Here is a 57902-nt window from a genome sequence, read left to right as displayed (position 1 = left end):
GAGAATAACATTATATATATTTTTAGGTTTTGGGATGGGATTTATAATTTCAAATTATTAGTTAATATTTTCAAATAAACTCTAGGCGCGTTTCCATTACAGATTTGCGCAAAACTTCGGCGATAAATTATAAATGTCGATTAAAAAGTATTGCGAAATGATGGTGTTTCCATTAACCCATGCTATGTGACTAAAACATTTTTTTTAGTCATGGCATTTTGGCTATATTTAATCGAATGTGACCTGTAAATGCGAAAAAAAAAAAAATTCCATTGCTGTTTTGCAAAATATTCCTTTTTCAAATAGCCTAAAACACCACCTCATGCGAGCATAATTATTATTATTTTTTTTGCGATATATGGGAGTTTTTCCGCATTGACGTGTTTCCATTAGCCATATATTTCAATTCGCAATTTCAATTTGCGCAATTTAAAGGGTAATGGAAACACAGTTTCTGTTATGGTTTCCTCCAAAATATTAAGCAAATACAGTCAAGTCTGAAATTATTCATACCCCTGGCAACTGGAAATTAGAAATGACACAGATATCTCCCAGAAGATAATAAGACGATGTACAAGAGGCATCATTGTGGAAAAAAATTATTACTCATCTTTTATTTACATTTGAACAAAAAGTGGCATGTCCAAAATTATTCATACCCTTCTAAATAATCAATAGAAAAGCCTTTATTGGCTATTACCGTTATCAAATGCTTCCTATAATTGCTGACCAGCAGAGAAGTGCTGTCCTCCTTGGTCTGCGTCTGGGGAACCCAGCGGTGTGCAGTGTCCGTTGGACTGTCTGCCTTGAGATGTTGCCACCAGCAGAGCCCAGATTCATCAGGATGGCCTTGGTGGTGATTCTTTTTTACTTCTCTCACTATCCTCTCACTATGTGACTTTTGGCTTCCGACTATGTCCTCTGAGATTTTTCACAGTGCTGAACATCTTGTATTTTTTTTATAATACATTGCACTGTAGCCACTGGAACTTCAAAACATTTAGATATGGTCTTATAGCCCTTTCCTGACTTGTGAGCAGCCACAATGCGCAGTCGCAGGTCCTCAGTGAGCTCCTTTGTCTTAGCCATGACTGTCCACAAACCAACAGCAGAGAGCTTCTGTTTTTCGCCTGTTAAGTTGATTAAAACAGCTGTTCCCAATGAATCAGGGTAATTAGGATGCTTTAGAACAGCTTGGACTATTTGGAATGGTATAGAACTTTGGATTTTCCCATAGACTGTGACAGTTTGCAAAGGGTATGAATAATTTTGGACATGCCACTTTTTGTTCAAATGTAAATAAAAGCTGAGAAAATTGGTGATGATGCCAATGATACCACTTGTACATCGTCTTATTATCTTTTGGGAGAAGCCTGTGTCATTTCCGGTCAAAAAGCAATTGCTGGTTGAATAAAAGTAACTTTAAGTCAGAATTTGCCAGGGGTATGAATAATTTCGGGCTTGACTGTATATATTTAAATACATATTGAATCTAAAATATTTGTTTCAAATAAACAAACGCAAATGATTAAATTTATTATACAAATAAAAACGACATTTATAAATAGAATTAGAATATGTAGAATAGCTGATTTCTAGCACTCAACAAATAAATACTGAATGCATTGAAAGGTATAATATAATATAATATTAATGTTATGTTTTTGGAAAACATTGATTTTAAAACATTTTGCACATACTTACATCACATATAAACAATGCATATATTGTATTATTGCATCTTGATGGAATTTGCATATGGATATAGATTATATTGTCACGTTCTTACTAAATTGCTTTATTTTGAACATCTTTTAATATGCTGTTTGATGTATATAATCTGCAGGAAAATAAGCACTGACTTGTTCAGAGTCTAATTTGATTAAAGTTATTAACTTTATGTGCTCCTATGTCATTGAGATTCAAAAACTTGCTGAGAGCTGGAATGTCAAACTGTGATTTATTAGGCAAAGCCTTTAATCAAACACTGTTCTGGTTTAATAAACTGGTAAGTCAAGCCAAGATCTACCGCTTTATCTTAAAGGTAAATAACCCTTTCTTTCTTTCTTTCTTTCTTTCTTTTTCTTTTTCTTTCTTTCTTTCTTTCTTTCTTTCTTTCTTTCTTTCTTTCTTTCTTTCTTTCTTTCTTTCTTTCTTTCTTTCTTTCTTTCTTTCTTTCTTTCTTTCTTTCTTTCTTTCTTTCTTTCTCTAGTTACGGTGACCATGTGCAGCACTTTAAGGTTTTGAAAGATGGATTAGGGCAGTTCTTCATATGGGATGAAGTCTTCAGCTCCCTCAACCAGCTGGTGGATTTTTACAAAATCAACAGCATTGCCAAAGAGAGAACCGTCTTCCTGAAAGAGCCTGAGGGATCATTAGCTGTAAGAGCTGTCACATGTATATGAGCACATGATGTTTGGGAATTGGTGCGAGGTGCCAAAGTTTAACTCTGTTGAACTCTGATCTGCAAATTTGCAAAGCGAAAGGATGTATGACCAATAAAGGCTATAAAATCTAACTTTGATCTCTTGGCTTAAGGCAAAATGCAAAGCTACAATAGCTACATGGCCCTCCTTTATCATTATATCATTGCTGAGTTAAAGGTTAGAGTTGTGCTTTAGGATAGGGTTACCTATGAAAGCCAAAAGCTATTTTGTTTGTTTATTTCCCATAAATTGTGACTTTATATCTCACGATTGAGTTCTGAGAAAAGTTTATTTCTAATTGCAACTTTGTTTTGCAGCTTTATTTCTCATAGTGATTACTTTATATCTTACAAATTCTGCAACTGTTTTTCACAAATGTGTTTTTTTCTCAGAGAATTTTTTCTCTTGTAGTTGTGATTGTGATTGTGATCTCTTTATTTCTTCTAAATTTAAATTTTATTTCTGGAAACTGACTTTGTTTCTTACATTTGCAACTTTATTTCGGACACCCCTGACTTTACATCTCATAGTTGTGACTTTATATCTCAAAGTCGTGACTTTGTTTCTGACAATTATGACTTTTTTCTTGTAATTGTCAATGTATTTCACAATTGCAACTTCATTTCTCCTAAATTCTGATTTTATTTCTTCTAATTGCAACTTTGTTTCTTATATTTGTGACTTTATTTTTGATAAGCATGACTTTACAACTCACAACTGCAACTTCCTTGTAATTTAGAGGTTTTTTTCTCATAATTGCCACATTTTTCCTGTAATTGTGGCTGCATCTCACAATTGCAAATTAATTTCCCCTAAATTTTATTTCTTCTAATTGCACCATGGTTTCTTACATTTGTGACTTTATTTCTGACAATCGTGAGTTTATATTTCCCAGTCATGACTTTGTTTCTGACAATTATGACTTTTTTTCTTGTAATTGCAACTTTTTTCTTGTAATTGTCACTGTATCTAACAATTGCAACTTAATTTCTCCTAAATATTTATTTGATTTCTTCTAATTCTCACATTTGCATCTTTATTTATGACAAACATGACTTTACAACTCACAACTGTGGCAACTTCCTTATAATTGAGACGTTTTTCTCATAATTGCAACTTTTTTCTTGTAATTGTGACTCTCACAATTGGAACTTTATTTCTTCTCAGTTTTGATTTTATTTCTTATAATTGATTTTGTTTCTTTAATTTGCGACTTTATCTGACAGTGTTGATTGTTTCTTACAAGTATGACTTTTTCTTGTAATTGCAACTTTTTTCTTGTAACTGTGACTGTATTTTAAAATTGCAACTTAATTTCTCCTAAATTTCTATTTGATTTCTTCTAACTGCCACTTTTTGTCTCACCTTTGCAACTTTATTTATGACAAGCATGACTTTACACATCACAATTGTGGCAACTTCTTTGTAACTGAGACATTCTCTCATAATTGCAACTTTTTTCCTGTAATTGTGACTGTATCTCACAATTGCAACTTTATTTCTTATCAGTTTTAATTTTATTTCTTATAATTGATTTTGTTTCTTTCATTTGCAACTTTATCTGACAGTGTTGACTGTTTCTTACAAGTATGACTTTTTCTTGTAATTGCAACTTTTTTTTCTTGTAACTGTGACTGTATTTTACAATTGCAACTTAATTTCTCCTAAATTTCTATTTGATTTCTTCTAACTGCCACTTTTTGTCTCTCCTTTGCAACTTTATTTATGACAAGCATGTCTTTACATCTCACAATTGTGGCAACTTCCTCATAATTGAGACATTTTTCTCATAATTGCAACTTTTTTCTTGTGATTGTGACTGTATCTCACAATTGCAACTCTTTCTCCTAAATTTCATTTTATTTTGTCAAATTGCAACCTTTAATTTTTACATTTGCAACTTTATTTCTGACAGTCATAACTTTATATCTCACAACCGTGGCAAATGTTCCCATAATTGTGACTTTGTTTCTTACAATTATAATTTTTTTCTCGTAATTGCAACTTTTTTCTTGTAATTGGGACTATATCTCACTGCAACTTAATTTCTCCTAAATTTAGATTTTAATTCCTCTGCCACTTTGTTTCTCACATTTGCGACTTCATTTCTGACAAGCATGACTTTACATGTCACAATTGTGGCAACTTCCTCATTATTGAGACATTGAGACATTTCTCCTTATTTCTGACAGTTATGACTTTATATCTCAACTATAGTACATTTTCCCATAATTGCAGTAATTTTCTTGTAATTGTGACTGTATTTTACAATTACAAGTTTATTTTTCCTAGATTTCAATTCTAATTGCATCTTTGAGTCCAGTTGTGGCATCCTTCTCCTAGCTTAACTGTGAGACTTTTTTTGTCCCATAATTGCAGTTATTTTCTCATAATTGTAACTATCGCATCTTTATTTCTCATAAGTTTTGTGTCTCTGTGTCTTTAAATCTCACAATGTGACTTTTATAACACGTTGTATTATTACCCTGAGGTGGAAATAGGTAGGACTATGTTTTCTTTGACTGCTGATCCAGTGCACAGTCTTGTCATGTCTGTGATTTGCGGTGTGTGTGTTTCTGTTTCAGAGGCCACGTCATGCCCATGCCCTCTTTGACTTCATGTCTAATCATGCGAGTCATCTACGTTTCTTGCGCGGTGACTTCATCGACCTGCTCGACTGTTCAGATGCCCAGTGCTGGAGGGGGCGGTGCCGCGGACGAGTGGGCGTATTTCCGCCAGAGTACGTGCAGCCAATTTATCACTGAAGTGCAGCTACGCGTGTCAACATCCTGTACAGTTAAACTCACTAGATGAGAGCCCCAGACATACTCATCAGTCAAACACACTCTTCATAAACATGAAGGTAAATTAAGCCTTATTCATCAATGGTTGCTGTATTTAAGGTTTGCGATTCAGTCTTATGTGTCAAAGGTCAGCCTTTGCCCACGTTGATCGCTTTCAGAAAGCAAATCAGAAGTCAGTTACACCTAGTCAACAAACCAGTTTAGTAACACCCTTAAGAAACATAACATTTGACTATTCAGTGTCACTTAGTTATTGATCACCCATCATCCGAGCTTCCTGTCTATTCTTCTTCAAATACCTTTAAGTTCTTTTAAATAAAGGTATGGCTTAGAGTTGAAGAATCAACCTTGCATTTTTTTGTGTTGCATTTAATGTTTTAACCAGAACTACTATAATATATTTTTTCCAATTCAATATAAAGTTCTACATACATGGCAAATATTATATTTATTTTCTTTACTTTTTCTTGATTGTACTTAAACATACCATAAACATGCCATCAACATACTTTTGATGCTGACAATTTTTGTGAATTAAAATGTATTTCTGTAAAAGTCCAAGATTAATATGCAAACTTTAAATCATTTGCATGTTTATTTCTCTGTAAACACTGTGGCTTTGTGGTGCTATCAAAACATTTGCTTGACCAATGATGTGAGTTTGGGGTGGGGCTATTATTTTTATCATCCAATGACAGATTGGATGAGTGCCCAGGATGCACTGAAAGAAATTATTCATTGAATTTACTACATTTTTTTTAAGGTAGGTGGTTGCAATCCATTTATTTTAGCTGCATTTAAGTAAAAACGTTGAAAGTTAGTCAACAAAATGTATTTATTTAAATGTAGCTGAAATAAATTGATTGCAACCACTTACCAATGAATCATTTTTTTCAGTGTGGCTGTCGCATTTATTTTTGTAATTTTATTTAGTGACAAATTGCACACCTTATATTTTTTTTATTTGATTTTTATTTTTTACTGTAATGTTAAAAACCTTACCATAAAAATGTATTTTACACGACTAGTAATTATTATAAATTGCTAACTTAATTTCCTAAACCTAAATTTAACAAATCATTGATAAAGCCAACAGAAAATATCTTTATGTTGTTTAACACAGAGGTGATTATAATTTCTGTACCCATTATTAGAGTGAGAGGGGGTTGTTTCAATTGTTATCAGTCACGTTTCTGTTCAGGAAGACCTCTGACTGATGTTTTAATGGAAAACAAATGTTGGATCCACCTATGCCATGTGAAAACATTTGGGATGTCTAGTGCTGTTTATGTAATGAGCGCAAAAATAAGCAATAATAAGCTGATATTATTTTTGAGTGACATTATTAAAATAATTATCCTTAACTGATTCATTAATTTATAACAAGCAATGTTATTTCATTTACATTGTTATGTATGATGTGTAAAATGACAGGTTAAACTGATATTTTCCCTTGAAATTACTCCTGTTGTTCAGCGATATGCAAAATATACAGCATATCGGCGAGCAAGGCTTTGCTGCAACGCTGGCGTTCTGACACGTAATGCAATAAAACATGAGCCAGTCAAACCGCTGACTCATCTTTACACCTATTATCATATAAATTGGCTGTACACATTTAGATAGCAAGCATTGCTATTTATGTTGTGTTTAATATATGATAGACTTTTGTAGAAATATAGCAATGTCAGGTCGTAATGTACAGTATTTGTGTAATGATAATGTAAGGATGTATTTTACAAGCACATGTTGTCTTTAAGAACTATCAACTCAAGGGAAAAATAAACTTTTATTTACTAAGTGTATTGCTGTTCACATTTGTATTTAATTGTAAAGCAGGATTTGTGCATCTAACCTAAAACGTTTTCAAATCTGCCAACACAAAACACTTGGTTTACACATTGCATTGTGATTTTAATATATCAATATTTCATTTGCACATTAACAATAAAACAATATAAATTAAGGGAAAAGTTAAACAATGTTTTATATAACCCACCCTAAATGCCCACTCATAAAATCAATTACACGCTGTTCTTACGATCATATAAACTATGGCTACTCTCACGCAATTGTTGAAACAATTATTTAGACACAAATTACACAGTCAATGATGTGCTGTACAGAAAATTACAGTATAATCACTGTTCATTTATTTCTAAGGAGCAAAACTGCACCCACATCTTTGGGAGTATCTGGTAATGAGCATATTTAAATTTTCCCAGTCAACATGAACATATTTATCAAACATACACTATAAGCTCTTACTATAAGCGCAACGTATTACCTTCTAAACATGCACTGTGAGAAAACTCGCGCTAATTTATTTTTTGCTCTATTCTCAAAGGCAGATATACAGTTCTTTTATGTAGTGCATATATGCATTATATACAGTTGAGGTCAAATGTTTACATACACTTTGCAGAATCTGCAAAATGTTAATCATTTTAGCAAAATAAAAGGGATCATACTTAATGCATGTTATTTCGTATTTTGGTTCGGACCTGAATAAGATATTTCACATAAAAGATGTTTACATATAGTCCACAAGAGGAAATAATAGTACAATTCAGAAAAATGACCCTGTTCAAAAGTTTACATACACTTGATTCATAATACTGTGTTGTTACCTGAATGATCCACAGCTGTGTTTTTTTAGTGATAGTTGTTCATGAGTCTCGTTTGTCCTGTCATCTTTCCACACTGAGGACAGCTGGGGGACTCATATGCAACTATTACAGAAGGTTCAAATGCTCACTGATGTTCCAGAAGGAAACAAGATGCATTAAAGGAACACTCCACTTTTTTTGGAAATAGGCTCATTCTCCAACTCCCCCCGAGTTAATAAGTTGATTTTTACCGTTTTGAAATCCATTCAGCCGTTCTCCCGTTCTGGCGATATCACTTTTAGCATAGCTTAGCATAGATCATTGAATCCTATTAGACCAATAGCATCGCGTTCAAAAATGACCAACGAGTTTCCATATTTGTTGTATTTAAAACTTGACTCTTCTGCAGTTATATCGTGTACTAAGACCAGCGGAAAATGTAAAGCTGCGAGTTTCTAGGCTGATAAGATTAAGAACTACACTTCCATTCCGGCATAATAGTCAAGGAAGTTTGCTGCTGTAATATGGACGCAGCAGGCGGAGTATTATCAGAAATGAGTTCCCAGCTAGTTTAGCATTTGCACATGTGCTGTGTGGTATTACTGCTCCTGCTTCAGCCTTATTACGGCAGCAAACTTCCTTGACTATTACGCCAGAATGGGAGTGTAGTTCCTAATCTTATCAGCCTAGAAACTCGCAGCTTTGCATTTCCACCGGTCTTAGTACACGATATAACTACAGAAGAGTCAAGTTTTAAATAGGACAAATATCGAAACTCGTTGATCATTTTTGAACGCGATGCTATTGGTCTAATAGGATTCAATGATCTATGCTAAGCCATGCTAAAAGTGATATCGCCAGAACAGGAGAACGGCTGAATGGATTTCAAAACGGTAAAACTCAACTTATTAACTCAGGGGGGAATTGGAGAATGAGCCTATTTCCAAAAAAAGTGGAGTGTTCCTTTAAGAGCCGGGGGGTGAAAAATGTTGGAATTTGAAGACTAGGGAAAATTTAACTTATTTTGTCTTCTGGGAAACCTTCTGAAGCATCAGTGAGCATTTAAACCTTCTGTAATAGCTGCATATGAGTCCCTCAGTTGTCTTCGGTGTGAAAAGATGGATCTCAAAATCATACAGTCATTGTTGGAAAGGGTTCAAATACACAAAAATGCTGAAAAACCACAGAATTAGTGGGACCTGATGGATTTTTCTGAAGAACAGCGGGCAGTTTAACTGTTCAGGACAAACAAGGGACTCATGAACAACTATCACTAAACAAAAAACACAGCTGTGGATCATTCAGGTAACAACACAGTATTCAGAATCAACTGAATTTTGAACAGGGTCGTTTTTATTAATTCAACTATTTTTTCTCTTGTGGACTATATGTAAACATATTTTACGTGAAATATCTTATTCAGGACAGTACCAAATAAAAAGTAACATGCATTTTGTAGGATCCCTCTTATTTTATATAAAATAATTAACATTTTGCAGATTCTGCAAGGCGTATCTAAGCTTTTGACCTCAATTGTATAAATCTAACTGAACAACTATTAAAACACAATCTAGAAAATGTTTTATGTAGCCAAATAATATGAAGGGATTTTATGGAAGCTTGTTTCTGCCAATGGATACAAAATGAAAAATGTAATATAAACTCGCAATTGCAAGAAACAAAAAGAATAGTGTGATTAAAAACTCACAATTACCTTTTTTATTTTTATTCCATTGCGGGGAAAAACGGAACTCAGAATTCAGGAAAAAAAAACAATTGCAAGATATAAACTTTTTTTTAATCTTGCAATTTTGACTTTTTTTCATCAGAGTTGTAAGTTTATGTCTCAAAATTCAAAAGTTTAGAGAAAAAAAGTCAATAGCAGAAACAATAGCTTCCATAGGATTTATATTACTATTTTTTTTATTAATTGTACCAATTCCAATGTTTTCATGCCATGTAATAAGTAAAATCCCAAAGGTTTTTTCAGAAGTCTAGGTGATGCATTTGTATCAAAAAGACAAAAAACAATATGTGTGTTACGCATAGTAAGCATAGAGGAAGATGTTGACGCACATGAGAATGATAGCATTGACACAACAGAAACGAGACCAGAAGGGATCTTCTCTGATGCTGTGAATCACAGGAGGTGGCGTCCCGGGTGCAAGCCGGCCAGGTCGAGGGCTACAGAACCCAGCGGTGCGAACACACTTACCCCTGCGCACAGACTCACAACCTATATCGAAACAAAAATGTTAGAGAAAAATGCAATATCATGAGAAATACATTAGGTTTATACCAATTTCGAAAAACTGAATTAGTACGCTTCATTAAATTACATATTGTGTGATTGTGCACACATATTAGAGAAATCTAATTTTAAACTTTTGGTAACACGATCCTCCGTATGCAGTAAGCTTCCATGCATTCAAAACCGATAAATTGACAATTGGTATTTTTCTCAGTTCCTTGTGTGTGTTCTCACGCATATAAAACACTTTTGCTTTGTCAACTGATACACAGATGTAGAACAGCACCACACCCTGATGAATAGGCCACAACAATCCTCATGAGATCTATCATGCTGGAAACTCCTCTCACACCTCCGTTCTGCATTAAAAAGCTGCATTAGTGTGTGTACAGGTTTGGCTATACTTGTGAGGTCCATAATGTCCTCACTATTTAGAAATGTCCTTACTAATATAGCTAAACCTGTTAAACACTGACTAGTCTTTAGTAGTCGATGAGGCTTACTGTATAAATCAGCCGAATCATGTTTCTATTTAAATGTAGTGATGTGTTTAGGGCTAGAGGTCTGTTTAGGTGATTGAAAATATAATTAAACCCAATTTAAATACAATGAAAGCCTATGAGATGAGAAGTGTATGTGTGTATGTGTTCCATACCGTCCGTTCTGCGGCTGACTGTAGTAACTTTCTGTAGAGGTATTTCTCTCTCAGTGCTGTTATGTAGAGTCCACCAGGTAAGATTACGTATCTGAAACAAAATAAAACACAAGCCACTCTAGACATGATATACTACTGGATTTTATTCAATTTAGCAAATCAATTCATTAAATTTCAAACAGCTCCTGAATGAAGGGATTGATTAAGCTTTCTATGAAGTACAAGTAAAGTATAGTATACTGGGTTAGGCTATATTTGGAATGGCGTACTACCACACTACTCTTATTATTTCTGCAGTATATGATGCATATATAATGCATAGTTGTTCTTTTTGCTTTCATTGCACACATACTATTCTTGTAGCTTCATATACTGTGATTCCAGTTGAACCACTGACAGACTAATAGTCACATGGACTATTTTATCGATGTCCTTACTACATTTCTAGGCCTTGTACGTGATAGTTATGTTGCTGTCTATTCTCTCAGATTTAATCAAAAATAGCTTAATTTGTGACCTCATGGTTTGAAATGACATGAGGATGAGTAATTAATGACCGAATTTTCATTTTTGGGTTACCTATCCCTTTAAGGTCTTTTCTTTACTTGTTATACTTGATTCAACTGTCAAGAGTTGAGATATTTTTAAACAAAACTGTAGTAAAAATGCAAAATAGGTATTTTTATATCTGTTCCGGTATGTAAATAGCAGAATAACATGCTTGCAATGAGTTCCTGTGACAACAGTGTAGCATATTGTACTACTGTTTGCATAATGCAAACTGTTTCAAATACTGCAGCAAGTACAGTACCATTCAAAACTTTGGTGACAGCAAGGTTTTTCTGAAGGAAAATAATTAGCAAAGATGCATTGAACTGATAAAAATTGACAGTAAAAACAATTATGATGTTACAAAACTGTTTCTAACGTTGATAATAATAATAAATGTTTCTTGAGCAGCAAATCAGCATATTGGTTTCTGAGGGATCATGTGACACTGAAGACTTGAGTAATGGCTTCTGAAAATTCAGCTTTGCCATCAGAGAAATAAATTACATTTTAAAATTAGAGCAACTATATTGCAACACTATTTTATAATATTACTGTCTTTAGTGTATTTTAGGTTAAATAATGCAGCCTTGGTTAAAGGAGAAGTCCGGTGTGATATTGACCTAAAGTGTACTGAATCATGATACCGAGTGTGAACGTACCTTGCATATCTCATCTCGGTTTTTCTGAGTTCTCAATGTCTCGTTTTAAATGTCAGGGCCCTTGGAAGTCTACCAATGAAGTGTGGAGCTACTTTGTGCCTCGTAAATGGCATAAAACAGTGATTTATTTACATGGCTACTCCGATGCCCTATTCACCCTCATTGACAACCTGTTGTGAGCATCGGCTAACTAACCCCGGATTTCGGACTGCAGGGCACAAACCGAGATGAGATATGCAAGGTACGTTCACACTCGGTATCATGATTCAATACACTTTAGGTCAATATCACACCGGACTTCTCCTTTAAGGGAGTTTTTACAAAAATATTACTGACTCCAAACTTTTAAAAGGGTGGTTTGACCAAAAATCTGTATCATGTTTTTTTCGTAAGATTCTGGCAGTTTCAAGGTTTATCATGTTTCTTTCCCCCTGACGACTGTGCCTTTATATAAATCAGAATGCAGTTGCAGAACCACTGCATTTTAATCACAATCCAAACAAACATGTTACGTTAAATTAGATTGTATACTTAAAATATTAAAGCAAACACAAAACGGTCTGACCTTAGCTTTGACAAATTATAATACATAAAACATATCTGAACGAATGCAAATTCACTCTCTGACAGCAGGTGGCGCTTATGGAACAGCAGTAACACAGCTTCCTTGGTTACTGTTTTGCTTTTAAATACATTAATATGCATTATACGAAGGTAAGATGAAAAATAAATACCATCTAAACTTTTATGAAGACTGTCAATTCGTCTCAGAGATACATTCATATAAACCCCACCCCCAATTCAGTTTTTAGCATTTTCTGATTTTCTGATTCGCTCTGCCTGCTACAGTGTTTTCTCCACTTTGCGCTCATCTTCGGCATCTCTGTTAACAACTGTTTACAGTTTGGTTATTTGCCCAATCGAATAATTAGCTGTCTGTTATTAATAGTGCCTAAAGTTCTCTAACCATTAGTGAGAAGTGTATGCAGTGTCTATGTTGCTTAGCCACTTGCACTGGTATGCCAGTTTTGAAAAAAATTCCCACCATGCATGTAATTCAAACCGGTTTACCGTTTGAACCGGTGTAACGCCCAGCACTAAAAGGTAGTATACTTGATTCTAAAACAAAGCCAAAGTCTAAAGATCAGACAAGGAGCTAAAAGAATAATTTATTTATTTAAATAGAAGTGACTAATACCTGTTCATCAGTGGGTGGAGGTGTCAGCAGACTGATCACCGCCACAACAGCAGCAGTCAGGGCGCAGAGTATGATGGCAAAGTGCAGGTAGTGTACACTCCTTAGGACGGAGGGAGCAGGGTCAAAAACTCCACAGCGAGGGGGAGGAAACGCAAACTCTAGAACCATCCGTGTCAGTCCCACCGCTAGACCCACCATCAGGCCCCAGAATGCTCCCTGCATACACAATACCAAACAAATACATGAAGAAGACTCTTCAGAAAACATCTTAGCATTTACATTTGTGACCCTCGACCACAAAAACAGTCATAATGGTCAATTTTTGAAGCTGAATAAATAAGCTTTCCATTGATGTATGGTTTAGGATAGGATATTTGGCCGAATACAACTACTTGAAAATCTGGAATCTGAGGGAGCAAAAAAAAAAATCTAAATATTGAGAAAATCAACTTTAAAGTTGTCCAAATGAAGTTCTTAGCAAAAATATCAAAATATCTTCATAGAACATTATCTTTACTTAAAGGAGTCTTGTCACCCCCTTGTCATCCAAGATGTATATGTCTCTCTTTCTTCAGTCATAAAGAAATTGTTTTTGAGGAAACCATTTCAGGATTTCTCTCCATATTATGGATATCTATGGTGCCCCCAAATTTGAACTTCCAAAATGCAGTTTAAATGCAGCTTCAAAGAGCTTTAAATGATCCCAGCCGAGGAAAAAGGGACTTATCTAGCGAAATGATTGGTCATTTTCTAAAAAAAAAAAAATTACAGTTCATATACTTTTTAACCGCAAATGCTCTTCATTGACTGTGTACTCCTGTTTATGATGGTTAGGGTATGTCGAAAAACTCCCATTTTATTTTCACCTCCTACTTAAAAATCGTCCAACCCAGTGTTTACAAAGTGAACATACACAGAAGGTCAAACACTGTTTACAAAAAAAGGTAAATCACCGATGTAGGACAATTTTGAAGTTGGAAGAGAAAATGAAATGGGAGTTTTTCGATATACCCTAACTGTCACAAACAGGAATACACACAGTTCACGCAGAGCTAGACCAAAATGAGAGTTTGCGGTTAAAGAAAATAACTGATCGTTTCACTGGATGGGACCCTTCTTCCACGGGTGGGATCATTTAGAGCCCTTTGAAGCTGCATTTAAACTGCATTTTGGAAGTTCAAGCTGGGGGGCACCATAGAAGTCCATTATATGGAAAATCCTGAAATGGTTTCCTCAAAAAACATAATTTCTTTACGGCTGAAGAAAGAAAGACATGGACATCTTGGATGACAAGAGGGTGAGTACATTATCTGTACATTGTTGTTCTGGAAGTGAAGTACTCCTTTAATATCCTAATGATTTTTGGCATAAAAGAAAAATCAATCATTTTGACCCATACAATGTATTTTTGGCTAATGTTACAAATATACCAGTGCTACTTAAGACTGGTTTAAGACTGGTCACATTTAAACATTTTGAAGACACTTTTATCCAAAGCGGCTACATTGCATTCAAAATGCACATTTGATCATTTCACTTTGAAATCGAACCCATGACCTTCTACTGTTTGAGCTCTAGGAAGATTTGGCATTATCTGTTGCTTATAAACTTTCAACTTTCAACATATAGCAGTGTTCCTTTTCCTCAGTGTGTTATTTGAGCGTGGGACACTGTTAAACTAATTATTTATTTTTAAACATTTCAGGTATCTTGAGAGGGTGTACTGACTGAACTCTAAGATGAGATTCCTGACATGACAGGCTCTTATTTGCTTATTTAAGGGAACTAAAGGGTGGAGCGAGGTGTGAAAGGCCCTTGACAAGCACAGCAATTCCTGCGAATCATGTCATATTTCACTGACATTTATCCAAGCGATTTGCCAAAAAATGTGTTGCGTGTAAAGACAGCAGATTTTTCTCTATTATGTAAGTTTAACTGATTTTATTCTTGTATAAATTTGGCTGTTTGTTACTGACTCACATGGATACACTTACACAAATACGTTCACTGTAACGATTTATTTCTTACCCTATGAATGTCGCCTGGACAGTTTAAGTTTCATTAGGCAAACTTCTTTTTTTCCCAGGGGAACATTAGCTTTCACTATAGCATTGTCTACAACTAAACTAATCTTAGACTTTTTTTAAGAACCATTACTTATCTGAGATCTCACAAACTGAAATGGGTATTTCCTGTTTGCTATAGGGGACAGAGGATGATTTTCCACTAAATGACCCTTCAGGGTAAAAACAAACAGGATTTTTAAAATCCCACCCTCCCAGTTTTAAAGCTCTTAAATGGTTTCTTCAAACAGGTTTTCATTCTTTCGTTTAACTGCCTGGTTAAGAACTAGTTCTAGACTGTGAGCAGATATGGTCACTCAGTTTTGTTCTTTGCTCAAAGTAAAACATCTAAGATAATTAGCCTGGTACACCACAATCGTTCTTAAACGTTCATTCTAAGCATATTTGTCAAAGCACATGGGGTTTGGGGGGGTTCAGAGAATGAATGTGAATCACAAGGCCTTTTTCTTTTTTCTGTGGTTTATGGACTCTCACACAAAGCTACTCCTGTTCTATGAATGTATTCTGTTTATTCCCAGCAAAGATCTCAAGAAAACTTTTCACACATCTATCTATCCTTTTATCTGTTCCCTCTTTTCAACTATTTTACGTAACTACTTTACATATTCTTTTCACAATAACATCATTGTACTAATAAACAGGATAGAAGACAACCGTCACATGCAATTGAAAAGATTGTACTAAATGTGAAAACAAAATGCAGATTATACAGGTGTGACTTATCATGTTTTTCAAAAACACAATTTATGACTCAGCAACACAATAATAAAATAGCTTATATTAAGGTGTGACCTATTTTCCGTAAATACAGGTATGTATCTTCTCAATAATTTCTAAGTGAAAGTAACACTCTCTTTCGCTGTCATTCAAACATGTACACACTCTTTGTGTGCTCTAACAGACAAATACACACACCCTCACTAATGCGCTACATTAAAACAGCCAGACATTCCTTCTTCACGAGAGAGAAGTGGTTTCTTCGAATGCATGTGACTGTTTAATATTGTATGTCAATATGTACATAGTCTAAGTGAGGCTTTGAGTGTTTATTTGTTGTATGTTTGCGTTTGTGTGAGCATTACCGCCTCATTGGTTCTTTTCCAGAAAATAGCCATTACAAAAATGGCAGTGACAGGAGGGGCCAGATAGCTGGTTACTGACTGGATGTAAACATACAGCTGGCCGCTGTTAGCGCTCTGAAGAATCGGGATCCAAACCACGCTAATCACCACCAAAATGACAGTCACTATCCTGGGAAAACAAATCGACATACATTTTATGATCATCTTCAGTTTCAACACTGTAAAAAATTACTGTAATGGTAAAAACGGTAAAAACTGTAAAAATGCTAATGGTAAGTTCCCGTATATGGTGAAAACTGCATTGGACATGGCATGTAATTTTATGGTAGTATACCGTTATCTGGAAGTGAAAAAGAATGTTAAATTTACAGTGAAAAACACTAAATTGTCATTACCAGAATTCCCTGCATTATATATTTTTTAAATTTTATGGTTTTTTTTGTTAAAATAACTTTCTTCTTAGTTTTTTTCTTATCAGTTTTGTACATTAGGGTTGTATGTTACATATAATGTTGTTAAATTAATGTTTTATTGCATTATTTCAGTTTCATGTGTGTTACCATAATATTACCTGCATATATGTTAATATTTAAAAGCTGCTTTCGTTCATCATGTGACACGTGGTTATCAGTGTATTACAAAGTTACAATACAGATTTCAGTACTTCAGTAAGTTGGTACATTAACATTTTATAAGTTAATGAAATTACAGTATTTAAATGTAAATTTAAGAGAAATTGTAAAACTTAGAACATTGCTACTGTATTTTTTTTTTTCTAAAAAAAAATTTAAGTTTAGGGTAAAAAAAAATGGCAGCTGTGATTGCCGGAATTTTACTGTAAACTTTTCAGAATATTTTTTTTTTTGGGTGAACCACAGTTCTTAATATGGAAAATGAAAGTCATTATGTGTATACAGTTGAGGTCAAAAGTTTACACCCCCTTGCAGAATCTGCAAAATGTTAATTATTTTACCAAAATAAGAGGAATCCTACAAAATGCATGTTATTGTTTATTTAGTACTGACCTGAATGAGATATTTCAAATAAAAAATGTTTACATACAGTCGACAAGAAAAAAATGACCAAGTTCCAAAGATTACATCTCCTTGACTCTTAAGACTGTGCTGTTCTTCAGAAAAATTCTTCAGGTCCCACAAATTCTTTTTTTTCCCCCAGCATTTTTGTGGACAACATTTTTTAGGACAACTATGAGACTTATGTGCAACTATTACAGAAGGTTCAAACACTCACTGATGCTCCAGAAGGAAAAAACATGCATTAAGAGCCGGGGGGTGAAAACTTTTAGAATTTGTAGAGCAGGGTAAAGAGCAGTACTAAATGAAAAAAATATTATATTTAGGCAAAAAAAAAAAAAAAAAAAAAAATGATACACATTTTCATTCTGTTCAAAAGATTATACATGTGTTTTTTTTTCTCTTCTGAAACATCCATGAGCGTTTGAACCTTCTGTAATAGCTGCATATGAGTCCCTCAGTTGTCTCAGTGTGAAAAGATGACAGGACAAACGAGACTCATGAACAACTATCACTAAAAAAAAACACAGCTGTGGATCATTCAGGTAACAACAATGTATTAAGAATGAAGGGGATGTAAACTTTTGAACCGGGTCACTTTTATAAATTCAACCACTATTTTCTCTTGTGGACTATATGTAAGCATCTTTTATGTGAAATATTCTATTCAGGTCATTTCAATATTTACTTATTTTGGTAAAATAATTAACATTTTGACCTCAACTGTAAGCTGAACTAATATTTGCTAATTAATTTCACCGTTATCTGGCTACTAGTCTTCTTCCATTGTCTAATTTTATAAACTGTGGTTTTATTTTAATTAAATTGATCTCAACACAATGACAGAACTTAAATATGAGCCAATGATGAATCTACCTCTTCATGTCTAGCTCACATGTGGTTGTGCATTGCATTTCTGAGGCTATGAATCATTTCTGCATTCTTTCATGTAATTGCTTTTGCATGAAAAACACTATGACGATGGATCTTAGACAACAAGTAACCTTTATGCAACTCATAATGATGAATGATTTTAAATAGGCAACACGATTTGGTGCATGAAATGTAAACAAACAGTCATAAACACCTGCCAACCAGCAGCAGCTCCTTCTCGCTAGCACCTCTTCGATACTTCTTCCAGATGTCCATGGTGAAGAGGGTGCTACTGCTGTTGAAGATGGAGGTCAGTGATGACATTAAAGCTGCCATCATTACAGCTATCATCAATCCCCTGAGGCCTGGAACACATGTGCAGTTGCATGATTTATGCTCAAATAAAGATGGCATGGACTACGCATTTAATTAAGTACGTTATCAATTCAAACAAGTCAGTTTGAAAACAAAAAAAGTGATTCTTATTACCGCTGGGCATGAGTTCGATGACCAATTTTGGAAAAGCAAGGTTGGAACAGCCCACCTCTGCACCACACACCTTTAAACACTCTTCAGGGTCCACACAAGCCACTGTGTCTGAAAAAAAAAGATGAAGTGATGAACATTATTATTATTTACTTCAGTGCAAATTTCTCAGTGCAATTTCTCACTGACATGATTTCAGAGAAATGCCTTTAGTTTGACACATGAAATACTATTTTAAGTTTAAAAGTAATCTTCAAAAAACATCTTAAAATAAATGTCAGCATAAGTCAGGGTTTCTCAAACTGAACTTACTGGAGTTTGGAAACTGATAAAAAAGCTAAGAATTAAGTAATACAATATAAAATGAAAATACATAATTTACAATAAAAAAATAGAAAATACACACATATATTAAAAGTGATTAATCATTTGACAGACCTTATATAAGCCCTTATATAACGTTTATTTTGAATGCAATTAATCGCTATCAATCGTTTTTTTTTACTTTGAGATTGTTCTAAGTTTAAATACTTAAAAACTAAATATTTAAATGATACTGTTTTTGAAATCAAATATTTGTACAGCTATGACACGAAACACTGGCATCTAACAATACCTTGGAAAAAACAGTTCATCTTAAAAACAGGAAGTAAAACTGTTATCAAAAAAACATGCGTCCTATTCTGTGTTCTAAACTCCTAAAACATTGCTGTCTCATATTTTAGAGCAGTTATTGCAATTTGGGAAAGCAATCAATTAAGTGTGTGCGTGTTTGAAAATATTCAGATTTGTAATCATTAACATTTTCATAAGTAGCTGTAATTTAATTACACATTTTTCTCAGTAACTGTAACTGATTAGTTTGTAATTAAATTATGTAACTGTGACATGTAACTCCCCAACACTGTGTGTGTGTGTGTGTGTGTGTGTGTGTGTGTGTGTGTGTGTGTGTGTGTATAGACTATATATAGATTACTAATAATTTGAATTCTGAAACAAACCATTCATGAAAATGCAAATAATAAAAAGTAGTAACTAGGGGTGGGCATAGATTAATTATTTTAATCTAGATTAATCTAGATTAAATCTTGGAATTAATCTAGATTAATCTAGATTAAAATGGCTAATTTGAATTCTGCTGAAGGCATTCAGAATATGTGTGCTACCCAAATAATGACTAAAAGTAAGTCTTTGAGAATGGATCATAAAGCTCATAAAGCTGTTCTATGATAATTTGTTGATGAAAATAAATTATGTTCAATAAGATGTACTGTTTACTAACTAACTAAGAATGAAATTATTTTTTCTACCTATTAGATTGTGTTTTTTTTTTTTTACGTCAACACCTACCCAACCCTAAATTTAGCCCTTACTGTAATAAAAAAAAAACAGTATTATTGTTGTACAGTGTGATAAAAATATACATCTACGTATGTATATCTATGGTAGCCAGTGTTTCCAAGTGCACCTGTCTGCAGCCTGCAGATCGAGGCGGTGCTGAATCTGGGGTGGGGCTGCACGTGTCGCCCCGCCCACATGCCTTCTCATTGGTAGTAGGTAAATTAATGACGTCGACACAACATCCCTCCCACAACTCATCTCATTGGTTAGTGAAATGGATTGACGCCAAATGCAGTTGGAAACTATACTTATGAATTATACATTTAATATAAACGCTGAATCCTTTGCTTATTTATTCAGCTTTCAGATGTGTGCAAATCTCAATTAAAACGTACGCTTATGACTGGTTTGTGGTCCAAGGTTACATACATTTACAAGCATGTTATGCAATGTTAACCAGTGGTGTTTATTTACAGCTTTTTTTTAATTATTGTCTTAATTGTTAATAAGATACATAAATGTGGAAAATTATCAGCAAGAGTGTCCACTATCCTTATGTTATTAAATTAATAAATAGAAAAGTGTTGTTAAACATCAGAGCTGTTTATAAATACAAACATTTATGACACATGAATGAATTATGACGACACATAAATTAATTTGACTGTTATTTATTTAAGATAATAATGTTCACAGTTATTTCTGATTCTCACTCCCGATCTAATAGTGACACGCGAAACAGCAGTCTGGGTCCTCTGTGCTCAAATACATTAATTTCTCTAAGAAATTGAAATAACACCCTATAACCATCTGTTGACCCTTCCCGAAGTATATCTACTAAATTGAAACATATTTTAATTTCTTCTAATTTCGCTGTTAATTTACCATATCGGATTACTTCCTTGTTTAGTCAAGCCAGCTAAGGCATTTCTGGTCAACTGTAGGCTACTGTGCCGTAATATGAGCGTACTTTGTTCGTTTTCTCTACATAATCCATTCACAATCGAAGAAAAGTGTTGTTTGTCTAAGAGGACCAAACGTCCATGTAAAATAGAGTAATTCGGCTAAATATGCGCGATTCATTGCTATGATTGACAGTAATAACTGGACCAAACATCTGACAAGCTGATGGCAAAAAAGAGCTTAAATGATTCAGACTAAATTTAGAGTAACAAAACTACAGCGGGAACAAGTATGGTTAATAGATCAATAGATTTTAGAGTTCAAGATAAAACTTAAAAGATGTTATTAAATTTTATTAAATATTTCATATTCCTATCGATTCATATTGAGTGCATTATTTAATTATTATACCATAATTATTTAATGTATTTGTAGTGAACTATATATTAGTATTTAAATAATTTACCCTTATAGGCTGTTTGTGTGTTAGCTTAATGATCTTCAGCACTTTTATTATACTAGTAATTTTATAATAAATCGAAAAGCAAGACGTCTTGAAAAATATAGGGAGTTTAAAAGGCAGCTGCATAATAAATAATCCTGTGCTGCCATCTTTTGGTTATATTGGGTAATTCCATATTACGCTCCAAAAGTCAATTGTCTTCTTTCAGTTTCATATTTCCTGCACTCTAATATGAGATGTTCCACTGTTTCTTCATGCCCGCAATATTCACATTTCCCTGTGCCATGTTTACCTATTTTCAGTAATGTTTAATTTAATCCCGTGTGTCCAAACCGAAGCCTTGATATTATTGTCTCTTCTCGCCTATTCCTCTCTGTACACCTTATTTCTCCCACTCTCCTTTGAATCTTATGAAACCATCGTCCTTTCCTATTTTCTTCCCATTGTTGTTGCCATTGTTTCTTTAATTTATTTTTAATAATAATTTTTGTTCCTCTAATAATAACTGTAAAATCAATTTGATTATTTTTAGTAACTTCCTTTGCTATTTTATCTGCTATTTCATTTCCCTTAACTTCATAATGTATTCAACGTCATTACTTTGCCACCAATGAGATGAGTTGTGGGAGTAACGTTATCTCGACATTATTCATTTACCTACAACCAATGAGAAGGCATGTGGGCGGGGCGACACGTGCAGCCCCGCCCCAGATTCAGCCCCGCCTCGATCTGCAGGCTGCAGACAGGGGCTTCTCGGTTGCCGTGAAGTTTCTGTGAATACAGTATGATATGATGCTAGTTTTCTCAAATGAAACGGTAAAAGTGACACTCACAGCAGTTTTGGAGATTGAGTTTATCTGTTCAGCGTCACGTGTGTTTCAGTATGCGTGTAGTAAAAGCTCGTCTCCATCATTCATACATACAGCTAGGCAAACGGAACATACCGGATTCATATTAAAACGGTCTTTTTGCATTTCAGTTTTCACATACACTAGTCCATATGGCGATTTGAATTAAGTGACAGACCAACATTTGATTTATGAATCCAAAAAACTACGAATTTACGTGGCATTTCGCGCTATAGTAGATTCGGTTTTTATGAATGGAGGACGACGCGATCCCGTCTGTGTTTTGGCGGAGGAGACGTAAACGCGCGACCATATTCTATAGTCTTCGGTATACATCCGCGTTAAACTATCAAGGTGAAAGTCATCATAGCTTGCGTAGTTTAGACCCAGCTCCCAACCCAAATTTGAGAATAGATTAACGGCGATATTTTTTTATCGCACGATAAGAGTCTCACGTTAACGCAGCACGTTAACGCCGATAACGGCCCACCACTAGTAGTAACACACAAGTCCTATATCAAACTATCAAATATACACCATATTGCCAGAAGTATTGAGACACCCCTTTCTAATGAACAGGTTTGACTACTTCAGTAATTTCCATGAGTACAAATCTTACTATTTAAGCATATAATGATATTCCAGGGAATTGTGTGCTTCTAATTTTACAGCAGCAGTTTGGATGGAAGCCTTTTCTATTCTAACATGACAATGCCTCTGTGTACAAGACAAGGTTCATATCAAAATGATTCAGTCAGTGTGAAAGAACTTGAATGGGTGGATAAAGCCAAGTCCTAATCCCAGCTAAACACCTCCGGTTTGACTTTAAATGCAGACCTTGAGCCAAAAACACATCACCAAACAACAATGACTTGTACGTATGAGTACAGACAAATCCAAAACTTTTGCAACAGAGATGGGAATACAATTTTTAAATACATTAATTATGTTTCCATATATGTTGCCAAGGTTTTGGAAGTGCCTTTTTCTGTTCTAAAGAAGGGTAGTGCATGTACAAGTCATTGGTGTTTGGTGATGAGATTTTGGCTCAAGGCCTGTATAAATCACACCAGAGGTGTTCAGCTGGGATTAGGACTTGGCTTGTTCTTCCACACTGACTGAATCAATCATTTCTATTTGAACCTTGCCTTATACACAAAGGCATTGTCATGTCAGAATAGAAAAGGCTCTGAAACTGTTGCTATAAAATTAGAAGCGCACAATTCCCTAGAATATCATTATATGCTTAAATATTAAAATTTTTGTACTTACATTTTTTTGTACTAAAGTAGTCAAACCTGTTCATTAGAAGGGGTGCCCCAATACCTTTGGCAATATAGTGTATCTGATCATTTGATATAGGAATTTGATATAGTGTTACTACTTTTGTTATTTGCATTTTCATTAATGGTTTGTTTCATAATTGTAACTAATTATTATTATTATTATTTTGGTTATTACTTAGGCCAGGGATTCCCAAGTGTTTTTGGCAGCTGAACCCCTTTGACCTAAAGTATTTAAGAGTTTATAAATTAATCTTTCAATATTAATATTTTAATAAACTGTTGCTATAAAATTAGAAGCACGCAACTCCCTAAAATATCATCATATGCTTAAACTTTAAGATTTGTACTCATGGAAATGACTATGGTAGTCAAACCTATTCATTCGAAGGGGTTGTCCCAATAGTTTTGTCAGTATAGTGTATCAAACAGAAACGGTCTGAATAGGCTATTTAATAAACCATTGCTAGAAGAAGAAGAAGAAAATAACATTAATGCAAATGGGTTCAGAATTGTATATTTACTGAAACAAACTTATTGTGGCAACTTCCACGCGTGACAACTAGCCCTACTTGTGAATTTAAATGTCTGCAGCTGCTAAGATACTTATACAAAGTCGGTGGGTAAGGAAATAGGAAGTGTCTGTTTCGCTTTCTTCGGTTTCCTGCTACTTTTTTTCTTCCCGGATACCCCGCCCAAACCCACGTAACTGTTGACTCAACAGTGTAAAATTCGGCCGGCACGCCGCGTCATCTGTCTCATGCATCCAGACGTCCGGCCTCTTCCTCTTTCCAGCTCCACAGAAGTAGGGCAAAGTAACACAAAAGACCCACAGGACCTTACTGGATAACAACTCAAGACATTATTTAAATCGGGAAACGAAACGTAGAAGAAACCGAAAGTTTTGTTTAACTTTCAACAATGCGGAAGCTTGTTTTTCTCATCGGTGTCGAATGTTTCCAGGGTCTGTGCTTTTGTGGAAGACCCTAAACTCGTATCCAGTCGGACTGGCTGGAGTCTGTTGCGCGCGTGTGTGTATATGTATGTATGTGTGTGTGTGTGTGTGTGTGTGTGTATTGGTGCCCCTCCCGGTCAGGTGACTGAGGTGTGTCTAATCACTAGAGCCTGTGGAGATGCTTTGTTCTATTCTACCTGTTGGTTAACTGAAAGATGATCTCCGGCTCAGCGGTCAACTGCGTCCTGTGCTGAACTAGGACTCTGCTCGGGGAAACATGATCAAATAACATCTTTTATAATTTCAAGAAACAATACCGCCTTTATTTTTATGAGAAAACGAGCTTTTTGATGCGTAAGTTATCGCTGAGCCGCTTTATTTGACCACGAAATCGGTTTGACTTTACCATGGAAACCCTTTACCTCGATCACGAAAGGAGCTAGTTAACTGAAGAACAAACTTTACGAAGAGTTTATACTTTTCTGGAATTACAGTGAGACTTTAATAACGACGAGAAGAAGTAAGAATCCGCTTTAATTCGGATTGTGTGTGGAAACGCTATGGCTCTCTCTCAGGTTCAGTGTCTTGATGACAATCATGTGAACTGGCGTCTGAATGAATCCAAACCGGAGTTTTTTTACAGCGAGGATCAGCGGCTTGCGATTGAATCGCTTATTTCCAAAGGACGCGACGCGTTTGACGCCTTTGTGAAAGAGCACGAACTGCGTCCTTTCCTGTCGGAACCCGAACTCGAGCGGTTGCGTCGGAGCATAGAAGATTATAAACCCGGTTCTGAGCATCAGAAACCAGATGGTATGACAGTGGGAGATGAAACGTTTTCTTTGCAGTATTGGCCGGACCGCTCTGATACCTCTATACCGAATCTGGACCTCGGATGGCCAGACTGCAATTCTTACCGCGGAGTGACGCGCGTCAATGTGTACACGCAGCCGCCACTGGACGGACAGACGCATATAAAAGAGGTTGTGAGAAAGGCCATCGCGCAGGCACAGAAGGTGGGTGAACTAGACTAGAGAAACTTGAAAAGCTCGATTGTATGGTCAGTCAGCCACAGAAACACCGTACACTCTCAAAAAGAACAGAAGGTTCATGTGACTGGAGTAGGCTAATGATGCTAGAAATTCAGCTTTGAAATCACAGGAATAAATTACATTTTAGAATATTAAAATGGGAAACAGTTATTTTAAATAGTGAAAAATATTTCACAATGTAAAATCTTTGTTGTACTCTGAATTAAATAAATGCAGTCTTGGTGAGCAGAAGAGACTTCTTTAAAGTCAGCATTGAAAAACTTTTTTTTTTTTTTTTTTTACATTAATTCTCCGTGCAGTCTTTTCATAGCCTACAGTTTTATTTTACTCACAGATTTACTAACATATTTTGTTACATATTTGTGATATGTAAAATTATACTAAATTGCTAAATAATGACAGTGTTCACTTATTTTGATGACGTGTAGTCTAAAACTACTGAAAAACGCTGAGGCAGCCATCGGTTACTATGGCTATAAAAAGTTCTGAATAACTTTTAAGTAGAGGCCTCCTAACTCGGTCCTGGAGGGCCAGTGTCCTGCAGAGTTTAGCTCCAACTTGCAACTCAACACACCTACCTGGAAGTTTTTAGCATAATTAGACCTTGATTAGCTGGTTCAGGTGTGTTTATTTAGGGTTGAAGCTAAACTTTGCAGGATGCTGGCCCTCCAGGGCCAAGTTTGGAGACCCCTGGGGCCTGTTTCAGAAAGGAGGTTAAGTAAAAACTCTGAGTATGTCAACCCTGAAATTTCAGAATGGGAGGTTTGTCAAACCTGAGAAAGCAGGGAAGTCAAGCCTGTTTCTGAAAGAAAGGTAACTTATACTCAGAGTCAGTTACCTTGGTAATTTACTCTGTGAACCTGGTCAGGAGCAGGTTTTATTCGGTAAACCCAGAGTTTCTCATGGTCTCCTCCCCCTTTTTAAAGTGTAAGTGATGTTTAAATACCTCATTCATAAATTTACGCTGCAAAAATTATTTTTAGTGAGTGTTTTTAAATTAGTGCATTTTACTTAAAACAAGAAAAATAATCTTAATGCAAATGGAAACACGATTATTCTTGTTCTTACCCAATTGGAAGATAATTTGAAAAATAAGAAAAATATACTTTAACGACTAAATACCTAATATAATTTTTTCTTGTAGAAAATGCATCTTGTTTTAAAGGAGTAGTTCACTTTCAGAAGTTAAATTTACAGATAATGTACTCACCCCTTGTCATACAAGATGTTCATGTCTTTCTTTCTTGAGTCATAAAGAAATGGTGTTTTTTTTTTTTTGAGGAAAACATTTCAGGATTTCTCTTCATATAGTGGACTTCCCGAGTTTGAACTTCCAAAATGTAGTTTCAAAGGGCTCTAAATGACCCCACCTGAAGAAGAAGAGTCTTATCTAGCAAAACGATCGGTTATTTTACCTAAAAACAATTAACAATTTCTATACTTTTTAATCTCAAACGCTCGTCTTGCCGAGCTAAACAAGGCGAGCATTTAAGGTTGAAAATGACATAAACTGTAATTTTTTTTAGAAAGTAACCCATAATTTTGCTAGATAAGCCCCTTTTTTCCTCAGCTGTGATCATTTAGAGCCCTTTGAAGCTGCATTTTGGAAGTTCAAACTTGGGGGCACTATAGAAGTTCATTATATGGAGAGAAATCCTGAAATGTTTTACTCAGAAAACACCATTTTCTTACGACTGAAGAAAGAAAGACATGAACATCTCAGATGACAAGGGGGTGAGTACATTATCTGGAAATTTTTGTTCTGAAAGTGAACTACTATATTTAGCTATTTTTGCAGTGCAGGTGCATTCATTCATTACACACAATTTCATCATGCAGACACATATTAATGCAGACATGCAGACACAATAACGGCATGTCCTTTTATACAAAGGATTATTTTTAGGGGTGGGCATAGATTAATTTTTTTAATCTAGATTAATCTAGATTAAATCTTGGAATTAATCTAGATTAATCTAGATTAAAATGGCTAATTTGAATTCTGCTGAAGGCATTCAGAATAATGGTGCTACCCAAATAATGACTAAAAGTAAGTCTTCGAGAACGGGCCAGGTGGCGCATTAGATCAGGTGCTCATCTCCTGTTTCCAAAATGCATCACAAACTGCTTGATAATTGCATTTACAACATAATTACCTATACAAACTTGTGTAACCAAGTACTTCTGCGCAAAAGGCTGCACGACGTGCGCGTAGCCGTTAAATACACAGACGCGCACGGGCATGGATAGCCTATATGCGTGCATAGTCTTCGATTAAACTGCGTTGCTTTTAGAAGCGTCAATTCAGTTGTTGCATATAGTTTAATGTCTTTATTTCGGGATTATCAAAGTTAATGATAACTCACGTGCCCCAGTAAATAGGGTCTAGCAACGCACCTGCCCTGAAGCGGCTTCATAACTGCATCCATGTCTGCACGTCTCATTTGATGTGGTAATTTCACAGAAGTTGAAGACTCGTTCTCGCCCCCTACAGTGCAATTCCACTAGGTATATGTCATCCGTGCTAAAATATCAAGGTGAAAGTCATCATATCTTGCGTAGTTTAGACCCAGCTCCCAACCCAACTTTGAAAATAGATTAACGGCGATATTTTTTTTATCGCCCGATAAGAGTCTCACGTTAACGCAGCACGTTAACGCCGATAACTGCCCACCACTAATTATTTTATTAATATATATACAGGATTATTTAGATTTTTTTGTTGCCATATCCAAGTGCATGCTGCATGTATTTATTTGAGCAGTAGCATTTTTAAATGGTAGTTTTCTATTTAACAGCAGGGATGTAGAGCACATTTGTGCGGCCACTCTATGTAGAGTGGTAAAGAAAGTGTGCCTTACTCTAACGCTCTTTATGAGCAACATTATTCTATAATTATGATTTTAGTATTCTTAAAATACTTGGTATTGTGGCCATCTTCATTTCATCTGTTCTTTATTATTTTGCAAGCCTTCTTGCTGTTGGCTGAATAAAGTCAAATGTTAATTTCATTACTCTAATTAAGAAATGCAACCATTTAGATTAGAGAGTATTTAATTATGTGAAAAGAGCATTAGACTATGTGGAAAAAGCTGCTGCACATTGAAATAGACACTGAATGATATTTATTTAATATGTCAAATGTTTGTAAAGTCACAGTAGCCTACACCCATGAACCTTTTATGGTTAAAGCTTTACCTGATTGAATTGCATTTTTATAGCTGTTTTATTTCCATTTTTGTTTTCTTTGCCTTTGGATACCATGAAAATTAATATTAGTTCAATAACCTACCGTTCTGCAGTTTTTTTTTCTTTTATATTACAACAGTGATTTAAAAAAAAAGTTAAGCATTGACTCAAAGTATGCAGACGTCTTTTTGGCGGGAGCTGTTGCCATGGTGAATCATAATTTTGGAGCTCCATTGATCAGGGCTTTTCATAGTCTGGGTTCACGTGCTAAACCCAGAGTCAACCTACACAGAGTGGACTGAACTAACTCTGTTCAGCTGTTCTGAAACCGAAAACTCTGAGTTTCCCATCTCAGGGATCTCTTTAGATTTGTCGTTAAGATGCTAAATACTCATACATTAATAAATTACAATTTTACCAGTTATCATTAGCAATTATCAATGGCAACATCAGGGGGGTGTTACGGCTTTAACAAAGCAAAAGAGCTTCTATGCTTATGTATGTCAACACAGACTATTCAACACAAAGCTTCTCCTACAAGCTGATTAATTTTTAAAAAGATAACCTGGAATTGTTAGGAATGAATTGAGTTCAGCAGAAAATAAACGAAACCTGTTGAATGCCCAAATATCCATCACGTTTCACAATCTTACTGGTTTCCAACTGACTCATTTGTCATGTCAGAACTTGCAAAAGCTCGCCAGCAGTTCGGCCCGTGACACATACTGGCAGAAATTCTCTTCCTCCCCCTATCTCTTTAGGACACACTCACTCTTGCTCTCTCTCTTTCAAATACTCAATCAAAGAGATTCCTTTATCCAAAGACATTTTGCACAATGAGAGCTTATAATGAGATGTCTTAATAGGTACAGTACAACAGATTTAGGGCGTGTAGGAATTGTTTTGTGGCTACATCATGTTGTTTTCTTAATAAAGAGAACATACTCCATGCGTACAATAGAATTGTAATTGGGATTTCACCTGTTTGTGTATAGTCATTTTTACACTGAGAAATAATACAGAACCTTTTTTGTTTTTGCAGATGATTGCGGTGGTAATGGACGTTTTTACAGACGTCGACATTTTTAAGGATCTAATAGAGGCTGGATTTAGAAAGAAAGTAGCTATATACATTATTATAGATATTGCAGCTGTACAGGACTTCCTACTTATGTGTGAGAGAGCCAACATGCACCGAGGACACCTCAATGTGAGTTGAAGACACATGCTTTAATGTAGATTGTATTATATTATGTAATGCAATGTTTTGAGATGATTATGTAGTTTGGGTGTGTTTGTGTATGTGTATGAATAACAATTTTGTATTTATAGCATCTGCGGGTGCGATGCATCGGTGGTGCAGAATTCTATACACGCTCCGCTCAGAAGGTGTGTGGCTCGTTGAGTCAGAAATTCATGTTTGTGGATGGAGATCGTGCTGTGTCTGGATCATACAGGTTTGTGTTGTGTGTATGTACATGTGCATGAAACTGTGTTTCTTCAGTGCAAGCCAGTCACACTAGACTGTAAGGATATATGTGACCCTGGACCACAAAATCAGTCATAAGTAGCATGGGTAGGCCTATATTTAGCAAAAAATACATTGTATGGGTTAAAATTATCGATTTTTCCTTTAATGCCAAAAATCATTAGGATATTAAGTAAAGATAATGTTCCATGAAGATATTTAGTAAATTTCCTACTGTAAAACTATATCAAATTTTTGATTATTAACATGCATGGCTAAGAACTTCATTTGGACAACTTAAAGGCAAATTTCTTAATATTTAGATTTTTTTTGCACTCTCAGATTCCAGATTTTCAAATAGTTGCATCTCACCCAAATATTGTCCTATCCTAACAAATTTTACATCAATAGAAAGCGTATTTAAGTCTATATTTCTACAAAATTGACTGGTTTTAAGTCTGGTTTTGTGGTCCAGGGTCACAAAATGTACAAGGCCGTATCATAACAATAAAAATAGAAGCTAAACAAAAAAAGACTAGTCAAACAATAACCAAATCACAAGACTGACCCAATAAACCAATCATATGGCATGATACATAAAGAAAAGGGAAGTGTGAACAGACAAAACAAGAACAAGAAAGCTTGTGAGCTATTGTCACACTGAAAACATGCCATCACCTCAAAAGTGGTGTTAAATGACAATTTACGTGATTATGTGCTGTGCATGTTATTTATCTATCCGCTTTTCTGACTTCGGCATCTTTATGTTTCAGCTTTACATGGACCGCTTCTCGCTTGGACCGCAACATCGTTACAGTCCTGACAGGACAGGCTGTTGAAACTTTTGACAAGCAGTTCCGCGACCTATACCTGAACTCTCGTGGGGTCAACCTTAGCAAAATCCCATTGGCGGACCCTCCGGAGCCTGACCCTGCCCCAATTGCAGTCCCTCCCCCTGTTTCTGTAACTGTTGCAAGAAAACTAATTAACCCCAAATATGCATTATGTAATATTGATGCTTCAAGCAAAGCCTCTTCAGACAAGGCTAGTGCCAAGAACAGCAACACCAAGAATCCTATGGTCCAGCTTTCCAAGCCTCAACGGGAGCTGATAGAACAGCCGCAAAAGCACCCAGGACTTGTCGGTCTGCCAAAGGCAGATCTTATTCTCTACTTGCCCATCTGGCCAGAGCCAGACCCACCCAGTGATGTTATTGGGTTTATTAATATCCGTGATACGAGCAAGCCAGCGCCGGTGCATTTAATGCGCTCGCAAATGTTTGAAACATCTCAAGCAATCCGTTTTAAAGACCCTTATACTGCCCCACCTGAGGAGCCATTACCAGAAAAGGCAATTCTTCGTCCTAAACCATCACAGTTTTCTAAAACGGATGCAAACGTACACTCAAGCACACAACCTCAGCCAGGGACTGATCAGGATACACCAACCAGTACACCCCATTCGCCAAGCTCACCAATCCAGCAAGAAGAACCCAATCCCAAGCCTCCTTCACAGGAGCAGCAGTCCAACCCTGAACCAACAGAATTCAAACAAGCTTCGGAAATGCCTATGCCCAAGCCACGCACCATTCAGTTGGTGGTTAACACACCGGAGGGCTCTGAAGACCCAGAGGTCACTTTAGTCAGAAGGGACCAAAACCAGACAAAGGATGAAAACACGGACGCTCGAGACAACGATGCCGACAGCACCGCCGTTATCTGTGCAAATTCGTTAAAGGATAAAGATGAGAATTCCACCATGTCAGATGAATACTATGAATGTACTGACTCCGATAGCAGCGACAAACTTCCTAACGGAAGGTTAACGGGTTCAGGTCGTGTCGGAGACCACAATGTCGGAGATGCACTTAACGTGATGGCCCGCTTCTCTCAATCCATGCTGGACTTGAGATCGGAAGACGTCGCGCAAAACACTGTGGAGAAAAATCTCCTGAACTTGCAGAACAGAGATAAAACAAAGGTAGGTTGGACTTTGATTTAGTGTGACTGAATGTGAAAGTGTTGCTTTATCAGATCTGGCTCTTCACTCTACCAGTCTATAAAGCTGGGAGTGTCTCAAGTAGATGAAAAGAAGCCAGGCGTGTGTGTTATGGAACGCACAAGGGCGTGCCGGTGTGCGTTCCGGGACTCTGTTGACATTTCCAGCACGCCTGAACCTGCTGTAAGTGTTAAAACATATGTATGGGGGTAGTGACTGGGAGAAGGGGAAATTGTAAATGAAGCTGCGTATCAGACGAGAGTCGGAACATGGCATGTTATTAAGGTTTTTCAGATCCTCATTTTGGTGGGATTTCCCAATTGAAAAAATAATGCACATGTGGCAATGACTAAAATGTTTGAGGTAAAGGTGTCAGAAAACTTTTGTCTAGGGTTAAACAATATGTCAGTGAATATATGTACATAATTGGTATCACTCAATATTGTATATTGTGCTTGCTTGCTTTTCCCTATTACAAAATGATTTGCATTTAGGTTCTGCTTGCTTAAAGTTATTCTTTAAAAACTTAATTTAGCTAAAAATATAGGCAAGTTCATTTTACGTACAGTATAAATGTATGTTTAAATTAACTTGCCTAAATTTGTAGCATCTATAATGATTGGGTTTAGTTTTTAATATTTAAATTTTCATGTCTTTAAAGGAGCAGTTCACTTCCAGAACAAAAATGTACAGTTAATGTACTCTTCCCATTGTCATCCAAGATGTTCAATGTCTTTCTTTCTTCAGCCTTAAAGAAGTTATGTTTTTTGAGGAAAACATTTTAGGAATTATCTCCATATAGCGGAACGAGTTTGAATTTCCAAAATGCAGTTTCAGTGTAGTTTGAAAGGGCTCTAAACGATCCCACCTGAGGAGTAAGGGTCTTATCTAGCTTAATGATTGGTCATTTTCTAAAAAAAATAAAATAAAATTTTTATGCTTTTTAACCTCAAATAGCTCTGCCATGCACATGCATACTCTGTGTAATTCAGTCAATACAGTTAGGGTAAAAACATCGCTGTGGAAGTACCGACCCACTGTTTACAAAGTAAACATGCAAAGGAGGTCAAACGCCCTTTACAAAAAAAGGTAAAACGGTGATGTAGGATGATTTTGAAGTTGGAGGAGAGTATGAGATGGGAGTTTTTTGACCTACCCTGCATTGATCCAGATTACACAGAGTACGCATGAGGATGGCAGAGCTAGATGAGATGAGCATTTAAGGTTAAAAAGTATATAAATTTACTTAAAAAAAAAAAAAAAAAAAAAGACTGATTGTTTCGTTGGATAAGACCCTTATTCCTCAGCTGGGATCATTTAGAGGCCTTTGAAGCTTTATTTAAACTGCATTTTGGGCACCTATGAAGTCCACTATCTGGAGATAATACCTGAAATGATTTCCTCAAAAAAGAATAATTTCTTTACGACAGAAGAAAAAAGGCACGAACATCTTGGATGACAATGGGGTGAGTACAATGTTTGCTTTTGAAGTGAACTACTAATTTAAATAATTTGAAAACACTTTACAATAAGGCTTATCAGTTACCATTAGTTAACTACATTAGTTAACATGAAGGATGAACAATTAATGTTAATTTCAGCATTTGAAGAAGCAGATGCAAAAACATATTTTTTAAACAATTTTCAAAAATCAAGTTTTTTCATTGTGCATTCCAGTTAATCTCAGTCAAACTCCAGTTGGGTTATTCAGATAACTAAAATAAATATAGCTAACTAACAATAAAAACATGATTTTTGAAAATGTACGTTTTTGCATTATTAAAATCACAAGTTGTGTTTGTTAATGCACTGTGAACTAACATGAACAAACAATGAACGGCTGTATTTTATTAACTAACATTAACAAAGATTAATGAATGTATTGTTCATTGTTCAATCATATTAGTTAATCGATTACCTAATGTTAACAAACGACACCTTATTGTAAAGTGTTACCAATAATTAAAATTATTCATTGTTTGTCAGTGAAACGGACAGAGTTTTAATATTGGATATTTAAAATCCCTATTTTTTATTGTATAGTTCTTACAAATCTTTGCCAAATGCCAATGTTTAGTCTTGTCCTATTTTTCCATCATGTCTAATGTTTTAATAAAATGCTTGAGTTAAGTATGATGTGTAGTATCAATATTTATTTGGGCATAGAACTACCCTCCTTAATGTTGTGGCTGGTTTTTGTGTGGATGCTGATGCAGAAGAGTGTAGTCCAATCTTGTTTAGGTCTGATAGACCAGCAACAAACCACCAGCTCGACCACTTTAATATGGCATGACCCCATTTTCTATAGGTTCTATAGGCTTAACAGGTGAGAAAGCTTGTACACAAAATGACATAGCACTGAATTTTTGCAGCACTAACGGATACAGCAGCTGGAGCGTGTGTGTAGTACCTGGGTAGAGTGCCCTGCTGATCATGCCAGGTAGGATGATGAAGATCATGGGAAGCATCTTGAGATAGCTGGCAAAGATTGACGCCCCTTTGGCGTGACTCAGATTCTTGGCTGACAGAGACCTCTGCACGATTACCTGCCAAGTTACAGATCAACCATCATTACTTCAATAATTTATCAGAAGAGTTTATAATTTGTTGAAACATTTGAAATCATGCCTGAAGGCTTCTTATCCTTTTTCTTTCTCACGTAAACCTTCCTCCCTTTCAGCTTAACCAGATGGTCTCCAAGTCACCAGTTCGAGACGTTAATGGCCGTGCCAAAGTGGTGATTGCTAAACCTGGAGTTTTCCATAGACCTCCTAAAAGCAGCACCCATGTGATCGGGGGCCACAGGTACTGGCAGGGGAAGGCAAATGCTGACGTCCCCTTAAATGGATCGGGCCAAAAAAACCTAAACCGCTCCGGCCGGTCCCCTAGAAGACCAAAGCCCACCCATCCAGCAGATGGACTGCGAACCGGCCAAACACGCGCTCAGCGGCTCATACACTCTCAATCTCTCTCTCCCGCTCATCGGGCCTCTCAAACAAAGTCCCCGTCTCCTCGTAGACGGGTCGAGACTTGTGTGCCATTAGGAATATCTTTATCTAAGCTCGCAGGCTGCAACCACCTCAGGGGGAAGGTTCCAGTAAACGTGTCTGTCATTGCTTTGGGGGATAAATTGCTGACACAGATGCACAATAAAAATTAACTGATTTATGGTGGCTTTTTCCCGATAATAAACAACAACTTTGTATTGAGTACAAAGGCATGAATGTGCAATGATGCAGCCACCAGTCTTCACTGATAAAGACTTTACAACTGGAGTTCAACTGGAACTGATACGAGTGGCATTTTCTGGACCATGACAAAAAAAAAATCTTCAAAGCAGTCTTACTCTTTATTGACATGCCTTTATTGAGTAATCTGGACTAGTGCAAGAATTTGGTGGTGGATTTGTGACCATGGTGATGGCGATTTCACATTCACCCCGTTGTTGACTAATTATTGTCTCAGCTTGTGGGAAAAGGATGTTGAAAAGGTTAAAGTACGGTACAAACTGGCAGCAAGTTATTTTTAAAGTCTGCAGTTGTCCCTGGTTTTATCAGAGGAGATCAGACTGTTTTAAGGCATGTTCACACCAAGACGAATGTTTCTTGCGATTGAAACATTTCATTTTAATCAACACCTGTTAATGCATCTTGAGACTGATACAAGCATTTGCATGCTGTCAATGCAACAATTCTTTCTTTATGGAGAGGCGTCTTTTAGCATTGCGAAAAAGAAAAAGTCTACCAATAAGATGAGCTAATTACCAGAACTGCTGCTGTTATATGTGACCCTGGACTAAAAGCTGAATAAATAAGCTTTCCATTGATGTATGGTTTACTAGGACAATATCTGGCTGAGATACAACTATTTGAAAATCTAGAATCTAAGGATGCAAAAAAAATCTAAATATTGAGAAAATCGCCTTTAAAGTTGTCCAAATTAAGTGCTTAGCAATGCATATTACTAATCAAAAATTAAGTTTTGATATATTTATGCTAGGAAATTTGCAAAATATCTTAATGGAACATGATCTTTACTTAATATCCTAATGGTTTTTGGCATAAAATCAATAATTTTGAGCCATACAGTGTATATTTGGCTATTGCTACAAATATACCTGTGGTACTCATGACTGGTTTTGTGGTCCAGGGTCGCATATAGAATTATGACTTTGTGGTGCTCACAAACTGAATATTTTATACAAATATTTTGAAAAAAAAAAAAAGCTGGGTTTTTCCATTTTTTTCATAAACGCCACCTACTGTCAGAAGGTGAATTTGTATTTTAATTCAGCCGGTCTGCAATTTTTTGTTTTTTTTATTCTGACAATTGTTGGTGTGAACAGGCCTTCAGAACTAGCCTTTGAGTTGGAGTCAAGACCAAACCCTCCGAGATCCAGACCAAGACCCCTAAGACCTGGACCTAAACTCAGACCAAGACCTGTCCATTTTAACAAGCTGAAACTTATTCAGAAAAACACTGAATTTATTGCAGCACTGAGCCACTTGGTGTGCAGTGGGGAATTGACTGTGGTCATGACTGAGACCCTTATCCAAGACCCAGACCAAGATTTGAGCCCCCAACCAGAAGAACTAAGTAATAAGACCCAGACCAAACCCATATTTACTGGGTCTTGAGGGGACTCCAACTCTGTCAGTATTTCCATGAATTTAATAATTTAATCTATTAGTAATTTTTGGTTTTGCTTGGTAATGAGGTTATAAGAATGTAATATAAGAATGTTGTTGTTGTTGTTTAAAGACGTGATGTGCACTGTACTTTCGAGAAGGAAAGTGTTACCATCTTATATCATTTTTCCACTCTTATACATGTTTTTTAGCAAATGATCAAACAAATCAAGGCACTTTAAAGATGCTAGTCTGCACACAATGATTCTCCCAGTTTCTGTAAGAATATACTTGAATCATCTGGAGATGTTTTAGTGATGCAGGACTCAATTGACTTCAGTTGACGCCAATCAGCCTCATTATCATTTGCGTCAAACTGCAAGGGTCTACCTTGAATTAGATCCATTTGCAAAAAGCTATTCATGCTTGGTAGATCTTTTTCCTAAAACTTCTCTTAAACTTCAGTTTTAAAAAAAAAATCTTCTAGCAGAGTACAACCCATGCAAAATACATTTGCAATAGTGTCCTCTACGCAAGGCTTTTTACATTGTGTTGTGAGAACCAGGTTAGCCTTATCTATTAGGGTAGCATACCTGATCGGTGCACCAGTACCATGTTGCAAGAATGGTTAATCCCAGTGTCATTCCTGGCCAGGGTAGGTCTCCATGCACGGGGTCTCTGAACAGATGCATGGCATCAGCCCTGGGCAGGTGACATGTTGTGTTTGGGATGATCTTAGACGGCACAGCTTTCAAATACACGCTCTCCAGGTTATTGTAGCCTCCAATCTTGTTGAATGCTGTAACATGTATATAAATACATATCAGCTAAATCTTCTACTTTCTGGGTAACATGTAGAGGTTTAGCATTAATTGTACTCTGTAGTAGCATCAAAATGACATGGCGTCAAATGGAATGTAAATGTTGAATTGATTCCAATTAAAATATTTAAATTTCTTTAACTTGTTTAGACTTGTGTGTGTGTTTGCGTGTCACATTCTTAAATTCATTTTCGGTTCCCAAAAACCTTTAGAGATGACTTTCCATAAACTGCTAAAGACATTTATGGGATTTCCCCATTTCCATGCCTCCATACTAACCAGCTATGCAGGTTTTAATGTGTCCTAACCAGATTTAAAACCCCTCAATTTTTTTTCCTCGGCACTGAACAGCTATGTTACAGGACATTTCCTGTTGTCTGGTTTCTATTTTTGTAACAGCCACAGTGAAATCTGCTCCACATTACACCAAATGTGTTATTTTTGCCTGTTTTTACTTTCGCTGCGGAAAGACAAATTCCAGATGATGCATTCCATTAAAAGACAAAAGTTCGACCCTAATGTGAAAAGCTCCATGGGAATGCATTTGTTTTGATTAAAGCTCATTCGTGTTGAATATTCGCATTTGGTGAGTATTCTAAGTTTTATGCATTTATGCAAGAAAAATTGTGTATATTGAATTTTTAAATAATTGATTTAAAAAAAATTTTAATCATCAATAGGCAATTTTACAACATGTATATTGTTTTTGCATTTATCAGCAGACCACCAGAGGTAAGTAAAGGTAAGATTCAAAGGAATTCATGTTGCATTTAGGATCTTGATGCTGAAAATAAGACCTTTCTTTAAATGCAATGTATGAATGTGCCTGTCAAACATGTTCTCTTACAGTTGCCATCTGTTTTCAGCAGTTTCGAGATGTACTTGCTTCCCCATTGACAGCTGACATGAAATCACTGCCAGAGGAGAATAAAAGACGAGGCCTGAGATTGACTGACCTGTAATGGTGAGGATGACCGCTCCAATGATCATGATGAAGGTCTGAAGAGTGTCGGTGTAGATTACAGCAGCCAAGCCACCTGGAGAGACAGAGGATTAAGCGGGTATTGCTCAATTCTCTCATGATGGTTTAATGTGATATGAGTCATCGGGTCAAGTCTGAAATAGCGCTTGTAGACAGAGGAGTGAATACAGTGACAGCAGAGCAGCGGATTTAAGTAATCATGTAATTATGCTGAAATTAGTCACGTAGACCATAATTACTACAGCAAAAATTAACTGATACTGAACCACCGGGCTTCGGTGAGAAAGTTTAAATAAGTAATTATTTAGTACCAGCTTTTATTTCCAAACAATCGACGGTAATATCCAAACCAGTAGTTAAGTAGCTCGCTCGAGGACTCTTCTAGTTTATAATTTACACTATCCACAACTCCAACCAGGAAAATTCCTGTTTTCGAGCACTGAGCTTTAACCATTACGCCACCCCATCCAGTTTTACAGCATTACAGAAACTTCTTAAAGACCACATTTGAGCATTGCATGTGCTCGCTCGGCTGTAAATCTAATGTTTGACAACAAATGCTGTGCTTTGTCACGCTACACTTCTGCTGGTTGGAAAAAGAACTTGTTTACCGCAAATACTAATTAGAAAACTGTTCACTACTGAAAAATGTAGCGGTGCCACTTTACAAGAGCTATCATGAGCAGACTATTTTATGGTTAAGTTACATGCATATATTGTTCATTGTTGATTAATCTATTATCAACATTTTTGTATGAACAAACATGTTATTTATCCAGCTTGATTAGCTTACAAATGCGTTAGTATACGTGAAAATCACATTTACACAAATATTACTAAACCGTTTTCAACATTGATAGTGAGTAATGTCTTCTGAGAAGCAAAGTAGCATATTAGAATGATTTTTGAAGGATCGTGTGACATTGAAGGCTGGAGTAATGATGCTAAAAATGCAACTTTGCCATCAGAGGAATAAGTACTCTTTAAAATATGTGACCCTGGACCACAAAACCAGTCATAAGGTTAAATTTTACAAAACTGAGATATATACATCATATGCAAGCTCAATAAATAAGCTTTCTACATATGGTTTGTTAGGATAGGACAATATTTGGCCGAGATATATCTATTCGAAAATCTGAGGGTGCAAAAAAATCAAAATACTGAGGAAATCACCTTTAAAGTTTTCCAAATTAAGTTCTTAGCAATGCATATTCAATATACTAATCAAAAATTACATTTTGATATATTTATAGTAGGAATTTTACAAAAAATCTTCATGGAACATGATCTTTACTTAATTTCCTAATGATTTTTGGCATAAAAGAAAAATCTATAATTTTGACCCATACAATGTATTTTTGGCTATCGCTACAAATATACCCCAGCCACTTAAGACTGGTTTTGTGGTCCAGGGTCACATATAGTAAAATAGAAAACAGTTCAAATAGGCTGACTAATGCAGGACTGGTGAACATCTTACCAACCCCAAACTTTTATACAGTATGTATACAATATACGTACAAACCTGCAATAGTGTAGAGAGCAGTGACGACTAACATGAGCACAGTGGACAGGTAGAGATTCCAGCCCAAACAAACCTGGACAAACAAAGCTCCAGAGTACAGATCTGTCTGTAAACGAGAGAGAAATTTGAGGTCAGGTCGCTGTGTTCAGTTACAATGCATATTTTGTCACCGATTTGTGTTTCTCTTCAAATTGCTTGGACAACAAAAGTATAAGAGTACGTAAAGCTATAAAATGATTGTTGGCAATAAAAGCTTAGATCAGTTGGTCTTGGAAGAAACTGATAAGACATCAGTCTGACTTTTATTTTTAGACTTTGGAACCAGCTATATAGCTTGTATCTTTAAAGGCGCTATACAGCTCCTTTGTCAAATGGTGCTACTGTATGTAGAACCATAAAACATAAAGGTTCTTTATTGGCATCGATGGTTCGATGAAGAACCTTGAACAACCATGGAACACTCTTAACAATAAAGATTCCAAAGGGTGTTTTTGCAGTGATGCCACAGAAGAACCATTTTTGGTCCTCCAAAGAACCTTTCAGTGAACAGTTCTTAAAAGAACAATTTTGAAGAACATTAAAAAAAAATCAAAAGAACTTAATCGACTACAAAGAACCTTTTCTCCATTTGAAAGGTTCCAAGGATGTTCAAGGTTCTTCATGGAACCATCAATGCCAATAAAGAACCTTTATTTTAAAAAGTGAACCTTTCAAATGAAGAACGGCTTCTTTGTATGGAAGTGGTGCTATATAGCACGTCAACCACCCCAAAGAACCAATGAAGAACCAATTATTTTTGATGTGTGCATATTGTCAAGTCTAAGCACAGTTTATTAAGATGTCTTCTAAAACTGTAGAGAAGACATGAGATTACTTGTTGCGTCTCGTTTAAGAGGAAAGTCTGGGAAGTAGAAGAGTTAAGTCTCAAATTGCTCTCTAATTTAGCTTAAGATCTCATTTATTACCTTTCCCCCCCCATGGCAAGTGCTAATTCTCGCTTTTTATATGTTCGTGATTATACAAAACCTGTTAAATAGTCTTTTATTCCCCATTTAATAAAATGATCTACACTACTTCTAAAGTTTGGGTCAGTATAAGATTTTTTTTTTCTAAAATGTTTTCTCTTATGTTCACAGATGTTAAAAATACACTAAAAAATTAATTGTACAATTTAAATATTAATTTTTTTTTGTTGTTATTTTAATATGTTTTAATATGTAATTTATCTCTGGTGTCAGTACTTTCTAATTTGCTGCATAAGAATCATTTATTATCATTGTTAAAACCAGATGTGCTGTTTAATTTTTTTTTATTAAGCAGCAACATTATACTTTTTTAGGATTCTTTGATTTAATGGAATTTTTTAAAAAGCATATATTTAAAACAGAGCATTATACATGTCTTGAGATCACTTTAATATGTTCTTGGTGAATTTAAGTATTAATTTCTTTAAAAAAAAATATCGGTAACATTACAATAAGGTGTCATTTGTTAACATTAGTTAATGTATTAACTAACCTGAACGAACAATGAACAATACACTTATTACACTGTTTATTCATCCTTGTTAATTTAAGTTAATATAAATAAAGTTGTTCATTGTTTGTTCATGCTAGTTCACAAATGTTAAGAAACACAACTTGTGATTTTAACAATGCATTAGTACATGCTGAAGTTAACATTAACTAAGATTAATAAATGCTGTAGAAGTACTGTTCTTCGTTCATGTTTTTTTTTTTTTTTTTTTCAAATTGCAGTATTTTTTATTGTATAACCATTTTTTTTTTTTTTTTTTTTTATTCGGAGTGCAAAAACATACATGGTAAATGCAGAAACAAAAACAACAACAACAGAAACAATATCAACAAAACAAAACAAGAACAAACAAAAAACTATACTAACCACAAAAAAAAAAAAAAAAAAAAAAAAAAAAAAAAACAATGATAATAAATGAAAAATGAGAACAAGACAATCTGAATAATCATGTATAAGTAGTAGTAGCAGTATAGGTAGTATTAGCATGTTCAAAAATAATAGAAATGGCCATAAATCGGAGTAACAACAATAACACCAAAGGTGGTGATGATATGGTTAATATTTTGTGATGACAGTAACAGTAATATCAATAATAACAGTAATCATAATAATAATAATAATAATAATAATAATAATAACAATAGCAACAATAATCCCAAGGATGGTGGTTACAGTATGATGTTGTGATGATGGTAACAGTAATATCAATAATTATAATAATAAAATAATAATAATAATAATAATAATAATAATAATAATAACAATAACAACATCAATAAAAAATAAAAAATAGTTCTTCGTTCATGTTAACTAATGTTAACCTTATTGTAAAGTGTTACCAAAATATCTTACTGACCCCAAACTTTTTGTTATAAAAGTGCCAAAGTTTAATACCTAGCATTAGGTGTCGGTTTGTAAGCGAACAAGGCAGCATGAGCATTTGCGTGTGAGTGTTTTTGTGTGTCTGCAGTGGAAAAACAGATGTTGAAACAGCTAAACTGCATTCTCTTTCACAACTTTAAATTCCTTAGGTACAGAAACATGCCAGCGCAGCAATACAGGACTCAATAATGAAGCCTTTGTAGATTAATGTTTGACTTTTAGCTTTGTGGGAATATGTATGAAAGAAACGAGAAAAAAAAAAAAAGTATGACTGTATGTGTGTTCTCATGCTCACTGAGATCTTGGTAAACACAGACAGCAACAGACTGAGAGCTGACAAGTACATGCGAATTCGCTCTCCTCCAAACCGCCGACCCAGATACTCTGGCATTGTGACAATCTGTGAAAGAGAGAGAGAGACAGGAAGTGCAGAGGCAATGGCATGAACTAAGCAAATTAATAGGCAAATCTGGGAAAGTAACACATGTGGTGAGTCTGCACGTGAGAGAATGAGACTGCAAGTCTATGCTGCATGTGGCGGCAAGTAAGTTCTTAATTAATTCATTTAATAGCTCAATTGGCACTTCATATAAGCAGTAGTTTGGTGTACAGCTGAAACTCACCCCAGAAGAGACATAAACTGGGACAAAGACCCAGGCAAGTGCCAGCAGGACATAAGTTGCCTAATAAAGAGAGAAAATATCACTGCACTGCAGAAAATCTGTTTAGTTTTCACATTTAAACATCCTAAAAAAACAAAATGAAGCAAATCTGCATTAGATATATGTTTGTTTTGAATACAGAAGCCTTAAAAGTATTTAGAAAATGAAGGCACGTCTATATTTGATCTATAATATATTATTCGATTTTTCAAGATGTTTTGCTTGTAAAGTGTATTGGTTGTTTTTTCTTTATACTTATGCTTATTTGCATTACTACAAGTAGTGCAAACCTTTAATTTGTATTTTATTTTGTGTCTCTGCAGCTAATTTTGAACATAAAATAATGTGGAACATAAAACATAATAGATGGGAATTATTACAGTTTAGCTTTGTAAATACTTTTGTAAATAGTCAAAAGTTTACATACACCTTGTAGAATGTGCAAAATGTTAATTATTTTACCAAATTAAGAGAGATCATACAAAATGCATGCTATTCTTTAATATTATTCTTCTTGTAGTACTGACCTGAATAAGATATTTCACATTAAAGACTTTTACACAGTCCACAAGATAAAATAATAGCTGAATTTATAAAAATGTCCCCGTTCAAAAGTTTACATACACTTGATTCTTAATACTGTGTTGTTACCTGAATGATCCACAGCTGTGTTTTTTATTTAATGATAGTTGTTCATGAGTCCCTTGTTTGTCCTAAACAGTTAAACTGCCTGCTGTTCTTCAGAAAAGTCCTTCAGGTCCCACAAATTCTTTGGGTTTTCAGCATTTTTGTGTATTTGAACCCTTTCCAACAATGACTGTATGATTTTGAGATCCATTTTGTTCACACTGAGGATAACTGAGGGACTCATATGCAATTATTACAGAAGCTTCAAACACTCACTCACTCATACGATGATTTAAGAGCCAGGGGGTGAAAACTTTTGGAATTTAAAGATTAGAGTGAATTTAACTTATTTTTTCTTCTGGGGAGCATGTAAGTATCTTCTGTAGCATTTGAAAGGCAAAACTAAATGGGAAAAATATGATATTTAAGCAAAATAAGAAAAAATGTACACATATTCATTCTGTTCAAAAGTTTTCACCCCCGGCTCTTAATACATTGTTTTTTCTTTTTTGAGCATCAGTGAGCATTTGAACCTTCTCTAATAGTTGCATATGAGTCCCTCAGTTGTCCTCGGTGTGAAAAGATGGATCTCAATATCACACAGTCATTGTTGGAAGGGGTTCAAATACACAAAAATGCTGAAAAAAAAACAATAATTTATGGGACTCAAAGGATTTTTCTGAAGAAAAGCAGGCAGTTTAACTGTTTAGGACAAACAAGGGACTCGTGAACAACTGTCAGAAAAAAAACATGCATATGATCCCTCTTATTTTGGTAAAATAATTAACATTTTGCAGATACTTTTGACTACAACTGCATGTTCAAACAATTTCCGCCTACTTCAACTTCAGTTGAAAAAAAGTTCAGTTGCAGCCTTAAATTTTCAAGTATAATCAAATTGGAAGTCATTTTAACTTTAATTACCCTAAAGTGTTTTTAATCTAACTTTAATTGATCTAAAGTTAATTCGTTTTTTAACTTCACTTATATACACCCCTATAAATTTAGACAAGTAAAAGTAAATGGAAATCAATGGAACAAGTGAAAATACACATCTATTCAAGGCACATTCTTTGAAAAACAATTTAGGTCTTATTTATATAGCACTTTTGTTCCTCAGGTTCATTTATCTTGTAAAGATTAAAGACTGACAGAACAGACAAAGGATTAACAGAAAGGACCGTCAGTCTAGACAAAAACTAAGAATAGGGTTTTCAGCACCCATTGTTCCTGACTGTATTAAGACAGAAGCTGGTCCACTTTCTCCCCCTAGTGTTAATCAAATGCAGGTGCATTTGCATGAAGTTTTTATAAGTGTTGCAAGAGGGAAAATAGAAATGAGGCATTAAAAATTAAATCACTCACATTCCATTCAAATCCGGCTACTGCGATCCCTCCTGCTGCCCCCGTCCCGGCCAGACCGATGAACAGTCCTGAACCCTCACTGCTGGCAAACAGAGATGCACCAATCTGCATCCATTCATATGACATATTAGTGGAGTTCACAGACTGGACTCTATGTAAAACTGGATTTACAACAGTCAGACTTTATTTCTGCAGGCTAGTTGACGTGACACAGCCAGTATTTGCGGTGTGACATGCAAGCGAAACTGTTGTAATCAGCATTGTTTTAATTCCTGTATAATTATGAGACACGTCTAATATGTATATATACAAGCCTATATTTGTATGACCTCATTTGTTTTTGTGGCCGTTTTAATTTTAAAAACATTTGTCATTCTAGACCAGTTAAAGGAATAGCAAAAAAAGAAGACTAAGAAATGGTGACTTGTTATAGCTCCTATTTTTTATTTTAATGACTAATTATACATAACAATATAGGCAAAAAAGTTAACACTATTTTTAAAGTCTCGTTTAAATTTTTTGGTCTGTCTGTTGTGGTAATCAGAGCGGCTTTCTATCTGCACTGTGCACAAGCTGATGATCATGCTAGTTTAGATGCTGAAGCCCATCTTATGTTTTAGTGGAAGCTGGACATTTCTTTTGTACAAGATAGAGATTTGATAAATGTGACAGGTGTGCTTAGTGATTTGATTTGATTAGTGCAAAATCTTCATAATGCGTAATGTACTTATATATAAAAGTTATAAAAGTTTTAGTTCCTTTCGGTGGATTTATAGTTGTTTTTTTTCCCTATAGTTTTAATTTCAGACATATGAATAATTTTTTTAATCTGAAATGTCTAACTGTACCTAACAGTTTATTATTTTTAGGTAGCAGTTAATAAAAGAAAACCAGCAGTTACAATATACTGACTTAAATAACTGATTATTCGTAATTTATAATGTTTTTTTATAAAAAAAATGTGTAATTTTATTTGTTCATTATTAGGCTTTAAATATGTTTTTTGTTATTTAATTAAAAAATAACTGATTATTTGTAATTTACTCTAATCATTATAAGGCTTTAATCATAGTAAACTGGGGTAAAAAAAAAATTGAATTTTTTTTTTAATTTTCTCTGCTCATTATTAGGCTTTCATCATATTAAACAGAGGTAAATATATTTTTTAAATTAAAGATTATTTGTCATTTTATCTGCTCATTATTAGGCTTTAATCATAGTAAACTGGGGTAAATGTTTTTTTTTTATTTAAAAAATATTTGTAAATTTATCTGCTCCTTATTAGGCTTTAATCATAAGCTGAGGTGATTTTTTTAAAAAGATTATTTGTCATTTTATCTGCTTATTATTAGGCTTTAATCATAGTAAACAGATGTAAAATGTTTTTTTCTTTAATTAAAAAAGATAATTTGTAATTTTATCTGCTCATTATAAGGCTTTGATCATAGCAAACTGGGGTAAAATGTTTTTTTCTTAAATAAAAAAATTATTAGGCTCATTATTAGGCTTTAATCATAAACTGAGGTGAATTTTTTTTTTTTTTTTTTTTTTTTTTAAAGATTATTTGTCATTTCTGCTCATTATTAGGCCTTAAACTGGGGTACATTTTTTGGATTAAAAAAGGTTATTTGTAATTTTATCTGCTCATTATTAGGCTTTAATCATAGTAAACAGATGTAAAATGTTTTTTTCTTAAATAAAAAAATTATTAGGCTCATTATTAGGCTTTAATCATAAGCTGAGGTGAATTTTTATTTTTATTTTTTTAAAGATTATTTGTCATTTCTGCTCATTATTAGGCCTTAATCATAGTAAACTGGGGTACATTTTTTGGATTAAAAAAGGCTATTTGTAATTTTATCTGCTCATTATTAGGCTTTAATCATAGTAAACAGAGGTAAAATGTTTTTTTCTTTAATTAAAAAAGATAATTTGTAATTTCATCTGCTCATTATAAGGCTTTAATCATAGTAAACTGAGATAAAATGTTTTTTTTTTTTAGTTAAAAAAATAACTGGTTGTGTAATTTTATCTGCTCATTATTAGGCTTTAATCATAGCAAACTGGGGTAAAATGTCTTTTCTTAAATAAAAAAATTATTAGGCTCATTATTAGGCTTTAATCATAAGCTGAGGTGAATTTTTATTTATTTTTTTTTATTTTTTTTAAGATTATTTGTCATTTCTGCTCATTATTAGGCCTTAAACTGGGGTACATTTTTTGGATTAAAAAAGGTTATTTGTAATTTTATCTGCTCATTATTAGGCTTTAATCATAGTAAACAGATGTAAAATGTTTTTTTCTTAAATAAAAAAAATTATTAGGCTCATTATTAGGCTTTAATCATAAACTGAGGTGAATTTTTTTTTTTTTTTTTTTTTTTTTTTTTAAAGATTATTTGTCATTTCTGCTCATTATTAGGCCTTAAACTGGGGTACATTTTTTGGATTAAAAAAAGGTTATTTGTAATTTTATCTGCTCATTATTAGGCTTTAATCATAGTAAACAGATGTAAAATGTTTTTTTCTTTAATTAAAAAAGATAATTTGTAATTTTATCTGCTCATTATAAGGCTTTAATCATAGCAAACTGGGGTAAAATGTTTTTTTCTTAAATAAAAAAATTATTAGGCTCATTATTAGGCTTTAACCATAAACTGAGGTGAATTTTTTTTTTTTTTTTTTTAAAGATTATTTGTCATTTCTGCTCATTATTAGGCCTTAAACTGGGGTACATTTTTTGGATTAAAAAAGGTTATTTGTAATTTTATCTGCTCATTATTAGGCTTTAATCATAGTAAACAGATGTAAAATGTTTTTTTCTATAATTAAAAAAAGATAATTTGTAATTCCATCTGCTCATTATAAGGCTTTAATCATAGTAAACTGAGATAAAATGTTTTTTTTAAAGATTATTAGTAATTTTTTCTGCTCATTATCAGGCTTTATACATAGTACACTGAGGTAAAATGTTTTTTTTTTTTAATTAAAAAGAACTGATTATTTGTAATTTACTCTGCTTATTATAAGGACTTAATCATAGTAAACTGGGATAAAAGTTTTTTTTAATTAAAAAAATATTTGTAATTTTGTCTACTCATTATTAGACTTTAATCATAGTAAGCTGAGGTCAATTTTTTTTAAAGATTATTAGTAATTTTCTCTGCTCATTATCAGGCTTTAAACTTAGTAAACTGAGGTAAAAATGCTTTTTATATATAAAAGGTTATTTGTAATTTTATATGTTCATTATTAGGCTCTAATCATAGTGAACTGGGGTACTTTTTTATTACAAGCAAAGATTGTTTTGAATTTTTTATTTAATTATAGTAAACTGAGGTTAAAAAACATAAAAAAAACTTTAATTACATTTTTATTTCTCTCTCTCTCTTTAATATTGTTATCTGCTCATTATTAGGTTTTAATCATAAGCTGAGGTAAAAAAAAACTGTTTCCTTTTTTTATTAAATTCTTTTTCTTTAATTAAAAAAAATATCATTTGTAATTTCATCTGCTCATTATTAGGCTTTAATTATAGTAAAATGTTTTGGGTTTTTTTAATAAAAAAAAAGATAATTTGTTATTTTATTTATTTTTAGGCTTTAATCATAGTAAGCTGAGGTAATTTTTTTTTTTTAATTATTAGTAATTTTATCTGCTTTTTGTTTCTTTATTCTTTATTTTCTTTATTATTTCTATATTTCTTTAGTTGGGTCAGTTTACATTATATTTACTTACCGGCCACCAAGCCATGTCTCTGCCGGCCAGAAAATATCCACTTAGTGTATTTCGGCTCACTCTGCAAGATGACTGAAGCACACACACACACACACACACACACACACACACACACACACACACACACACACACACACACATACACACACACATACACACAGACAACAATTTGTACAAAATTTAAATGGAGTTGTATGTCAGAATAGTATTACATTTTTAAATGAAGTTTTAATTCCCACAGTTTACATTCACATTCCTATACAAAATTGAATATATTTGTTTAAATATATACACACTGTGAGAACAGAAAATGATTAAACGTATTTAAATAATAATAATTATCTACAGTTAATCCAAACACACAATTATGCAAATACACTAATACGCCTCACCCATATTCCAACTGCGACGTTCAATAAAAAATAGGCTCCGATTACAATGATATCAGATACGCTGAAAGACTGCGAAAGGGCGAAAAATTTCGTGGTAGAGTTAGACGCCATGTCCTGCCTTCACACACACCACACACAGACTAAGACAACAAGACAAGGAGGACAGAAAGACACAAGGCGTTCCGGTCAGTCAGCTCTCTGTGTGTGAATTGATCATTAAACACATCAGTTTAATGAAGCAAACTTGCAGCTACATGAAAACAACAAGGCAGATGAAACGCATCCCTGAAGACACACAAACCCTGCTGCTTGCTGTGAGTTCAGAGATGTACACATGCACCTGCACATAGACACAAACACCCATGACTACACACACATACGCATACATACATACATACATGCTTAATCGTATAATCAGAGCATTTAGACGTGTGATCTAACTAAGCTGATGTGACTGACAGAGTCTAACAAACATCCCTAGACACACTTAACAAAGTGAATCATTTACTTAAACACCCAGTGGTGCTACCCATTAACACACACGCATGCACTAACCATTAGCATCAATCTTACACATGGACATAAGTATACTCACTAGCGATACCTTTAGTGTTGACTGGGGTCACTGTTCACATGGGATGCACTTTACTTTACATTTATATTAATTTCTTGGAAATACAACACTATTCACCCAAGATGCAAGTTAATTAATCTTTTGAGTAATTTTGAATTTGCATTTTAATTCAGTAAGCTCTTTAGTTTATTTTAGAAATACAGTTTGATGAATAAATAATGTCTTTGGCTGTTTCTAGAGTAGTTCTTTCCAGTTTATTGTGTCTCCCCTTGCAAGTTATTCATTATTTTATATTTAGGGCTTTTTATGATTTTGAAGTCTCCTGCTCGCCAAGGCTGCATTTATTTGATAAAGTAATATTGTAAAATATCGTTGCCATTTTAAGTAACTGTTTTTAATATATTTTAAAATATATTATTCATGTGATGGTAATACAGCCATTATGACACTGATTTGGTACTCAAAAACATCTCTTATTAAGGACAGCATTTATTTTAAATATAAATGTTTTGTAATAATGTGAAAGTTGTTATAGTCAGTTTTGGTCAATTTAATGCATCCTTGCTGAATAAAAGTTTTTTTTTTTTTTTTTGCCAAAAAACATAAATTAATAAATAAAAATAAAATAAATAAATATATAAATAAAACTCTTAATGCATCAATGCTGAATAAAATGCTTCTTTTTTCAAAAATATATAATAATAATATTAATAATAATAATAATAATAATACTAATTTATATATATAAAAAAATTAAAACTTTGAATGCATCATTGCTGAATAAAAGTATTAATTTATTTTAATAAAAACTCTTAATGCATCCTTGCTGAATAAAAGTAATATATTTTTCAAAAATTCATAAATAATAATAAAAAAGTCTTAATGCATCATTACTGAATAAGTCTTATTTTTTTAAATATATAATAATAAGTTATAAAAATAAATAAATAAAATAAAACTCTTAATGCATCATTGCTGAATAGAAGTATTAATTTCTTTCAATAAAAACTCTTAATGCATCCTTGCTGATTAAAAGTATTAATCTTTTCAAAAATAAATAATAATTATAATAAATTAAAAAAAATAATAAAAAACTCAACACATCCTTGCTGAATAAAAGTATTAATTTCTATAAAAATAAATAAACTCGTAATGTTTCCCTGCTGAATAAAAGTATTAATTTTTATCAAAAATAAATAAATGGGAAAAATTAATAATAATAATGATTTATTTAAATAAAATATATATAAAAAATGTATCCTTGCTGAATAAAAGTATTCATTGTTTCAAAAATAAATAATAATTAATAATAATAATAATTTATAAAAAAAAATAATGTATCATTACTGAATAAAAGTATTTTTTCATAGAATAATAATAATAATAATTTATTAAAAATAATATAAAACTGTAAATGAATCCTTGCGGAGTAAAAGTATTAATTTTATATTTATATTTATTATTATAATAATAATTTCTTTAAAATAAATAAACAAACTCTTAATGCATTCTTGCTAAATAAAAGTATTATATATATATATAAAAAAACTCTTACTCAACCTAAACTTTTGAGTGGTAGTTTGCATGATGAAGTTTATTCATTTTATTACTTATAAAACACAAACAGAGAAATTTGTGGCAGTCAATTTAAAATTAATGTTCTTTGTGACATTATTGTGACCATTTATCATTAATGTAATGCAACAAATCTAACTTAAATGTGACAAGTCACACATTGAATTATGCATGGAATGAAACTTGAAATAGAATGACTCAAACTGTGTTTTCCTGTAAAATGTACTTCAGTAATCTTTGTTTACAGCTTTTACAAAGAAAAAGATTTACTACAAAGAAAAGCACATTACTGCATTAAACAGATTTTACAATAAATAAATGAATAAATAAAAATAATTAAATCATTGTGTTAAAATAATGATAATCTAATGAGAATCAGCTTTGGAAATAATTAAATGACCAATAAATAAATAAAAAAGGAAAGAAAAATATGGATATAATATGGTACATTACACAGTTATGCTGAAAATAAGAGTGAGCCTTTACTGTAGCGCAAACCTTTTCCTGGATATCTACCTTTGGAAGAGTTCAGTTCCAGTCCAGTCAACACACCTGCTGAATTTGTTGGTTCAGTTGTGTTTAATTAGCGTTGGAGCTGATCTCTGCAGGAAGGTAGATCTCCAGGACTAAACTGTTGGTGAACTAGTGATTACAGTTCTGGGTGATGAACGCAAATGTAGCAGATCCTGGTTGGAGACAGACGGGAACTGGTAGGAAAGGAATCTCCCTGCGGTTCATTTGGATAACAAGTATTGCCTCACAAATAACCGAGTATAAATTTAGCCATTGCAGTCCTTAAAACTGACACTGCAAAATAAGTAAAGAACGGCCAATTACCCACTGACTGATGTGGGCTAGAATGGAGCCCAAATTAGACATCTGCTCTGGTTTTTGCTGACACCCTTAGGGAGTAATGTATCGTATCACAGACTTTTAATTGTAAGATTGTCACCCAAATTATGGCTGAAATGACAGATAGAGAGAATGAGAGCGGTTAAATTATATGATAATAATCAGTGTGGCTATCTGATAGTGTCTGAGGGCCACCGATGAGATTTAAAGGAACAGCTCACACATTATTTCCTGAAAAACACAAGGTCTTTAACTGAATTTTTGAGGTGTGTAGTGACCAGAGATTGTCATGCTCCAAAAAAGATAACTTGTGTACCGTAATCATCCTCTGAAGCCATACACTATGTTTTGGACCATGTCGTAGACAGTATGTAAGTGAGCTGCATGAACATGTTGCATAATATTCAATATAAGAATGAAGGTCAGTTATTCATTTAACAGTGTGTTAGATCCCCTCTTTCTTTAGAGGACCATGTGCCTTTGGCTAAGCGTACATGGTCAGTATCTACCCTGCTAAAATTTGTCCTGTGACCTTTCTCCTCAAAAACGGGCTCTCTCGCTCACACACACACACAAACACAACACACACTGCTTTTCTCCTTTTTAATCTGTCAAGCTCATGGGAAAGGGTCTATTTAGTCACGCCCCCTGATTGATGCAGCACCATCAATTTAACCAAGCAGTCTCTCTCACACACATGCTATGGCAAGCCGGTTTAACATTTATTTCATTTAATGTGTTACATTACTACTACTACTTACTTTTTATTTACTAGTAGGTCATCCAGTAGTGATTAGTATCCTTTTTTTAAATAAGTCACTATCCACCTTATGTTTGCCGTAAGAGCAGGAGCATCCATTTGGAAATTCTATGGGTCTGGCTTCCGCTCTCATCCGCATCCAACAATTGTAGCTTCTTGATTTTGCAAATTTCAAGCAAAAGTCTTACCATCTTATTTTAATGTATTATCTTAATGAACACACTGGATTGTAGTGCAAACAGTTTTAATGTTTACTGCACGTTGTTATTCTTCTCGTTATTTCCCTACTGCGGCTAATGAACCAGAAGTCTCGCCCATTGGTTTACTTACATATTCTAGTGTATTGATTTAATTAAAACTTTTTTTTAGGGTATCGAAGAGTAGTGCTTGTATTTGGGTTGTGGGTGTACACTAAATTGACTTTATGAACAGTGATGCACTAATGCCAGTCACAAGTAATGTTTTACTTAATTAAATTTGTATGTTAAAGGCACAATATGTTATACGTTTTTGCCACTGGGTTGCATATTCAAAACAAAGATCCAAAGGTGTAGAGTTGTTGTCTTCATCCCCACAGCCGATGCAATCCGTCTGGTCTCAAGGCAGAAATCATGTCCATAGATGAGCTAATGTATAAAGGTGACTAGTATGAAGCAGAGTGGGGCTGAAAGTCGTGGAAGCGAAACGAGAACGCTGGAACTATTGCTAATGAAGGATGAGCGCAGCACATGGCTCAAAAGCAGAAGGGCTTTTATTACGCTACAGTCAAATGCTTCTGCTCTTTCTGGTCATGCATATTTAGGAAAAAGCAGTGTTGTTGTATTGTACTAGATACATTTGAGTGTGGTGAAAGTTCTGTTATAATTCTACTCTGTGTATTTGAGACCTGTCTAAAAAATGCATAAGCTATTAAAATGTCTTTGGGGTTTCCATGTTTTCTACAAAATAAAAACAAAAAATCAATAGTGTTTGACATAATTGGCAGGTGACGCAATGACACAGTCCATTACACTAGTTAAAATTGCTTATTTCTATTGCTTATTTATTGCTTTGAAACATTGGTATAATGGTATAATGTAAGTACACAAGTCAGCAAAATATATAACACTGTTCTAGTGGTTTTTGGATATTTTAATTAAAAAAATTACATATTGTGCCTTTAAATAAGATAGCCTGTACAATACTAGCTGTTGATTTGAACTGAAATAGATAAAGTTAACTGGTTTCAGGGCCACAATTCAATTAGTTAAAATAGCCTAATTTAATCAACTTTAAATATATATATATATTTATGCTCCAAATTTGTTTTATCATTGGAAGTTGTCATAACTCAAAAAGATTGATGCAAACTTGATTTAATTCAATGTGTTACTTGCTATTACAGTGTGCACCTACACTGTTAAAAAAGTTTTAAATATTAAGTATTCCAAAGATCATTGGATCATTGGTATTACAAGAAAATACTACACTAAAATACTTGCTGTTTCTTTGTAAGTATGACGTGAAATTTGTTTCTGCACAACTTCACTTTCAACTATCATATTTTACAAATGTTTGTTGTTACCTGGTTCAGTTTTACTAGAAACTGTTTTTTTAGTACTAATCAAATAATAATATTTGCTAGTAGTAGAATTCAAACATCCCTTGATCTTATAACATATATATATATATATATATATATATATATATATATATATATATATATATATATATAAACATCCTGAAAGTTTCAGAACTTTCTTGTTAGTCTAAAATCAGCCTATATTGAAGCCAATTTGCCAAAATGACAAGTTGTTTAATGTGCCACTTTATGAGCTTGTACTGCTTCTACATCACTGTCTGTCTAGCCCCGCTCACCTATTTGTGCATCTAATAAGTAAATAACTAGAGAGGCAAACGTAGGTTTACGCAGAAAGCAGATGATAAAGATGGTTCAAAAGATAAAAACTGTGCAGTGCCAAGTTGTGGAAAAACACAATCTTTCCATTTGCATTCTGATCCCAACATCCCAAAACAGGACAGAAAATAGCCTATTACTTCTAAATGTATGTTTTTAACATTATAAGTGGACTTCGGAGAACAGTAGAAAATAATAAAAAGCTGTTCATGTCCTCTTTAAAAATAAATAAAATCGATGTCAGTTAGTTTTAAAGAATTAACGTTAAAACGGCTTGCCACACGTACACAAATACACACACACACACACACACACACACACACACACACACACACACACACACACACACACACACTCACACACTCACACACATACATGCGCACATGAGAAGGCGACAGCGGATTACAACCTCCAGCGGCCGCGCGCACATCTGCCTGGATGTTTACGTAATATATACGGTCTCTCTATGAGCTTCGGGTCAAAGAGACGCCTTCCGTTTTGATTTACAGAGCATCTGCTATTTTTGTAGCAATACGGCCATGTCACCGTGCGTAAATACGCGCAAGGTTTCCGCGCCGTCCCTTTAACCTGAAAACGACTGGACTGTCACCTCAGTACGCATTAAGACCGATTTTCGTCGTTATCGACTGCGTGGACGCCACTGGTCACTCCACTGGGCATGTAAACGCATCGTACGCGTCTAGCGCGTCTCTGCGCACTCGACCTTTTTACGATGTACGGCGAGGATACGCTGGCGTTATCGGCACCGTTATGGTCGCCCGGTCCCCTGAAGATGCGCTGGATGTAGAAGTATAGCCATGACTGCATGTGTGAGAGAGGGTGCTTGAGTGTGTGATTGAACAGGATGGGGAAAGAACAGGAACTCTTGCAGGCGGTGAAGACGGAGGATCTGATTACCGTCCAGCGGCTCCTCCAGAGACCCAAACAGGGCAAAGCGAGTGAGTATCACACCCACCGATCTTTAAACGTCTCATCACACCCTACAACACACCCCCTTGCAATAGCAGAGCTTTAATGAACATCTAAGCACACACGGATTTGGAATTAGTGATTTTATGTGACGAAACGCTTGGCTTTGGAGAAACAAATAAATGCTTCCTTAACAATTTCGTGCGTTTTCCCATCAATTTCCTCGTGAGAGTATGTGGAAAAATGACTTTGTAGGCCTTATGCATATTAGTGTCGTTGAGAACCGGCAGCCGAGAACCGGTTCGTTTTCAGAAGAAAGGCTTTCATTTTTAAAACACATTGAAACTAAATGATTTTCATGACGTTCATGAACGGTATCGGAGTGGCTATACCACAGAAGCGCTTTCAGTTCGATTTCTAAACGAACGACTCCTATCAGCCCCTTCCTTTTAGTGAATCGCGTCCAGTGTCGTCCGAATGACTCCAGAGAGAGTCGATTCTTTTTTTTTTTTAGTTAATATCAGCGTAGATATCTACATTCGTTCATTATAACGCGAGCGTTCCACTTGCGTCGCGTCGCTGAGTGTTAGATGGTTGTCAATACTTGATGCTCGCTGTGTGTAACGGCATGAAAGTGGCGGGCCGCGCCAAATCCGCTTTGATGTCCAGATGAGCGCGCTCGGATATGGCAGGTGGCTCAAGATCGCTAAAGATTAAAGAGATGAAGTATTGAAGGAAACATGTGCAGATGGATATTGTCATTTTACATTTGTGGTGCATTAGATGTTCATAATATAGGAGTTCAATGAAGCTGTTGATAGATTACACCTTGTTCTTATTTTATGTCAAAGTAGGCTACCTATTATTCATATTAGATGTTGTGCTTGTTTGATTTAACTAGCTGTCTTTCAAAATAGATAGAGAGATAGATATATAGAGACCATCTTGTTGTCCTTGTTGGGAAGCATGAGGCTCGGGAAGGGAAGAGGGATTATATTAGTGAAAAGCGCCAGATGTCAGAGTGATAAAGTGTGTGAGTACATGAGAGAGAGAGTGAGAGGCCACTCACTCACTTGGGCATCTGTCCATTATGACGTGTAAAGGGGCGTTCGCACTGACAGAGGTTGCCAGGTCACATTAATATTGGAGTAATTATGAGTTTGGCATGACCATGTGTCTGTGGTTACATTAAACATTAAACATTAAAAACTGTTCAGAAGGAATGCAAGCAAAAGGCATTCTCTGTAAACAAATCTCTTAAAGGAATAGTTCACCCAAAAATGAAATTTGACAGAATGAGTTTGATCCTTCATTGGAACAGATTTGGAGAAATGTAGCATTACATCACTTGCTCGCCAATGGATCCTCTACAGTGAATGGGTGCCGTCAGAATGAGAGTCCACTCACTTACTTGGGCGTCTGTCCATTATGACGTGTAAAGGGGCGTTCGCACTGACAGAGGTTGCCAGGTCACATTAATATTGGAGTAATTATGAGTTTGGCATGACCATGTGTCTGTGGTTACATTAAACATTAAAAATTAAAAACTGTTCAGAAGGAATGCAAGCATCAATAGCATCACGTTCAAAAGTTACCAACGAGTTTCGATATTTGTCCTATTTAAAACTTGACTCTTCTGTAGTTATATCGTGTACTAAGACCGGTGGAAATGCAAAGCTTCAATTTTCTAGGCAGATAAGATTAGGAACTACACTCCCATTCCGGCGTAATAGTCAAGGAAGTTTGCTGCCATAATAAGGCTGAAGCAGGAGCAGTAATACCATGCAGCACATGTGCAAATGCTAAACTAGCTGAGAACTCATTTCTGATAATACTACGCCTACTTCAGCCATATTACGGCAGCAAACTTCCTTGACTATTACGCCGGAATGGAAGTGTAGTTTCTAATCTTATCAGCCTAGAAACTCGCAGCTTTGCATT

The 57902-nt window shown here is 34.6% G+C and overlaps 2 protein-coding genes across 2 annotated transcripts; one reads left to right on the top strand and one right to left on the bottom strand.

The window, feature by feature from the left end:
* Window positions 1-9659: 9659 nt before the first annotated feature.
* Window positions 9660-49011, bottom strand: LOC141337280 (sodium/mannose cotransporter SLC5A10-like). Its single transcript, XM_073843070.1, has 14 exons — window positions 48982-49011; window positions 45245-45349; window positions 43214-43273; window positions 42886-42990; window positions 40173-40278; window positions 38619-38699; window positions 37435-37640; window positions 34624-34759; window positions 18717-18824; window positions 18442-18592; window positions 16321-16489; window positions 13155-13370; window positions 10746-10836; window positions 9660-10075 (listed from the first exon to the last, which is right to left on the bottom strand). The coding sequence occupies exons 1-14, from the start codon at window positions 48994-48996 to the stop codon at window positions 9879-9881; spliced, it is 1746 nt and encodes a 581-aa protein (XP_073699171.1). The 5' UTR covers window positions 48997-49011; the 3' UTR covers window positions 9660-9878.
* On the top strand, window positions 24362-37407 carry LOC141337279 (protein FAM83G-like). Its single transcript, XM_073843068.1, has 5 exons — window positions 24362-25522; window positions 29790-29957; window positions 30080-30204; window positions 30989-32195; window positions 34894-37407. Exons 1-5 carry the CDS (start codon window positions 25067-25069, stop codon window positions 35371-35373), a joined length of 2436 nt encoding a protein of 811 aa, XP_073699169.1. The 5' UTR covers window positions 24362-25066; the 3' UTR covers window positions 35374-37407.
* Window positions 49012-57902: the final 8891 nt, after the last annotated feature.

Source organism: Garra rufa, chromosome 6, assembly GCF_049309525.1.
Source record: "Garra rufa chromosome 6, GarRuf1.0, whole genome shotgun sequence".
In the NCBI taxonomy this organism is placed as follows: domain Eukaryota; kingdom Metazoa; phylum Chordata; class Actinopteri; order Cypriniformes; family Cyprinidae; genus Garra; species Garra rufa.
This window is presented reverse-complemented; position numbering and strand designations above follow the sequence as displayed.

What these genes read in the sequence shown, in the direction of transcription:
- LOC141337279 (XM_073843068.1), top strand. Translation starts at nt 25,067, where the DNA reads ATGGCTCTCTCTCAGGTTCAGTGTCTTGATGACAATCATGTGAACTGG. An exon ending in CCATCGCGCAGGCACAGAAG is followed by an intron (nt 25,523 to 29,789) that starts GTGGGTGAACTA and finishes TTGTTTTTGCAG; the next exon opens with ATGATTGCGGTGGTAATGGA. An exon ending in AGAACAGAGATAAAACAAAG is followed by an intron (nt 32,196 to 34,893) that starts GTAGGTTGGACT and finishes CCTCCCTTTCAG; the next exon opens with CTTAACCAGATGGTCTCCAA.
- LOC141337280 (XM_073843070.1), bottom strand. An exon ending in TGCTCTCTACACTATTGCAG is followed by an intron (nt 38,700 to 40,172) that starts GTTTGTACGTAT and finishes CTGTCTCTCCAG; the next exon opens with GTGGCTTGGCTGCTGTAATC. An exon ending in GAGCTGCTGCTGGTTGGCAG is followed by an intron (nt 16,490 to 18,441) that starts GTGTTTATGACT and finishes TTGTTTTCCCAG; the next exon opens with GATAGTGACTGTCATTTTGG.